General features: G+C 46.9%; 1 protein-coding gene across 1 annotated transcript; it reads right to left on the reverse strand.

Annotated features, from left to right (window-relative positions):
• Positions 1–6,244: 6,244 nt before the first annotated feature.
• Positions 6,245–26,562, reverse strand: LOC115081291 (cGMP-inhibited 3',5'-cyclic phosphodiesterase A-like; the record flags this gene model as incomplete). Its single annotated transcript, XM_029585784.1, is given in 4 exon segments — positions 6,245–6,369; positions 20,772–20,926; positions 26,086–26,343; positions 26,548–26,562. Coding segments are annotated over 4 exon segments (553 nt in total), but the record flags the coding sequence as incomplete, so codon positions are not given.
• Between the last annotated feature and the right edge of the window lie 28,629 nt (positions 26,563–55,191).

A 55,191-nucleotide genomic window follows, 5' to 3' on the forward strand; every position in this document is an offset into this window, starting at 1 on the left:
AGAGACATCCCCAGAGGGGTCCCAGCAGAGGGCATGTGATGGGTCTGCAGCAGAGACATCCCCAGAGGGGTCCCAGCAGAGGGCATGTGATGTGTCTGCAGCAGAGACATCCCCAGAGGGGTCCCAGCAGAGGGCATGTGATGTGTCTGCAGCAGAGACATCCCCAGAGGGGTCCCAGCAGAGGGCATGTGATGTGTCTGCAGCAGAGACATCCCCAGAGGGGTCCCAGCAGAGGGCATGTGATGTGTCTGCAGCAGAGACATCCCCAGAGGGGTCCCAGCAGAGGGCATGTGATGTGTCTGCAGCAGAGACATCCCCAGAGGGGTCCCAGCAGAGGGCATGTGATGTGTCTGCAGCAGAGACATCCCCAGAGGGGTCCCAGCAGAGGGCATGTGATGTGTCTGCAGCAGAGACATCCCCAGAGGGGTCCCAGCAGAGGGCATGTGATGTGTCTGCAGCAGAGACATCCCCAGAGGGGTCCCAGCAGAGGGCATGTGATGTGTCTGCAGCAGAGACATCCCCAGAGGGGTCCCAGCAGAGGGCATGTGATGTGTCTGCAGCAGAGACATCCCCAGAGGGGTCCCAGCAGAGGGCATGTGATGTGTCTGCAGCAGAGACACCCCCAGAGGGGTCCCAGCAGAGGGCATGTGATGTGTCTGCAGCAGAGACACCCCCAGAGGGGTCCCAGCAGAGGGCATGTGATGTGTCTGCAGCAGAGACATCCCCAGAGGGGTCCCAGCAGAGGGCATGTGATGTGTCTGCAGCAGAGACATCCCCAGAGGGGTCCCAGCAGAGGGCATGTGATGTGTCTGCAGCAGAGACATCCCCAGAGGGGTCCCAGCAGAGGGCATGTGATGTGTCTGCAGCAGAGACACCCCCAGAGGGGTCCCAGCAGAGGGCATGTGATGTGTCTGCAGCAGAGACACCCCCAGAGGGGTCCCAGCAGAGGGCATGTGATGTGTCTGCAGCAGAGACATCCCCAGAGGGGTCCCAGCAGAGGGCATGTGATGTGTCTGCAGCAGAGACATCCCCAGAGGGGTCCCAGCAGAGGGCATGTGATGTGTCTGCAGCAGAGACATCCCCAGAGGGGTCCCAGCAGAGGGCATGTGATGTGTCTGCAGCAGAGACATCCCCAGAGGGGACCCAGCAGAGGGCATGTGATGTGTCTGCAGCAGAGACATCCCCAGAGGGGTCCCAGCAGAGGGCATGTGATGTGTCTGCAGCAGAGACACCCCCAGAGGGGTCCCAGCAGAGGGCATGTGATGTGTCTGCAGCAGAGACACCCCCAGAGGGGTCCCAGCAGAGGGCATGTGATGTGTCTGCAGCAGAGACATCCCCAGAGGGGTCCCAGCAGAGGGCATGTGATGTGTCTGCAGCAGAGACATCCCCAGAGGGGACCCAGCAGAGGGCATGTGATGTGTCTGCAGCAGAGACATCCCCAGAGGGGTCCCAGCAGAGGGCATGTGATGTGTCTGCAGCAGAGACATCCCCAGAGGGGTCCCAGCAGAGGGCATGTGATGTGTCTGCAGCAGAGACATCCCCAGAGGGGACCCAGCAGAGGGCATGTGATGTGTCTGCAGCAGAGACATCCCCAGAGGGGTCCCAGCAGAGGGCATGTGATGTGTCTGCAGCAGAGACATCCCCAGAGGGGTCCCAGCAGAGGGCATGTGATGTGTCTGCAGCAGAGACATCCCCAGAGGGGTCCCAGCAGAGGGCATGTGATGTGTCTGCAGCAGAGACATCCCCAGAGGGGTCCCAGCAGAGGGCATGTGATGTGTCTGCAGCAGAGACATCCCCAGAGGGGTCCCAGCAGAGGGCATGTGATGTGTCTGCAGCAGAGACATCCCCAGAGGGGTCCCAGCAGAGGGCATGTGATGTGTCTGCAGCAGAGACATCCCCAGAGGGGTCCCAGCAGAGGGCATGTGATGTGTCTGCAGCAGAGACATCCCCAGAGGGGTCCCAGCAGAGGGCATGTGATGTGTCTGCAGCAGAGACATCCCCAGAGGGGTCCCAGCAGAGGGCATGTGATGTGTCTGCAGCAGAGACATCCCCAGAGGGGTCCCAGCAGAGGGCATGTGATGTGTCTGCAGCAGAGACATCCCCAGAGGGGTCCCAGCAGAGGGCATGTGATGTGTCTGCAGCAGAGACATCCCCAGAGGGGTCCCAGCAGAGGGCATGTGATGTGTCTGCAGCAGAGACATCCCCAGAGGGGTCCCAGCAGAGGGCATGTGATGTGTCTGCAGCAGAGACATCCCCAGAGGGGTCCCAGCAGAGGGCATGTGATGTGGCTGCAGCAGAGACATCCCCAGAGGGGTCCCAGCAGAGGGCATGTGATGTGTCTGCAGCAGAGACATCCCCAGAGGGGTCCCAGCAGAGGGCATGTGATGTGTCTGCAGCAGAGACATCCCCAGAGGGGTCCCAGCAGAGGGCATGTGATGTGTCTGCAGCAGAGACATCCCCAGAGGGGTCCCAGCAGAGGGCATGTGATGTGTCTGCAGCAGAGACATCCCCAGAGGGGTCCCAGCAGAGGGCATGTGATGTGTCTGCAGCAGAGACACCCCCAGAGGGGTCCCAGCAGAGGGCATGTGATGTGTCTGCAGCAGAGACATCCCCAGAGGGGTCCCAGCAGAGGGCATGTGATGTGTCTGCAGCAGAGACATCCCCAGAGGGGTCCCAGCAGAGGGCATGTGATGTGTCTGCAGCAGAGACATCCCCAGAGGGGTCCCAGCAGAGGGCATGTGATGTGTCTGCAGCAGAGACATCCCCAGAGGGGTCCCAGCAGAGGGCATGTGATGTGTCTGCAGCAGAGACATCCCCAGAGGGGTCCCAGCAGAGGGCATGTGATGTGTCTGCAGCAGAGACATCCCCAGAGGGGGTCCTAATATTCTCTGCTGGGTCAAATTCCAGGGCCTGTGGAAGGAAAATACAATTAAGTTCGAGCTCCCTGGCAGCAGCCTGGGTTGCTGGGACACCCGTGGCAGTGATGCCTTTCACAGGCCTGTGGAGCTGATAAAAACACTACTCTGCTTTGTGCCTCAGGCTTAGCTAAAGACACAGACTCCAAAATCCAACAGCTTCCTGACTGATGAAAACTGGACAAGCCTTTGTGCAGTCACAGACAAGTTAAATGTCCAGCGGATGTCACTGATGCATATACATTACCTAACCTGACTGGTATCAGATAATTGAGGATCAAATGTATTTATCCCTGCTTCAGTGAAAGATGAATGCATAATAACCAGACGCTCTCATGTCATAGTGAGTTGACAGACTATATATCATTGCGTGATGGTATTTAGTTCAGCTTTGGCCCATAATTTCATAGGTCAAATGTCATCATCACTTCATTTCTGTTCCCTGACCTACGTAAAATGAGCTGGGGGTCCCAGCAGGTAGTGAGGATGGACATCAATCATCAGGAAGGAAGAATCATCCCTGGATGGGATCCCCTCAAAAAATAAACGAAATGTGTGCTGTGCTTTTGTATTTGGAGTGAATGAGCCTGCGCCTCCATCGCTGTCCTGCGCAGTGAAATCAGCAGGAATACGCAGCGCTAGGCTGGGAGTCCTCTCTCTCTCTCTGTGACAGCCTCGCTAGAGTCCTTGTGTCTTTGACATGAGGGTGTAAGAGTAGATATTCCAGCTTCTGGAAAAGCCGTAGAAACATTCAGGGTAATGGCATTTAAGGAACGCAAGGCCCATCCACTCTCTCCAGTCCCATTTCTGCTGCAACGCCAAAGACCCCATTTGCTTTTTCGCTTGCCCCTTGCACCTTCACAACCAGGATTTCTCTCTGGTTATCCCAGGCCCTCTTGAATTCTCTACCAGCTCCTTTAGGAAGCCGATTCATGCATCCACCCGCTCTTCTGGGAATCAACACATGTATCCTGTGTTGATTTTTCTATTATGAATTACTTTGTTTCTTTTGCCCACTCCACAATAATGTATTTGAGAACTGAAAATATAGACACAACCTGCAAAAATGTTTTTTGATCTGACAAACACTTAAGACTCTTTAAAGCCTCTTTACTTGCAGTATTGACTCAGACTTGTTCACATTAAAACATCTGTAGTGTTAAACTTATCTGCAACCAGACATCATCCATCCATTCCTTCTATCCACTCTTACTGTTCGTCCATTCACTCCATCCATCCACTCCATCCATCCATCCACTCCTTCTATCTACTCGTACTGTATGTCCATTCACTCCATCCATCCATCCATTCCTTCTATCCCCTCTTACTGTTCGTCCATTCACTCCATCCATCCATCCACTCCTTCTATCCACTCTTACTGTTCGTCCATTCACTCCATCCATCCATCCACTCTTACTGTTCGTCCATTCACTCCATCCATTCATCCGCTCCTTCTATCCACTCTTACTGTTCGTCCATTCACTAGATCCATCCATCCACTCCTTCTATCCACTCCATCCATTCATCCGCTCCTTCTATCCACTCTTACTGTTCGTCCATTCACTCCATCCATCCATCCATTCCTTCTATCCACTCTTACTGTTCGTCCATTCACTCCATCCATCCATCCACTCCTTCTATCCACTCTTACTGTTCGTCCATTCACTCCATCCATTCATCCGTTCCTTCTATCCACTCTTACTGTTCGTCCATTCACTCCATCCATCCATCCACTCCTTCTATCCACTCCATCCAGTCATCCCACTCCTTCTATCCACTCTTACTGTTCGTCCATTCACTCCATCCATCCACTCCTTCTATCCACTCCATCCAGTCATCCACTCCTTCTATCCACTCTTACTGTTTGTCCATTCGCTCCATCCATCCATCCACTCCTATCTCCATCCATTCATCCATTCCTTCTATCCACTCTTACTGTTCATCCATTCCCTCCATCCATCCACTCCTTCTATCCACTCCATCCATCCATTCCTTCTATCCACTCTTACTGTTCGTCCATTCACTCCATCCATCCACTCCATCCATCCATCCACTCCTTCTATCCACTCTTACTGTACGTCCATTCACTCCATCCATCCATCCACTCCTTCTATCCACTCGTACTGTACGTCCATTCACTCCATCCATCCACTCCATCCATTCATCCATCCATCCACTCCTTCTATCCACTCCATCCATTCATCCATCCATCCACTCATTCTATCCACTCCATCCAGTCATCCACTCCTTCTATCCACTCTTACTGTTCGTCCATTCACTCCATCCATCTACTCCTTCTATCCACTCCATCCATCCACTCCTTCTATCCACTCGTACTGTTTGTCCATCCACTTCTTCCATCCATCCTTAGTGTTTATCCATTCACTCCAACCATCCACCCACTCCTTCTATGCACTCATTTGTCCATCCACCCCATCCATTCTTTCCATTCATCCATACAGTCCATCCACTCTTACCATTCATTTCATCCAACCACTCCTTCTATCCACTTTTGCCATTCATCTATCCACTCCATTCATCCAATCTGTTTGTCCATCCATTCCTTCCATTCACTCTTATCATTCATCCATCTGTCCCTTCCATCCATCCACTCTTTGTCCATTCACTCCATCCATCCACTCTGTTGTCTTTTCATTCCTTCCATCCACTCTTAATATTTGTCCAATTACTCCAACCATCCATCCACTCCTTCTATCCACTCCGTCCATTCATCCATCCACTCTTACTATTTGTCCATTCACTTCTTCCATCCATTCTTACTGTTTATCCATTCACGCCAACCATCCATCCACCCCATCCATTCTTTCCATTCATCCATACAGTCCATCCACTCTTACCATTCAATTCATCCATCCACTCCATTCATCCAATCTGTTTGTCCATCCTTTCCTTCCATCCACTCTTAATATTCAATCATCTATCCCTTCCATCCATCCATCCACTGTTTGTCCATTCACACCATCCATCCACTCTGTTGTCTTTTCATTCCTTCCATCCACTCTTACCATTTGTTCATCAACTCCTTCCATCCATCCATCCAGTTTGTCCATTTACGTCTTCCAACCACTCCTTCCATCCACTCCTTCCATCTATACTTCATCCATTCTTACCATTCTTCCATCCAGTCTTACTGTTTGTTCATCCATTCCTTCTATCCACTCTTACTATTCGTCCATCCACTCCTTTATATCCTCTACAGTGGGAGAGAGCACTCCAGCTGCACTGAACAGACCCCACACTTCCCAGACTACGCTATGCTGACACACCAACAGCATGTGATGAAGCAAAATAGGAAAAAAATAGTTCACCTTGCCGGCTTTGTCTTTTTGAATTCAGATGGTTGGCAGTGGAGACAGGATAGGAGGTGGAGAAGGAACGGCTTTTGGTTATATTCGGTGAAATGGAGCTGTTCCATGAGTCTGGCATAAAGGTACTGTAAAACCAGGGGACAAAGAGCTGTTAGTGCAAGATAAGCATGAGGAAAACAACAGCAGTGCAGGTACGTGACACACCAAGCGATAAAGAGCCTGGTGATGGGAGAAAAACACAAAAACAGCACTTCTAATAGAAGTGTCAATACCAAGTGACTATTCTATGCTACATATGGAGAGATGGAAGATCGTCAAGTACTAAGAGGTTTTATTTCTTTATTTTACATTTAGCTCACACATTTTCATTGGTAGCTGAAATGGCTAACAAATTCAGATAGAAGTAGTAAGTCCCTGCCCCAGATGGCTTAAAATCTGACAGGCTAATTTTAAAACAAGTGCACATATTGGCACGCGAGCAGGGATGCACTGGGATTTTAAATCATGAGCGCACCAGCACACGTATGACTGAAAATACATGTACCGGGTATAAGTATGCCTCTAATTTTAAGCAGTTACTTGAGCAAATCTACTTCGTGTATCTTCCATAGGACTTTGTCAGCTTTAACATGGATTTTAAAACATGCTTACGCGAGGGACATTCTCATTTTTTATAATTAGTTCCCCAGTTTGCCCAGTAAATATCAAGGTCATCCAGACCCCTCTGGCTCTTCATCCTGCATGCCCTCCAGTTGACTCAGACCCCTAAAATGCAAGATCTGCCAACTTGCTCCTCATCAGGAGCAGCAGTAAAGTTATGTGGCAAACAAGCCACCGTGCACCGCGGTCTCCGTGTAACTGCTGGCCCCGCCCTGGAACACCCAGGACCTGCCCATTTCACGGCTCTTTTCTACCCCCTTATTTTTTGCTCATGCATAAATCGCAGCTTTTAAAATCCACGTTGCTCACGCGTGGCCCACATGCTCGTGTACATGGGCATTCGTGCACGAGCAATGCTTTTAAAATTGACCCCTAGGTTTGTACCTGAGGCAATGTAGGGTGACGTGACTTGCCCAAGGTCACAGGGAGAGTCAGTAGGATTTGAACGTTGGCTTCCCTGGCTCTCAGCCCACTGCTCTAACCACTAGGATACTTATTGCCCCGATTTCCATAGCCCTGCCGGGATTCTCAAGGGTTGCACTTGGCCTCTGGTGTCAATGTCCTGAAACACCACTGCAAGAAGTGAGAAAGAGCATCAGCTATGTTGTTCCATTTGCCAGGTGCAAGCTTTACTTTGGAATTCGGCATTCAGGTCCGAGCATTTTAGAACTAGCAATCTTACCGGGTTATTCGCCTAATTCGTTGTATAATACGGTGTAGGAATATGAGTCCAGGACACTGATGCATAGCGCCTCCCGATGTATAATACGGTGTAGGAATATGAGTCCAGGGCACTGATGCATAGCGCCTCCCGATGTATAATATGATGTAGGAATATGAGTCCAGGGCACTGATGCATAGCGCCTCCCGATGTATAATACGGTGTAGGAATATGAGTCCAGGGCACTGATGCATAGCGCCTCCCGATGTATAATATGATGTAGGAATATGAGTCCAGGGCACTGATGCATAGGGGTGGAAGAAAAGTTCCCTCCGAGGAGGAAGGCTGCGTGGCTTGGCGTGCACAAGTTGCACAATTGTGCACCCCCTTGCGCGCGCCGACCCTGGATTTTATAACATGCGCGCAGCTGTATGCGCATGTTATAAAATCGGGTGTAGATTTGTGCACGCCGGGTAGCGCGAACAAATCTACTCCCGCGCGTATCTCTTAATATCCGGCCCTAAGGGTTTTTCCCAGAGAGACAAAATGGGAGAAAAGCCTTAATGAATCTGGCCCTTAGTTTGCTCATCATCATCAAACATATCAGAGACCAGGAAAATGTGGCAGAAAGATGCAGAAATAATCTCAATTGTTTTAGATGCCAATGGCCTGATTAAAAAGAACTTCCAAGCTCACCTTGATATGTTGCCTGTACATATTGTAGTCAATGAGCTGCAGAAGGAAGCTCTTTTACACAATGCAAACAGGGCCAGGGCAATGGTAGTAGGCGCCCTAGGCGACTTCTGCCTTGTGCCCGCCCCCCTCTCCAGTCACGTCGCGTCACCCCTGCGCTGCCCCTCCGCAGGTCTCGGCACCGACTCCCACCTCGTTCGCACGCTACTCGTGGCCCAACGAATCTCTACTCCTCTTTGCCACGAGTGGGAAAGGCTCCACTCACGGCATCACATGGCTGCTCTTTGGCGCCCCCTAAGGGTCGGCGCCATAGGCGACTGCCTAGTTCGCCTAATGGACGCACCAGCCCTGAATGCAAATATTAAGAAAAGAAAGAGATCATACCCTCAACGTACTGTGGCTGATGAGTGAGGTTCATTTCTGCCCATCTGGAGATACTGACCCAAGACAGGAATGCATCAAGAGTTTGAACTGCACAACACAGCAGCCTCCGCATACAGTGAACACGTTACGTAAAGTCAAGACTTCTATTTCTCTAATTTCTGAAGAACATGTGACTAAGGGTATTTTGCTCTATATTTCATCTAGAGAGGGGTTCTGCATCTTTGAGTCCTTCCCTTGCTTTATCTCCACCTTTTTATGGGGATAAAGTGCCCTGTGCGCACGCTCAGAGTTAGAGGGAAGGCGAGCTGGGGAGCGGCGTGGAGTTTGGAGTTGAATCCGTTTCCTGAGAGAAGGGCAAATCCCCGGGATCCTGAAGATTGGCTTCTTCATCTTTTCCCTTTGTGACCAATTAACAGCGAGGTTGGAGATGGTTGACTTTTGCTGTTTCCTAGTTTTTGGACTTTGAAAATTTTGTACAGATTGCTGGAGCCAACTGTTTTGAGATCTGCTTTTGGTCAGGAGGATTTTCTCCTCTCCAGCCTTTTCTTTATGCTGGAGCTTGAAGAGTAGGCACTGGTTTAGCTGGGGAGATTTTCCATGGACAGAAAGGCCTTTGTGTTTGCATTCTGATTTTTCCTGAAGTTACCTTTGTTCTTCATCTTTTTGGACTGGATCTTATTTTTCCAGCTTTAAGTATAATTTGAACACTACCCTCGGAGTCCATGGATCTTTTTGTACTTGGAATCCCCTGGTGAGCCTAATTACCAGCTGAGAATACCCCTGCCCAGTGCTATCTATACTGGGAGTGAGTGAGAAGCAGGAAGATATCCCGAGGGTTATCCCCTCCCCTTCCACCAGTGAACCCTGCCTTTATGTAGCTCTCCTGTTCCAGCCAACTAGGGAACCCGCTACAAAACTATTTACAGATTTTGAAAACCCTTCCTGTTTCGGTCACCCTGACCATTATGTGACCTAATCTCCATCAGAGCCCCATGCATTAATCCCATGGAAACACATAAAGCAGGAATTTAGTACTGGAAGACGAAGAGAAGATCTTGATCCAGACTGAATGCAGGAGTCACACTTATACACATAAAGCAAGAATACAGCACAAACAGCTGCAGAGTGATCTTTATCAGAGCCCCATGCAAGCATCACACATGTAAAGCATGAAGACAGCAGATATTAGAGATGTGAATCGTGTGCCCGATCGTCTTAACCATCAGGTTCGGATGGTGGGAGGGAAAAATCGGATTGTTAGAGATTGTGAATTGGAATCGGAATGATTCCAATTCACATTGTTAAATTTTTAGTGAGGCCTGAGCAGATAAACAAAACCCCACCGACCCCCCCCCCCCCAAAAAAATGTTAAATTACCTGGTGGTCCAGTGCGGGGGGGGGGGGTCCCCGGCGCGATCTCCTGCTCTCGGGCCATCGGCGCCATTTTGGCTACCACTGATAAAAAGGCGCCGATGGCCCAAAAAAAAAAACCCACCCCGACCCTTTTCAAATTACCCCTTTGCTTCTCCCACCCTCCCGACCCCCCCAAAAGGCGATCAGCGCCATTCTGGCAGTCGATCGCCTTTGCCCTTACCTTGTCACAGGGAGCGACGGTCGCTCCCTGTGACAAGGTAAGGGCAAAGGCGATCGGCGCCATTTTGAAACCTCCAGCACCGGGACCGGCACGATTGAAGGGATGGCTCCTGGACCCTCCGCTAGACCACCAGGAACATCTAAAAGGTTTTTGGGAGGGTTGGGAGGGTGGGAGAAGCAAAGGGGTAATTTGAAAAGGGTCGGGGTGGGTTTGTTTTTTTTGGGCCATCGGCGCCTTTTTATCAGTGGTAGCCAAAATGGCGCCGATGGCCCGAGAGCGGAAGATCGCGCCGGGGACCCCCCCCCACTGGACCACCAGGTAATTTAACATTTTGGGGGGGTTCGGGAGGGTGGGGGAGTGTAAGGAATTTGTTTTAAAAGGTCGGGGTGGGTTTAGAGGTTGTGTTGGTGTGCCGGTTTTCCCACCCTCCCCCAAATAATTCCCGTGCCCTATTTAACGATACAATATAAATGCTCCTGACGATAAATCGTGGGCATTTGTATTGTATTGTGTACTCTAACGGTTTAGAACGATATTAAAATTATCGGACGATAATTTTAATCGTTCAAAAACGATTCACATCCCTAGCAGATATGGGAAGAGTGAAACCTCAGAAGAACAGTGGCCATAATAAGATCTAAATGTCTTTTATTTGGAAAGGTAGGGAGATCCCCACAAAAGATGGTATGGCATTTTTCTGTCATCATGTTTCTAGGTTAAATTGTTTATTTATTTATTTGTACATTTTTTATATACCGACCTTTCTGAAAAGATTTCAAGTCGGTTAACAGTGCAACAAAATTACAAATCAATTAACAGTGTAATAAAATTATAACATAAAAGACAACTAAACACTTCATATTTCTTCAATTAAAAAACTAAAATGAGCAATTAATTTGTTAAATGTAAGTTCCTAAACCTGGCATTAAAACAACTACTTAAACCTAAAATTCCTAAAACCTCCATAAATAATTAATCACTTAAAAGTAATGTACAATCCCTAAACCGGGATCATGACAACTACTTAACCTAAGATCCCTAATCTAGATTACAAAGGCTATTACATATAGTCAATTAGGATTATTAGTATACAATATCTCCAACCTAAACTACAATAACACTGGTTACATATAATCATTTAAATGATTGTTTGTGTACAATATTCTTAAAATATTATTAAATCGATAATTACCATCTCTGTATGCTAGGTTCTGTTCTGATATCGAGAGGCAATGAATTCCAAATTTTTGGACCAGCCAGAGATAGTGACCTTTCTCTGACTGAACTCAAATGTGCTATTTTTGGTGATGGTATCGTTAGCAATGCTTTCCCGAGAGATGTTAAATTACGTACTGGCGTATGAATATGGAGGGAGGCATTTAGCCATTCGGTGTTTTTGCCATAGACTGTTTTATGTATTAACAGTAGACATTTGTATAGGATTCGCGTCTGAATTGGTAATCAATGTAGGTCTCTTAAAACTGGGGAAATATGGTCATATTTCTTCGTATTAGTCAATAAACGTGCCGCTGCGTTTTGCAGTAGCTGTAAAGGATGAACAGTTGAGTTTAGTACTCCCAGTAATAAGGCATTGCAATAGTCAAGTTTAGGTGAAACAAGTGCCTGCATAACGGTACGAAAATCCATCAACACACCAACTCCTGGCTCCTCAATTATGCAAACTGGCTGTAGGTGATGGTTACACCCTCCAGCATGGGTCACTTCTATGTTGCTTCCCTCTTCCAGTTGGTTCTTGTTGGTCTTGGGGACACTCTGAGTGGAATACCTCTTCCTTGAGGATGCATGCATTCTCGTTCCTTGTTCCCTCTTCAGAAAAGCCCACTGGTGGGAATAGCAGCCATCTCGGAATCATCAAAATGTAAAAATTTCAACGAAACCATTTTTAAATGTCTGAATTGATGCGGTTTTAACAAAAGCATACAAAAATGGTTTTTAAACCCCTTCTCCAGTTCCCTTTGGGTGCCAAAATGTAACCTTTTTATAGAGAACTCCCTAGAAAAGGCAAGAGGTCACCTTCATTTGCTACAGAGGTTGAGGAAAATCTGGCTGCAGCTTTGGGTCAGGAGTCTTCCATGGGAGACAGCAAAACTATAAGGCCCAAAAGATTCATGCACATCATCTCTCAAAAACAAGTCCACAACTGGGTGCACTCCAAAACAAGAGTAACTTTTACTGGCACTTAAAGCTGGATAATACAAACATAGAATAAAGACAGGTTGTAGAGTTTCACATAATCCATCAGCATAAGCATCGCACAGATTCTCATGCTACTCGAGAGACATTAGTAAGGAACTGCATCCTCCTCTAGCTCTATGACCGCACCTGGAGTACTGTGTGTGTTCTGCTCGTCCCATCTCAAGAAGGACAGAGCAGAACTGGAACATGGTAAAGGGGATGGAGCATCTTTCTTATGATGAGATCCAGCGCAGGCTAAAGAGACGGCTGAGAGGGACATTGTAAAAGTTTACATACACATTCATGCTCTTATACCCACCATAACCTCTCGCTCTCACAGACACTGACACACACTCTCAGGCTCTAAGACACTCCCCCTCCACACACCCCCCCCCCACACACACACAAACTCTTACTCCCTTGGATTTTCTCATACACACTCATGCTCTCACACTCACACACACTGACCCTCAGGCAGGATCCCATTCATTTTCACACCACTCCCTCCCCATCCCCCAGGCCTGCACACATTCATTCTCACACACATACACCCCCAGGCAGAGTCCCATTCATACACATGCACACACTAAAGGCAGAGACCCCCCTCTCTTTTGCCAGCAACCTCGGAGCCTCTCTCATTCCTCTGCTGCCACTGTCACTGCTGCCGCGTGGCTATTGGGGAGGCGCTGATTGCTGCTACTGGCACTGAAGCCCATTCTGCTGCCTCCTCTGTGCAGGCCCCGTGGGCTTCCACTTCCTCCATGTTGATCTCGTACATTGTGAGATCCGCATAGAGAAAGTGCTATTCTTGCACATTCCCAAAGATTACATGTGCCAATCACTAAAAAGTAATTTATTTTTTTTTTACCTTTGCTGGCTGATCTTAGTTTTCTAATCGGTTGGTCACAGGCTTTTTTTTTCCCACCTTCCCTTTCTTATTTTTTTGCCAATTCCTTTTATATTGTCTTTTTTTCTGTTTCTTTTCTCTCCATCTTCTTCCCTCAAACACACAGTCAGGTTCTCATTCTCACATGCATTTCTCTTTCTCACACACACAGGCTCTCACTGTCACATGCTGTCTCTCATACAATCATTCATACACACAGGCTCTCACTGGCACATGCTCTCTCTCATCCAATCATTCATACACAGGCTCTCACTGTCACATGCTCTCTCTCTCATACAATCATTTATACACACAGACTCTCACTGGCACATGCTCTCTCTCATACAATCATTCATACACAGGCTCTCACTGTCACATGCTCTCTCTCATACAATCATTCATACACACAGGCTCTCACTGGCACATGCTCTCTTTCATACAATCATTCATACACACAGGCTCTCACTGGCACATGCTCTCTCTCATACAATCATTCATACACACAGGCTCTCACTGTCACATGCTCTCTCTCTCATACAATCATTCATACACACAGGCTCTCACTGTCACATGCTGTGTCTCATACAATCATTCATACACACAGGCTCTCACTGTCACATGCTCTCTCATACAATCATTCATTTACACAGGCTCTCACTGTCACATACTGTCTCTCATACAATCATTCATACACACAGTCTCTCACTGGCACATGCTGTCTGACTCTCACACACACAGGCTCTCTCTCACTCCCACATGCTATCTAGCTCAAGCATAGGCTCTCACTGTCACATGCTCTCTCTCATACAATCATTCATACACACAGTCTCTCACTGGCACATGCTGTCTGACTCTCACACACACAGGCTCTCTCTCACTCCCACATGCTGTCTTGCTCAAGCACAGGCTCTCACTCTCACATGCTCTCTCTCATACAATCATTCATTCACAGTCTCTCTCTTGCACATGCTGTCTCTCTCACACACACACAGGCTCTCACATGCTGTCTCTGCAAACATTCAGATCCTCACTCCCACACACAATTTCTCAACTCATCTCATACACGCACGCAGACACACACTCTACAGACCCTCAGCCTCTCTCTCACCTCTGTGCCTCCTCTTCGCGGGTCGCTGCAGGATGGGCTCTGCAGCGGCCCTGATCTTCTCGGGCTGCGGCGGCCCTGCTACCGGGCCTCTTCCTCTTCTCCGGCCGCTGCTCCTCTTCTGTATGCGCTGATGCTCCTCCTCCTTCCTGCCCACGCGGCTCCGGCAACGTTTACTTCCGGGGCTGCACAGGCAGGAAGGAGGAGGAGCATCAGCGCGTTTAAACGCGATCTTTTTCTTCGGGCCGTGGTGACGTGAGCCTCACCACGGCCCTGCCCATCTGTCTGTTGCTGCTCAGCGGCCGCATAAGCCTCCTTGCGCCCGGGGGCAATGGCTCCCCTCGGGATACCACTGCTCGTGGCGCCCCCTAATACTTTGGTTGGAAACTTTATAATACCAAAAAGAAAATCCCAATCCCCCGATAGGTCAATCTGCCCCTGCTTGTGACCTAGATTGATCCCTGTTGGAGGCAGGATATTGGGTTCTACGGACCTTTGGTCTGACCCAGCAGAACAATTCTTATGTTCTTAACCCCTTCTGCCTCCTCTGACCACCGTAAGGAGATGAGGCAAAGGGCTGTGAAATGGGAGTGCTGAACATCAGGCAATAAAGGCTTCTGGTGAGTGTTCTGCAGAATGCTCTTATCTTTCAGAAGATGCACTTTATCTGGGCAGAAATACCTGCATGCTAACTTTGCCACATTTAATTTGTTTGATTAAAAGTGATTTATGTAGAAAGGCCTCACATTGCTCAATGCATTTTTAGGACCTGCTTTTATGTGTAATTGGAAATGTGTACAAGTGTGCTCAGTCACATGATTCTTGTACCACGCTCTGCACACTCGATGTGTTATAAATGTTTTTTTTATAAATCAGAACAAATTCTCAGCTGCCTGTGTGACCAGCGCACTGCCCTGCTGCCGACCTGCCTGAGGAACACCGAAGGCTCCTGTTCCTTTTTCTTTTCTCCCTCTCCCTATCTCCCTTGTGGTGTCTCCCTGTATTACCTGCTCTCCTGCTGGACCAGATTCTCTTTGGTTTTTTTTCTCATTTCAGACGCCGTGCTGCATCGCTCCCGAGGACCCTGGAAGTGCTGCCGTGCTCCTCCCCCTTGGCTGCCGCTGCTGACATCACCGACGTCAGAAAGCACGCCAAGAGGGGGCATTTAAATCGCGGAGAGGAACCAGAGGTACCGCGCACAGGCGTCACGCAACGAAGGGGCGCAACAAAGGGGCATGCCTCTTGGTACGCTCCTTCGTACACCCCAGAGAAACCAAGAACGCCCGAGAAAGCCACAAGTCTAAACCAGCCAGCTTGGAACATGGATGAGGAAAGAGAAGTGCCAACTAAACAACCAATCACTGTTTGCTTGAACAAAGGCAAATATGGAAATAATTATTTAAAGAACAAAACTAGACATATAACAAAGGAGACAAAGAAAAAATCACAAAATAACCTTTTACAGATAAAACTAACAGGAAAAAGCAGAAGGGATCACATCACTCAAACACTCACAGAATTACACTGCCTGCCAATTGAACAAAGTGCAATTTAAAACCCTATGCACAATTCACAAACTAATCTATGAGCAAAATACTGACTGGCTAAACACTGCACTACGACTACATGTCCCCCAGAGAAACCTCAGATCAGCCAATAAAGCTCTACTAACCATCCCCTCTGTAAAGACAGCAAAACTGACGCAAGTAAGAGAGAGAGCTCTATCCCTAGCCGGTCCAATATTATGGAACACAATGCCACTCGAATTAAGATTAATGAGAGATTTAAACTTTTCAAAAAGAGTTTAAAAACAGGGCTCTTCAAAAAAGCCTTTCAAAATGAGAGTGGGGAGTAAGTATTAATAAAAACAAGAAAGAGAAAAAGAACTTCTACACACAGTTAAAAGTCACCAAATAACATATATGCTTTCTTATTATTTTTTTCTCATACTTAAGTCTTAACGTAAAGAAAAATACAGTATCTCTCATGTATGGATTTCTATTAATCATATAAATGGAATTTCCAATCCACATTCCACATAGCGTATATTATCTGAATCATGTAACCGAAAAGTTTTGGCACCTCCTAGATAAGTTATAAACCAATCCAAACCTATTCACGTGCCTGCCTGTAAACCGTTGTGATGGTAGACCACTAAACGACGGTATAGAAAAGTTTTTAAATAAATAAAATAAATAAATAAAAAGGACTCCTATTTCAAAAAACCCTGCCATAAACAACCTCTTAATGTTAACATTCTTCCTAGTAAATGCACAATCAGTCGCAACAAAATTCCCAATCATCATGGATTTACCCTATGACAATAAACCAAACTTTGTTGCAACAACTGAATCCTGGTTAAAAAAAATCAGACGTAGTACTAAAAAATCAAATAGCACATAAAAACGACGAGGTGTTTTCAGTCCCTGGAATAAACAAGCGCGGTGGCAGACTCATGCTAATTATGAAAAAACCTTCAAATGTAAACCAACCCCCCCCCCCAAATCATGAAATTGCTATTTTTGATACAAACAATATACAGATATGCCTTATCTACTGCCCTCCAAGCCTCCTAGAATTAAATATCTCACCACTAATCGAGTTTCTCACACCACACTTAAACATCTCTAAACCTACCATCGTGCTAGGGGATTCTAATCTTCACATGGACGTCCACCTTTTATCAAATACATGCCAGACACTGTGACAGCATTAGGCTTCTCACTAATAACGGATAAACCAACACATAAAGCTGGACATTCTCTCGATCTCACCTTCATCAACCACAACTGTTTAGAACACTCTAAAACTGATTACACGCAAATTCCCTGGTCAGACCACTTCCTTATTCATTCCAATGTAAAATTCCTTAAACCTCAAATCAAACAAAATTATAAACCCTTAGAATTTAAATATCGACCACCTTTCAATATTAAAAAACTAGAAGAAAAACTAACAGATATTGACTACAACAACTGCATTTCTGCTACAGAAACATGGTTAGACTTACCAAAAAAAAAAATAGCAGATGAAATAAACCCCATCAAATCAATACGAAAAAAGAATCAAAACAAAATAATCCCTGCCATAACGAAAAAGTAAAAAATGCAAAAAGGACTCTCAGGACAATAGAAAAAAGATGGAGAAAACACAAAACAACCGAAACCCTAACTAAATACAGAAAACATCTAGTTTTCTATAAACAACTAATCCTTAATGTATAAAAGGAATACTACAGCAAGAAAATAGAAAAGTTTGCTAATAACCCAAGAACCTTATTCTCAATAGTATCAAATCTCACCAATGGCAAACAAGAATCACCTCAAAATATACCAGAATCAAAATGTAACGAAATTGCCAAATTCTTCGGTGACAAAATTACAAACTTAAGAACCAAACTACTTAATACTACCAAACAAGAAATTAAAATGCAAAAAAGAGACATGAACCAATGGTCATCATTTATTGAGATATCCGGATGGAAGTCGAATCCATGCTAAAAAACCTAAACCCGGCTGCACACATAATCGACTCAATACCAACATTAGACCTAAAAAAAACAGCTAACACAGTCTCCCCAACACTAGCTAAGATCATAAACCTATCCCTAGACGAAGGAACAATGCCAGATATATTGAAAGGGGCAATTATTAAACCAATCATAAAGAAAGAAAACAACTACCGCCCAGTCTCAAATCTTCCCTTACTAGCCAAACTAATAGAAAAAAAACAGTACAGAAACAGCTAGCTGAACACCTAGATAATAATAACATACTGTACCCGTCACAACATGGATTTCGCAAGCACTACAGAACTGAAACACTACTTCTCTCGCTAATAGATAACATTCTAAGAGGTTTTGATAGCGGTAAACATTACATTTTAATAATGCTAGACTTATCAGCAGCATTAGACACAGTAAACCATAAAATACTACTAAAAAGATTAGAAGAAATTGGACTACACAGCAAAACAATAAATTGGTTCAGTTCATACCTAGATAATAGATTCTTTCAAGTTCAGATCAATAATGTATTATCAAAAAATATATCTCTAAACAGGAGTACCACAGGAATCAGCCCTGTCCGCAACCCTCTTTAATATATACATGTTGCCCTTATGTCATCTACTAGCAGGATTGGGAATCTTACATTACATTTACGCAGACGACATTCAACTAATTCTTCCAATCAAGGACACATTAGAGAAAACGTTAAAGCTAGCTAACATGTACCTAGACATAATAAAACAATTACTAAACCAAATGGAACTTGTGATTAACATTGAAAAAACAGAATTTCTACACTTTGGGGTAGATTTTAAAACCCCTGCGCACGTAAATCCTCCTGGATTTACGCGCGCCTATTTTGCATAGGCCGCCGATACGCGCAAAGCCCCGGGATGCGCGTAAGTCCCGGGGCTTCGTAAAAGGGGCGGGAGGGGGCGTGTCCGGGGGCAGGGGGCGGTCTGGGGCGGGTCCAGGGGTGTGGCGACGGTTCGGGGGCGGGCCGGGAGGGTGGTCCCGAGTCCCCCGGCACTGCGGCCTGTGCCGGGGGATGCCAGAGCGGCGCACGCAAGTTACGCCTGCTTCAAGCAGGCGTAACTTGCCCAACAAAGGTAGGGGGGGGATTTAGGTAGGGCTGGGGGGTGGGGGACGCGGAAGGAAAGTTCCCTCCGAGGCCGCTCCGATTTCGGAGCGGCCTCGGAGGGAACGGAGGCAGGCTGCGCGGCTTGGCGCGTGCAGGCTGCCGATTTTGCGCAGCCTTGCGCGCACCAACCCCAGATTTTATAAGATACGCACGGCTATGCGCGTATCTTATAAAATCTGGCGTACTTTTGTTCGCGCCAATGGCGCGAACAAAAGTACGCTCGCGCGTATGTTTTGAAGATCTACCTCTTAGAAAGAAAAAATATCGAAATCATTCAAACTCCAATAATACTCAAAAACAACCAGAAAATTGACCTAGCTGAAAAAGTACGGAACTTTGGAATAATAATGGACCCAGAAATCAATCTAGCAACACATATCGCTAAAAGTAAAAGAAGGCTATGCAAAACTCATGATCCTCAGAAGACTAAAACCACTACTAACACCAACTGATTTCAGAACAGTACTTCAGGCGCTGATTTTCTCCAGCACCGACTACTGTAATGCACTTTTACTAGGACTCCCAAATATAACATTAAGGCCACTTCAAATACTTCAAAACACAGCAGCTAGAATACTAACTGGCAAAAGAAGGAGAGACCATATAACTGAAACCCTAGCGGAATTACATTGGTTACCTATTGAGCACATAAATAATACATGATGAAAAAGTGGACTGGCTAAACAGGGCACTACGAGTACACAGCCCACACAGAAACCTTCGCTCAGCAAACAAAGCTCTCTTAACCATTCCTTCAGTAAAGACAGCGAGACTAACCCAAGTGAGAGAAAGGGCCTTATCTTTAGCAGGCCCCACACTTTGGAACACAGTGCCTCTAGAGATCAGATTGCAAAGAGATCTCAAAACCTTTAAGAGGAGTTTAAAAACATGGCTTTTTAAACAAGCAAATATACAGGAATAGGCAGAAGAACACCAGCACACAGCACCATTCTCAGAAATGTGCATTATAATAGCCCAACAATTCTATTTCCCAACAAACTTAAGTGTAAAACACAGAGAATATGAATTTTACCAGGGAATAGTACCTTACTGGTCCAACTGGTCATGACCTTTGTCACGAAACAATTGACCATCTTATAAGGATATATTGTATCCGAAACTTTTGTGGCACCTGTTAGAATGTACGATAGTACGCACCCACCTACCTTAATTTATGTGCCTACACGTAAACCGCTGCGATGGTATAGAAAAGATTTTAAACAAACAGCCACTTTGCCGCCTCCAGAATAATTATTTAGGTTAATGGAGAAGTCCCTTTGCTTCTACTTTACAAATACGGTTCTAGTTATTTACACCCATGCAGATATCAAAGCAATAATTTGGAAAATAATTAACCTGTGCGCCCTCCCTCTGATCCACCTGCTTTGGATCCCCTCCATATTTCGCCAGCAGCATTCCCTATTATTCAGAGCCTTGCACAGTGGGACGCTGACTTCTCTGCACCTGCAGGCAGTTTTCTCTCTGCGCTATACGGCTTCCTTTTGAAGGGCAGAAGCTATAGAAACGTGCACTCTATTGCCTGACTATTCTCTTCATGCTCCATATTTTCAATTTAGAGTTTTGGTCCCTCAGAAAGTAAAGGTATGTGGTGTTTGGGGAACTCTCAGAAGCTACAAGGGTCAAGCTGCTGGCCCTACGTGAATACAATGCTGACCACATGAGAGTGCTTCTTGCTCACCCGGAGGAAGGGGCGTCTTGAGGTTTGAGGCTGCCACTGCGGTCTCTCCTTACAGGTGCTGGCTCCAATGTGGGCAGACCTGTGGCCGATGTAGTTGTTGTCCATGTTGATGAAACTCGTCGTAAGAGCCCTGGAGGAAGACTCCTTCTGAGGCGCTGAGGACAGAGGGGAGGAAGAGCAGAAATCAGCACTGAAGTCAATGAAAAGATGCAGCATCCCATAGCACTCTCTGGTAACATGCACTCACCTACCGAGCAGAAGATGAACCCTACAACGAGAGGCTCAAAACACTCACTAGAGGAAAGAAGGGAAGGTAGGACCTGATCTTAGCAGCCTTCAATAAATTACAGGAAGGTGAAATTCTCCAAGGAGAAAGAAATTTCAAGAACAGAGGTCTTGATATGAAGTTAGAAGGAGAAATGTGTAGAGGGAAGATGAGGAAATCCTTCTTTATTGAAAGGACGGTAGATTCTGGAATAACCTACCAGCAGATGTGGTATTAATCAGAATGGTGAGAGAATTCAGGTATGCTTGGGACAGGTAGAGAGCGAGGGACTTTCAATATTGCAGACAACTACCCTTCACTCCCGTCAGAGTAAAGGCAAGTAAGAAGCAAGAAGAGGAAAACAAGGGGCAGATAAGAGAAGCACAACCTAGCAATTCAACTGGTAGTAGAGTTAGCTGCATTGGAATCAGCTGGATCGATGCCAGCGGGGTGATGGTGATGGTGGGCAGGAACAATCCAGCATGGCTGGATGTTCAGTTAACAGCTCCATTAATTTTGCAAGCTGTTTTATTTCAACGCTGGGCAGTAAGACGTGGAGAAGGGCTGGACATTGGATTAAATATGAAAACTTGTACACTCATCTATCAAGGATGGGATGATGAACAATAGGATGGGACAGGGCTGACGGTTATTATAGTGGGTGTAGAGCATATGGGGAGAGAAATGATAGGAGGAGGCAAGGTGATAGTTATTATTGAAGATGTAGAGGACATTTATAATTATTTATTAAAATCATTTTTATCCTGCACCATTAAAGCATATTTGAGCAGGTTACAAATAAACATTCATAGCAATAACCCCCACTGTTTCTACAAATAACTCTTCCTCAGGGTTCCCTCCTCACATGACTTTCCTTAGGAATGATAGCACTCCTCATTGGATAAGAGCAGTACCTACATTAGGAATGAGAGCTCTCCTCTCATTGATAAGAGCAGTATCTACCTTAGGAATGATAGCTCTCCTCTCATTGGATAAGACAGTATCTACCTTAGGAATGAGAGCTCTCTTCTCACTGGATAAGACAGTATCTACCTTAGGAATGAGAGCTCTCCTCTCACTGGATAAGAGCAGTACCTACCTTAGGAATGAGAGCTCTCCTCTCATTGGATAAGGCAGTATCTACCTTAGGAATGAGAGCTCTCCTCTCACTGGATAAGAGCAGTACCTACCTTAGGAATGAGAGCTCTCCTCTCATTGGATAAGGCAGTATCTACCTTAGGAATGAGAGCTCTCCTCTCATTGGATAAGACAGTATCTACCTTAGGAGTAATAGCTCTCCTCTCATTGGATAAGACAGTATCTACCTTAGGAATGAGAGCTCTCCTCTCATTGGATAAGACAGTATCTACCTTAGGAATGATAGCTCTCCTCTCACTGGATAAGAGCAGTACCTACCTTAGGAATGAGAGCTCTCCTCTCATTGGATAAGGCAGTATCTACCTTAGGAATGAGAGCTCTCCTCTCATTGGATAAGATAGTATCTACCTTAGGAAGGATAGCTCTCCTCTCATTGGATAAGACAGTATCTACCTTAGGAATGAGAGCTCTCTTCTCACTGGATAAGACAGTATCTACCTTAGGAATGATAGCTCTCTTCTCACTGGATAAGACAGTATCTACCTTAGGAATGATAGCTCTCCTCTCATTGGATAAGAGCAGTACCTTACCTTGGGAATGAGAGCTCTCCTCTCACTGGATAAGAGCAGTACCTACCTTAGGAATGATAGCTCTCCTCTCATTGGATAAGACAGTATCTACCTTAGGAATGATAGCTCTCCTCTCATTGGATAAGAGCAGTACCTTACCTTGGGAATGAGAGCTCTCCTCTCATTGGATAAGAGCAGTACCTTACCTTGGGAATGAGAGCTCTCCTCTCATTGGATAAGAGCAGTACCTTACCTTGGGAATGAGAGCTCTCCTCTCACTGGATAAGAGCAGTACCTACCTTAGGAATGAGAGCTCTCCTCTCACTGGATAAGAGCAGTACCTTACCTTGGGAATGAGAGCTCTCCTCTCATTGGATAAGAGCAGTACCTTACCTTGGGAATGAGAGCTCTCCTCTCACTGGATAAGAGCAGTACCTACCTTGGGAATGAGAGCTCTCCTCTCATTGGATAAGAGCAGTACCTTACCTTGGGAATGAGAGCTCTCCTCTCATTGGATAAGAGCAGTACCTTACCTTGGGAATGAGAGCTCTCCTCTCATTGGATAAGAGCAGTACCTTACCTTGGGAATGAGAGCTCTCCTCTCATTGGATAAGAGCAGTACCTACCTTAGGAATGATAGCTCTCCTCTCATTGGATAAGAGCAGTACCTACCTTAGGAATGATAGCTCTCCTCTCATTGGATAAGAGCAGTACCTTACCTTGGGAATGAGAGCTCTCCTCTCACTGGATAAGAGCAGTACCTACCTTGGGAATGAGAGCTCTCCTCTCACTGGATAAGAGCAGTACCTACCTTAGGAAGGATAGCTCTCCTCTCATTGGATAAGAGCAGTACCTACCTTAGGAAGGATAGCTCTCCTCTCACTGGATAAGAGCAGTACCTACCTTAGGAATGAGAGCTCTCCTCTCATTGGATAAGGCAGTATCTACCTTAGGAATGAGAGCTCTCCTCTCATTGGATAAGACAGTATCTACCTTAGGAGTAATAGCTCTCCTCTCATTGGATAAGACAGTATCTACCTTAGGAATGAGAGCTCTCCTCTCATTGGATAAGACAGTATCTACCTTAGGAATGATAGCTCTCCTCTCACTGGATAAGAGCAGTACCTACCTTAGGAATGAGAGCTCTCCTCTCATTGGATAAGGCAGTATCTACCTTAGGAATGAGAGCTCTCCTCTCATTGGATAAGATAGTATCTACCTTAGGAAGGATAGCTCTCCTCTCATTGGATAAGACAGTATCTACCTTAGGAATGAGAGCTCTCTTCTCACTGGATAAGACAGTATCTACCTTAGGAATGATAGCTCTCTTCTCACTGGATAAGACAGTATCTACCTTAGGAATGATAGCTCTCCTCTCATTGGATAAGAGCAGTACCTTACCTTGGGAATGAGAGCTCTCCTCTCACTGGATAAGAGCAGTACCTACCTTAGGAATGATAGCTCTCCTCTCATTGGATAAGACAGTATCTACCTTAGGAATGATAGCTCTCCTCTCATTGGATAAGAGCAGTACCTTACCTTGGGAATGAGAGCTCTCCTCTCATTGGATAAGAGCAGTACCTTACCTTGGGAATGAGAGCTCTCCTCTCATTGGATAAGAGCAGTACCTTACCTTGGGAATGAGAGCTCTCCTCTCACTGGATAAGAGCAGTACCTACCTTAGGAATGAGAGCTCTCCTCTCACTGGATAAGAGCAGTACCTTACCTTGGGAATGAGAGCTCTCCTCTCATTGGATAAGAGCAGTACCTTACCTTGGGAATGAGAGCTCTCCTCTCACTGGATAAGAGCAGTACCTACCTTGGGAATGAGAGCTCTCCTCTCATTGGATAAGAGCAGTACCTTACCTTGGGAATGAGAGCTCTCCTCTCATTGGATAAGAGCAGTACCTTACCTTGGGAATGAGAGCTCTCCTCTCATTGGATAAGAGCAGTACCTTACCTTGGGAATGAGAGCTCTCCTCTCATTGGATAAGAGCAGTACCTACCTTAGGAATGATAGCTCTCCTCTCATTGGATAAGAGCAGTACCTACCTTAGGAATGATAGCTCTCCTCTCATTGGATAAGAGCAGTACCTTACCTTGGGAATGAGAGCTCTCCTCTCACTGGATAAGAGCAGTACCTACCTTGGGAATGAGAGCTCTCCTCTCACTGGATAAGAGCAGTACCTACCTTAGGAAGGATAGCTCTCCTCTCATTGGATAAGAGCAGTACCTACCTTAGGAAGGATAGCTCTCCTCTCACTGGATAAGAGCAGTACCTACCTTAGGAATGATAGCTCTCCTCTCATTGGATAAGAGCAGTACCTACCTTAGGAATGATAGCTCTCCTCTCATTGGATAAGAGCAGTACCTACCTTAGGAATGATAGCTCTCCTCTCATTGGATAAGAGCAGTACCTTACCTTGGGAATGAGAGCTCTCCTCTCACTGGATAAGAGCAGTACCTACCTTGGGAATGAGAGCTCTCCTCTCACTGGATAAGAGCAGTACCTACCTTAGGAATGATAGCTCTCCTCTCACTGGATAAGACAGTATCTACCTTAGGAATGAGAGCTCTCCTCTCATTGGATAAGACAGTATCTACCTTAGGAAGGATAGCTCTCCTCTCATTGGATAAGAGCAGTACCTACCTTAGGAATGATAGCTCTCCTCTCACTGGATAAGACAGTATCTACCTTAGGAAGGATAGCTCTCCTCTCACTGGATAAGAGCAGTACCTACCTTAGGAATGAGAGCTCTCCTCTCACTGGATAAGAGCAGTACCTACCTTAGGAATGAGAGCTCTCTTCTCACTGGATAAGACAGTATCTACCTTAGGAATGATAGCTCTCTTCTCACTGGATAAGACAGTATCTACCTTAGGAATGATAGCTCTCCTCTCATTGGATAAGAGCAGTACCTACCTTGGGAATGAGAGCTCTCCTCTCACTGGATAAGAGCAGTACCTACCTTAGGAATGATAGCTCTCCTCTCATTGGATAAGAGCAGTACCTACCTTGGGAATGAGAGCTCTCCTCTCACTGGATAAGACAGTATCTACCTTAGGAATGATAGCTCTCCTCTCATTGGATAAGAGCAGTACCTACCTTGGGAATTAGAGCTCTCCTCTCATTGGATAAGAGCAGTACCTACCTTAGGAATGATACCTCTCCTCTCACTGGATAAGAGCAGTACCTACCTTGGGAATGAGAGCTCTCCTCTCACTGGATAAGAGCAGTACCTACCTTAGGAATGATACCTCTCCTCTCACTGGATAAGAGCAGTACCTACCTTAGGAATGATAGCTCTCCTCTCACTGGATAAGAGCAGTACCTACCTTGGGAATGAGAGCTCTCCTCTCACTGGATAAGAGCAGTACCTACCTTGGGAATGGTGATCTTTTCTCCTCTCTCCGGGCATTCCTCTGAGTCCGAGCAGGTGTGTTTCTCATTAAATGATGCCAGGGCATTTATCCTAGGCTTGTGGATAGGCTGGAAGGTTAACTGGGTGCTCAGCAGGTTGCTTACTGCTCTCAGGGTGGTGCATATATTTGGGGGTAGAGAAGGATCGGCAAGGAGGTCTGTAATGAGTCCATGAGCTTCTCCCATAACAGCAATATCAACAGCCACACTGGTTCCAGACTACAAGAGAAAAGACAAATAAGAGAAGATAAGCCTGCTGGCTATGGTTATCACCTTACAGGTGAATTTTCAGAGGAGTTACGTGCGGAAAGGTAACTAGTAGTGTAGCAATTTTCAAAAGCCATTTATACAAGTAAAGTTCCCTTACAGGAGTATGGACAATTCACTGGCATACACTGTACCAATTTCCGAAAGCCCACTTACATGGATAAAGTGCATTGACACATGTAAAACAGTTTTAAGTATGTAAGTGCTTTTTAGAATAAGGCCCGTAGAGTACAGCCCTGTACCTCCTCTGCTCCATTCACAGCCCTAGGGCCCAGTATTTACTAAGCATTGTTCCCTTAGACATAAAGTGGGAGAGAACCTGTAGTGAATAAACCCTTAAAGAGTGCCTTGGGGTGAAGTGGGGCTGAATTAGCATGAGTCTGCATGCACATGAGACGGTGGCGTTCAGTTTTGGTAAGCTGTGCGTACAAAAGTGCTCGTGTGCAATGTAGTGTGCAAATCTGTGAACACCCTTCTAGCTTCCGTTTCTTGTGCGTGCTCTGTTTCCACGTAGGCACGGCTTGCAGGGAACATTGGTTGGGTTGTGGCTGTAGCTGCTCACTCTAGCTTGATGGATCAGGCGCTCCAGCCCTGGTTTTGCTTCTGCTGCATGCAGGGCGTTGTAGTCCTGTCCCACTGCGAACTACAATGCCCTGCGTGCAATGGGGCAAAATCAGGAGTGGCTCAGTCTGATCGATTGACCTGGGGTGAGCTGAGCCTTGCCTGAAATCCGTGGTTAACAAATTGCTGCAGAGAGGAGCAGGGGTGCTCAGCTTCCGTGGCAGCAGCTACAGCTCTGCAGAAACCTTTTTTTCATTTCTTTTTTTTTTTGTTTTGTTGTTTGTTTTTTTATTTCACTTATTTACATTTATTTAAAATGAAAAAAATCCCAAACAAATGAAATTGTTAAAAAAAAAAAAAGAAAAAAGGAAACGAAAAGCAGAAAATAAAACCAAATTCTCAGGTTCCACCACTGCTGGACCCGCTTACCCTCTTCGTTGCTTTCCGGGGCGGGAGCGATCCCTGCTTGAGGGCAGAAGACCCGGGCCGGCACCAGGGCTCCTTTCTGGTGCACAAAACAGCAGCGGCCTGGACCCTGGGCAGAGCAGGTGAACGAGGGCGCTGGCCTCACTCTCCCGCTGGCGGGGCAGCAGCAAGCAGGGATCACTGCCGCCTCGTGGAGAAAACCTCAAGCAACAAAGAGAGGGTCCGGAGGAGAATGGCGTGGGAGGCGGGACTGCGCCAGGGCCCAGAGTGAGAACGTGTTTGAATTTTGTATCCAGAAAATTACGGAAGAAAGTCAAATGAAAAACAGGAAAATCAACGGACACAATACAAAGAAAAAGTAAGACATCTGACTACGAAGAAGAAGGAAAAGAGAACAAATTCGACCATTCATGCTTCACCCGCAGGCAGCCTGGTGCTGAAAGCGAAAACCACAATAATAAGAAGTCATCCCAATCTGTAGCTGATGTGCACTGAGTGAGCACAGAGCTAAGCATTTCCCCAGTGCCCAGGCCTCCTACGCTGCCCCCCAGCCAAACCACGGACAGGGAAAAGCTGTGATTTGTGGGCACATCGGATAGGAGCTGCGTTGCATCGTCCATCCCTGACAAAGTAACTGGAACCAAGGGGAGGCAAGCAACAAAGGATTAGCCCCACTAATACCCCCCAAGAAAGTAACTAATGCACCGGGGCCTATTAAGAGCTGTGAAGTGAGAGATCCATGAGGGAACCTGTATTTTAGGACATATCCACCAGTATGGTGCCTTTTTCAAGCATTCATGAGCCCCATCCTTCTCCATTTGTCCGGCTGTAATACCACTGAAGCACACTTTCTACCCATTTTCCTTGTAGGGACACAAATGGAATTTCCTGTTTTAAGGTCCCTAAATCTGTTGTCCCCCTCCCAACTCATTTCCTAAGCACATCCTCTTCCTTAGATAAGAGAAGGCACCAGATTGTGGGAAGGAGACTCTCAGGCTGCCGATTGCTCAGAAGTAAACAGTTCCCTGCCGCAAGCCCTGGTTAGAAAGCCTTTCAGATGTTGTGCAGCTGATGAATGGGAAGAACGGGTCCCCGATTGACTCAGTGAAACGCTGGGACCCTCCCCCCATTAAAAACCTGCCTATTCAACCGCTCTGGAAAATCCACGGTATCCCAGCGAGGAGATGATGGGGAAAGAATTGATGAAGTTTGATTACCAATAAGAGCGTTTCCCCCAAATATCCAAAGTAGGCCCAATCCAGCAGCTCTGAGCAGAACCCTTAAATGATGCTGAGGGAGATCTGCAGCCCAGCGAATCTGCAAGCAGATAAGCCATGCAAGTGAGCTTTTCAAATGTAAAACCTGGGAGACTTGACATATAAATAAATGTAGACATCATTCATTCAAGCTCGTGAAAAGAGCACCCACGCCGTGAGTGCTCTTTTCACTCACGGCGTGGGTGCTCTTTTTAATAGCAGGTTAGGCAGAAGATCACAGTGCAACGTCTTCTTTCAGATTCAAGACAGGTCCAAAATTCTGACTGCTCAATTTTAAAAGCCCCACGCGCGTCTCGGACCGGTGCGTGCCGTGCAGATTTTAAAAGGCGTGCAGGTACGTGCAGATCCCCCGGTACGTGCAAAAAAATAATTTTTGGAAAAAGGGGCGGGACATGGGTGGACTGGGTCAGTATCATAAAATCTGCGTGTAAGTATTTATGTGCCAAGCACGCGCCAGGGACCCCCACCGTGTAACTTTACTTCTGCTATGGACGGCGTGTAAGTATTTATGTGCCAAGCACACGCCAGGGACCATCACCGAGTAACTTTACTTCTGCTATGGACGGCGTGTAAGTATTTATGTGCCAAGCACGCGCCAGGGACCCCCACCGTGTAACTTTACTTCTGCTATGGACGGCGTGTAAGTATTTATGTGCCAAGCACACGCCAGGGACCATCACCGAGTAACTTTACTTCTGCTATGGACGGCGTGTAAGTATTTATGTGCCAAGCACACGCCAGGGACCCCCACCGGGTAACTTTACTTCTGCTATGGACGGCATGTAAGTATTTATGTGCCAAGCACACGCCAGGGACCCCCACCGTGTAACTTTACTTCTGCTATGGACGGCGTGTAAGTATTTATGTGCCAAGCACGCGCCAGGGACCCCCACCGGGTAACTTTACTTCTGCTATGGACGGCGTGTAAGTATTTATGTGCCAAGCACACGCCAGGGACCATCACCGGGTAACTTTACTTCTGCTATGGACGGCGTGTAAGTATTTATGTGCCAAGCACACGCCAGGGACCCCCACCGGGTAACTTTACTTCTGCTATGGATGGCGTGTACGTATTTATGTGCCAAGCACGCGCCAGGGACCCCCACCGGGTAACTTTACTTCTGCTATGGATGGCGTGTACGTATTTATGTGCCAAGCACACGCCAGGGACCATCACCGAGTAACTTTACTTCTGCTATGGACGGCGTGTAAGTATTTATGTGCCAAGCACACGCCACGGACCCCCACCGGGTAACTTTACTTCTGCTATGGACGGCGTGTAAGTATTTATGTGCCAAGCACGCGCCAGGGACCCCCACCGTGTAACTTTACTTCTGCTATGGACGGCGTGTAAGTATTTATGTGCCAAGCACGCGCCAGGAACCCCCACCGTGTAACTTTACTTCTGCTATGGACGGCGTGTAAGTATTTATGTGCCAAGCACGCGCCAGGGACCCCCACCGTGTAACTTTACTTCTGCTATGGACGGCGTGTAAGCTGTGAAATAAAACTAACATACTCAGCGGAGTTTTAGGGGCCAGGGAGGCAAGTTAGCTAGGGGGTTGAGGAAGTCCTCTCCTGAACTGGGGCAAACTGGGAAAACAGGTAATTGCCCAACGGTTCCTCGCGGCGTCTGCAAGCAGCATCCTGCTGTGCAAAGAGGCAATGGTGCTTCATGGCCTTGGTGGCCAGCTCAGGGCTGGAGGTAAGGGCGGTGGTTCGTGGGGTTAGCCTATAGACCGCAAAACTCAACACTTTCCTTAGCAATTCATATGCTTGATGACCATAAAATCTGTAGAAAATGCTTAAAAATTAAATTTATTTCAGGAGGCATTTGCTAACTGCAGCTGAATCCTCAGTTGATTTGAGTTACATAAGAATTTTTATTAAAATATTTATTATCCGCCTATAGCAGACAAACTGTGCTAGATTACTTTATTTCTTGAATATAATAATCTTTTAATTGTGTTTTTGTTATGTTAATTTATAATATTTTATTATTATGAGTTATAACAATTTTGATTGTATTTCAATGCCTGGAATCTATTTAGAACAGGTCCTGATAATAGGCGGAATACAAATTATTGCAAATAAATAAAATAAGCATCACAATTGATATTACATTTAAATTATCAGCTCAGAGTGCTGCGGAAGTAAAAAAGCAAGCAGAATGTTAAGAATTGTTAGGAAGGGACTGGTGAATAAAACGGAAAATGTCATAATGCCTCTGTATCGCTCCATGGTGAGACCGCATCTGGAATACTGTGTACAACTCTGGTCACCGCATCTCAAAAAAGATATAATTGCGATGGAGAAGGTACAGAGAAGGGCAACCAAAATGGATTTTCAGAAGGCGTTTGACAAAGTCCCTCATGAGAGGCTTCTACGAAAACTAAAAAGTCTCTTTATTTACATTAACTCTATTCAATGCTCAGTCTCTTTCCAAAAAAATGGACATCCTCAGTGACTATCTCATAGAAGTCAACCCAGATATCTGTGCAATTACAGAGACATGGCTAAAACACACAGATACTGTACTTACAAATCAACTGCCCATTCAATCTTATGACTTATTTTCTGTCCCCAGACCCAAAAAAAGAGGTGGGGGACTCCTCCTTGCAGCAAAAAAAGGACTTAATATAACTTTACAACTTACCAACGCCTCCACCAAACTAGAATTCTCCCTCTTTAAATCGGATCAAATCCAAATAGCCTTAGTCTACGCCCCACCAGGTACCCTAGAACTGGATCCCTCCCCACTGATCGAACTTATAGCTAAACACATAAACACTGAAAAACCTGCTATAATCCTCGGAGACTTTAATTTACATGTAGACGCTACTCCACAATCTATCAACTGCCAAACCTTTCTTTCCTCACTCAACCACTTGGGCTTCGCTCAAATTATCAACAGTCCTACCCACAAGGCAGGCCACACTTTGGACCTCATCTTTATTAACGAACTCTTCAACATTTACACCAACCCCACTTGTTTACCAGTTCCATGGTCAGACCACAGAGTCATCCACACAACCCTTAGGATCAACAAACCTCCACCTCAAATCACTACCAAATCCACCATCCAATTCAGAAAACCTTGCTCTCTAGACATACTCAGTGAAAAGATGTCCGAAGCTTTAAATCAACTTGACCTCACAGACGCAACAACTGCTACCACCTCTTGGATCAATATTAACAATAAAATTGCAGATAAAATCTGCCCAACCACAACTAAAACCATACAACCTACATTAGACAATAGAAAACCTTGGTTTACAGCCGAACTTAAATCCCTCAAACAATCTCTTAGAAAAAAAGAGCAAAGCTGGAGAAAAAACTCATCCACTTCGACACAAACCATCTACAAATCCCACCTCAACTCCTACAGGAATACTATCCTTAGAACAAAGAAAGAATTCTATGCAAAAAAAATACACAACTTCATTTTCGACTCAAAGGCCCTTTTTTCTTACGTCTCCTCTCTAACCAAACCATCTCCTCTCACGATCCCAGACCACCAAGCGCTCAACAAAGCTAACGAGCTAGCCAACTACTTCAAGACAAAAATCACTAACCTTACCCATTCAATTACATCCAATAGCCCCACCTTAACACACCATCTAACAACAGTGCCGCAACAAAACACAAGCTTGGACTCATTCGAGCTCACTTCTTCACTGGAGATCGAAAATACACTCAAAAAACTAAAACCATCCTCACACCCATCAGACCCAATACCAACAAATCTCCTCATTGCCATACCAAACACCATCTCAAAACCAATAGCAGAAATTATCAACACATCCCTGTCTCAAGGCTCAGTTCCTAACCAGTTAAAATTGGCAATCCTGAAACCGTTACTGAAGAAACCAAATGCTTCTCCATCAGACCCAGCTAACTTCCGACCGATTGCAAACTTACCACTCATCGCCAAACTGATGGAAAAAATTGTCAACAAGCAACTGTCAGAATATCTGGAAGATCATAACATTCTATCCCCAGCTCAATATGGCTTCCGAAAACGACTAAACACCGAATCTCTCTTATTATCGCTCACTGATACCATCCTCGTGAACCTGGAGAAAAAACAATCTTACCTGCTGGTTCTACTTGATCTTTCTGCGGCGTTTGATACGGTAAAACATACTACACTTATAGACCAACTAACTAATATAGGGATCAAAGGCACAGCTCTCAAATGGTTTCACTCCTTCCTAAGCAACAGATTCTACAAAGTAAGGATAAACAACAAAGAATCGCATCCAATCCTTACAGAGCAAGGAGTCCCGCAAGGATCCTCACTTTCTCCCACCCTATTCAATATCTACCTCCTCCCTCTCTGCCACCTACTCTCAAACCTCAAGCTTACCCATTACCTCTATGCAGACGACATTCAAATCCTTCTCCCGATTACAGAATCCCTTCAAAAAACCATCACTTACTGGAACGAATGCCTACAGCCCATTAAGGAATTACTCTCAAGCCTCAACCTAGTATTGAATGCCAATAAAACCGAAATGCTCATTGTCTCTCAGGATCCACTCACAATCTCTTCTAGCTTCTCTCTACCAAACGCTAATAACATGTTCTCACCGGACGTCAGAGACCTTGGAGCATGGCTTGACAATCATCTTAACCTAAAAAAGTTCGTAAACAATACCACGAAGGACTGCTTTTACAAACTGCAAGTCCTCAAAAAACTTAAACCCCTCCTTTATTTCTCCGACTTCAGGCTAGTACTTCAATCCATAATATTATCAAAGCTCGACTATTGCAACTCCCTGCTACTAGGTCTACCCAACAACACGATCAAACCATTACAGATGGTACAGAATTCTGCTGCCAGAATTCTAACAAGCACTAACAAAAAAGATCACATCACCCCAATCCTTAGTAATCTACATTGGCTTCCCATTAAACAAAGGATACTCTATAAGGTACTCACAATCATCCACAAAGCGACAAACAAAATAGCTCCCATCACGTTAAGCTTTCAACTCCAACCGCATACATCTTCCAGACCTATCAGAAGCGCTTACAAAGGATCACTGCATGCCCAACAAGTAAAATCATCTCTGAGCAAAAGAGTGCTATCCTTAGCAGGCCCCCACCAGTGGAACATGCTCCCCCCAAATCTAAGACTTGAACCCAATCATCAAGAGTTCAAAAAAAGGCTAAAGACTCTTCTTTTCCAACAAGCCTTCCCAGACTCACAATCCTACCAAGACGGAAAGTCTTCCAAATAAGAAGTATCCCCTAATTATGGTCACCATACCAAGTCCTACCTTCAGGTCTCTGCAACTGGACAACAATCTTTGAGTTCTAAAAATTAATCTTATTTATATTTTCCTCTGCAACTGGACTACAATTTCTAAGTTCAAAATTCATTTTATCTTATTATTTATATTTGGCATGGTTAATATGTCACTATATCCAAGTTAAATATTTAAATTATACAGTTTTTATTACATAATTTTATTAATTACAAGTAAAACTATTCTATATTATTTATTATCATTATGTTAAATTGTCATCCAGTTATAATGTTCCATATGTACCACTGTTCTATGTAAAGCCCCCTTATCTCTGTTGGGCAGTTTATCGTTATATGTAAACCGGAGTGATTTATAGTCTCTATAAGAACCTCGGTATATAAAAATTAAAAATAAATAAATAAATAAATGGGATAGGAGGCGATGTCCTTTCGTGGATTACAAACTGGTTAAAAGACAGGAAACAGAGAGTAGGATTAAATGGTCAATATTCTCAGTGGAAAAGGGTAAACAGTGGAGTACCTCAGGGATCTGTATTGGGACCGGTGCTTTTCAATATATATATAAATGATCTGGAAAGGAATACGACGAGTGAGGTTATCAAATTTGCAGATGATACAAAATTATTCAGAGTAGTTAAATCACAGGCAGATTGTGATGAATTGCATGAAGACCTTGTGAGACTGGAAGATTGGGCATCCAAATGGCAGATGAAATTTAATGTGGACAAGTGCAAGGTGATGCACATAGGGAAAAATAACCCTTGCTGTAGTTACACGATGTTAGGTTCCATGTTAGGAGCTACCACCCAGGAAAAAGATCTAGGCATCATAGTGGATAATACTTTAAAATCGTCGGCTCAGTGTGCTGCAGCAGTCAAAAAAGCAAATAGAATGTTAGGAATTATTAGGAAGGGAATGGTTAATAGAACGGAAAATGTCATAATGCCTCTGTATCGCTCCATGGTGAGACCACACCTTGAATACTGTGTACAATTCTGGTCGCCGCATCTCAAAAAAGATATAGTTGCGATGGAGAAGGTACAGAGAAGGGCAACCAAAATGATAAAGGGGATGGAACAGCTCCCCTATGAGGAAAGGCTGAAGAGGTTAGGGCTGTTCAGCTTGGAGAAGAAATGGCTGAGGGGGGATATGATAGAGGTCTTTAAGATCATGAGAGGTCTTGAACGAGTAGATGTGACTCGGTTATTTACACTTTCGAATAATAGAAGGACTAGGGGGCATTCCATGAAGTTAGCAAGTAACACATTTAAGACTAATTGGAGAAAATTCTTTTTCACTCAACGCACAATAAAGCTCTGGAATTTGTTGCCAGAGAAGGTAGTTAGTGCAGTTAGTGTAGCTGGGTTCAAAAAAGGTTTGGATAAGTTCTTGGAGGAGAAGTCCATTAATGGCTATTAATCAATTATACTTAGGGAATAGCCACTGCTATTAATTGCATCAGTAGCATGGGTTCTTCTTAGTGTTTGGGTAATTGCCAGGTTCTTATGGCCTGGTTTTTGGCCTCTGTTGGAAACAGGATGCTGGGCTTGATGGACCCTTGGTCTGTCCCAGCATGGCAATTTCTTATGTTCTTATGTTCTTAAGGAGATGGAACAGCTCCCCTATGAGGAAAGGCTGAAGAGGTTAGGGCTTTTCAGCTTGGAGAAGAGACGACTGAGGGAGGATATGATAGAGGTGTTTAAAATCATGAGAGGTCTAGAACGGGTAGATGTGACTCGGTTATTTACTCTTTCGAATAATAGAAGGACTAGGGGGAACTCCATGAAGTTAGCAAGTAGCACATTTAAAACTAATCGGAGAGAATTATTTTTCACTCAATGCACAACTAAACTCTGGAATTCATTGGCAGAGGATGTGGTTAAGGCAGTCAGTATAGCTGGGAGAAGTTCCTGGGGGAGAAGTTCATAAACTTCCATTAATCATGTTGATTTAGGGAATAGCAACTGCTTATTACTGGCATCAGTAGCATGGGATCTATTTAATGTTTGGGTACTTGTAACCTGGATTGGCCAATGTTGGAAACAGTTTGACCCAGCAAGCAACTTCTTATGTTCATTAGTTGAAAAGAGGTTCACCCCTTTCTTCATCAGGAGTCTGAATCCCTGGAGCTTGTTTCTTAGAGAGAAAGAAAAGGAGAGAGACCTGAGGGAGGTGATAAAGTACTTAAAAGGAATCCACTGTAGTTGAGAAGAGCTACACACTCCCTTTCTCTGGAAGTTCACCTTCGCTGTATCTTAAAATGGTCATTAATGGGTTTTGGTCCCGTGATGTAGTGAACGAGAAGACGACGCAATCTTCTGTTGCTCCAGGGTCTATCCTCCATATCTACCCAATTATCTAATTCCTTGTGAGCTAAATTCTCCATGGTAGGATTAACATCTGCTGACGTGTTCTAGCTTGACTGAAAACAGTGAGATGTCTTTTAAAGCTCTACAAAAAGACAGAGAGAGAGAGAGTGAGAGAGAGAGAGAACTAGTCTGATGGATATTAGGACAGCAGAAGAACCGTTATTACCAGTGGGTGACCTACTGAATGAAGCCACAATAAACGAGATAAGAGATGCAGTGAAGGCGGCCCTGGAGTCCAAATTCAATAAAAACTCAAGTAAATGACTCAGACAGTGGCAGAGACCGAGGAAAAGTTAACAAATGTGGAGCCGACAGTTTCTGCCCTAGGAGATGACACACAAAATATGGGAGCAGAGGAAATCGTAAATACATATCAGGCAAAGATCTGGAAAACACATCGAAGAGAAAAGAAATTGCTTTTCAGGTCGCTATCAGGAAACCGGTGCTCGCTCCTCGAGGGCCCATGTTCCCTGACTCGCTGCCTGCTCCTACCTTCTCTTCTGCCTGGAAAGATTCGCTAATCTTCAACATTAGTGAGTGCTACCATCTTCACCTCAGAGCTGTTCCCTGGAACTAGGTGCTCGCTCCTCGAGGGCCTGCCTCCGTTCCAGCCCTAGTGCCATCTCCTATGTGGAACCGCTGTGTGAGTACGTCACCTTCAAGCCTCTCAGCTCTCAGGGATCAGGTACTCGCTCCTCGAGGGTCTGCCTCTGTTCTAGCCCCAGTACCATCTCCCACGTGGAACCGCTGTGTGAGTACATCATCTGCAAGCCTCCCAGCTCTCAGGGATGTGGTACTCGCTCCTCAAGGGCCTGCCCCCGTTCCAGCCCTGGTGCCATCTCCTACGTGGAACCGCTGTGTGAGTACATCACCTTCAAGCCTCCCAGCTCTCAAGGATCAGGTACTCGCTCCTCGAGGGTCTGCCTCTGTTCTAGCCCCAGTGCCATCTCCTACGTGGAACCGCTGTGTGAGTACATCACCTTCAAGCCTCTCAGCTCTCAGGGATCAGGTACTCGCTCCTCGAGGGCCTGCCCCCGTTCCAGCCCTGGTGCCATCTCCTTCGTGGAACCGCTGTGTGAGTACATTACCTTCAAGCCTCTCAGCTCTCAGAGATCAGGTACTCGCTCCTCGAGGGCCTGCTCTCCCTATCCTGGGGTTCTCCATACTGGTGCTTTGTGCATATTCCACTGTACTCATTCTCTCAGTTCTTTCCACTACAGCACTGCTACCGGAGGAGTCACTGTCCCAGCGCCTGAGGGACTACAAGCCCAGCCGGGCTATTCCAGCTGCTCACTACTGCCACCTCTGGTGGCTTCACCACATTGTTTAATAAAAGATCAATCTCTGTGTTTGTGTGTCCTGAGCTAAGCCTGACCTGTGGCCCCTCACGGGACTTCCCCCCGTGGGCGTGGTCAGCTGCCACAGTGTCCAAGGGTCCACCCAAACCTCACTAATTATAACAACATGGCCACAAGAAGGAACAGCCTGGGCCTCTGCTACAGAAGTAAAAATGAGAAAATCTATTGGGCTGTGCAGGGGAAGACGTAGAAGGAGATCTATCCACCTTGGAAGAAAAGGCCGCTAGCATTGGTGGGTTTGGGGTGAGGAGAGAGAATGAGTGAGACTGTGTGTGAATGAGGGAGAGAGAGTGTGTGTGTATGTGTGGGGGAGAGGGAGAGAAATGAGAGTGCAAATGAGCTTGTGTGTATGGAAGAGGAAGAGAAGCAAGTGTATGAGGACATGTGTGTGTGAGAGTGAGAGTATATGTGTGTGAAAGAGTATGAGAGTGAACATGTGAGTGTATGTGTGTGAAAATTTGCGTACCTACAACTGCTGCCCCCTCTCCCTCTCCACCTAATCTGTGACAATGTCAGGGTGGCAGGAACTCAGAAGTTCCCAGGTATGCCTATGGAGGTTGAGTCCTGAATATTAAATTGGTTCACCCCTGGATATCAATTGCAATCAGGCCAAAGGTCATTATTAACTATTCATCTTGTAAGGAAATGAGGAGAGTCCAATTGCAAGCCAGGGCTTTTGCTTTTTTTTACCTGTGGAATTTAGCTTTATAATTCCCATCACTCCCTCAGAGAGCCCCTGTATATATCCCCTGCTTTCTGAAATTCAGATATTGTTTCTGGCTCCACCACCTCCACTCGGGGCCGTTCCTTGCATTCACCACCCTCTCTGTAAATAAATATTTCCTGAGTCCATCCCCTTTCACCCTCTTCCCACGACCCCTCTATTCTAAGGGCGTGATGGGAATTATAAAGCTAAATTAAATGGACGGATGGGCCATGCGGTCTCTTTCTGCTCTCATTTATTTATTTATTTATTTCAGATTTTTATATACCGGCATTCGAGACAGCAGTCACATCATGCTGGTTCACATAGAACAGGGGTGCATAGTAAACATAACTATAACAATGGTGCTGAAAAGGCAGTTACATATAACAGGGTGATAAGAACTTGGCTGAGAAGGAAGAGAAAGGACAGGTTATTAATTCACACAGGTAAACGATAGAAGATATGGTTAAACAAGGTGTAGTTGGAGATTAGTTGACCATGTTGGCGTCCGGGAAAGCTTGTATGAATATTCTAAGGGCGTGATGGGAATTATAAAGCTAAATTAAATGGACGGATGGGCCATGCGGTCTCTTTCTGCTCTCATGTTTCTATGGGAAGTTCATACCCTGCTCCCAACATTGAGGGAAGGATACAGGGGGCACTAAGATCTCAGGGGGTTGGGAGGGTCCAGAGGCAGCGTGGCATTATAATATTAATTAAACCAGGGAAGGAGGTGGGGGAAGATCCAGCAGTGGATCCCAGAACAGTTCTGTTACATTTATGAGGGGATTAGATAGTTGGGGGTGAGGGTCCTGACAGGGCTATATATGAAATATTGTGAGGGAACTGGGCTTGTTTTGGATTTTACAGCATTATTTATCTGGATATCTTCTGAAGATATCTGATTAAGTAACGCGTTATCCAGCCACAGAAGGCAGGATAAATAAAAAAACCTAACTGGTCATATTCAAACGACTACATGTAGCAATTCCAATAACTTAAAACCCCTCAGTATGGGAGGACGCTGAAAGATCACCTTAGATGTGAGACCAGGGAGAAATAACACTCTCCCCATGACCGTTGTGGAGTTTCAACCAGAGATCACCACAAGGATGTCCTGGAGAGGACAGGTCGCAAGGCTTGACCGCTTAGCCATCGAGAAGGGGTGCGGGAGAGCAAAAGGTCATCCTCCAGACCAGACAGCCAGAGGGTAACCTTCGTCAGCATGTGACGGGACGGGACTGTAAGGGTTATGAAGGAAGGATGTAACCTGCATCTTCCCATCTTCTCTCCCGGTGCCTCTGTACAGGAACATGCGATGTTTATTATCCCTTTCCCAAGTAAAGGATCCTTGCACGCTGGCACAGAAGGCACACACCTGCTTCTGACCCTTAACTACAAGACTGGGCCAGACCGGTACCAGAAAAACCTACCAGGGGCTGTTTTGCAACCTCCTTTACAAATATTTTAAAATCCCTCCCAACCTGGATCCCCAGATATTCCAGCCTCCAATCAAGGTAACACCGAATGGTCAGACCTCTGATATTCTCAAAAGCTTTTATTTTCAGACTTGTGCATTACCAAATACCATTTTGGGAAATATTGATCTCTTCAGATTACCTATAAAAAGCAACTCAGCTTGATTTACCTGTCTTCAGTTTTAATCCCACTAAAACTCTGCAGTCGCCTGAGTCCCCAGAAGCTCCAAACTCAATAAAAAGAATGAGGGGGCAGTCAGCAGCCTTGCCCAGCTCCTCGGGATAACAAAAATGCTTGTGCTAACATAGAAACCTAGAAACATAGAAATGACGGCAGAAGAAGACCAAATGGCCCATCCAGTCTGCCCAGCAAGCTTCCCTCATTTCTTCTCCCATACTTATCTGTTTCTCTTAGCTCTTGGTTCTAATTCCCTTCCACCCCCGCCATTAATGTAGAGAGCGGTGATGGAGCTGCATCCAAGTGAAATATCTAGCTTGATTAGTTAGAGGTAGTAGGGGTAGTAACCGCCGCAATAAGCAAGCTACACCCATGCTTATTTGTTTTTACCCAGATTATGTTATACAGCCCTTATTGGTTGTTTATCTTCTCCCCTGCCGTTGAAGCAGGGAGCTATGCTGGATATGCGTGAGGTATCAGTTTTTTTCTTCTCCCCTGCCGTTGAAGCAGAGAGCTATGCTGGATATGCATCGAAAGTGAAGTATCAGGCACATTTGGTTTGGGGTAGTAACCGCCGTAACAAGCCAGCTACTCCCCGCTTTGTGAGTGTGAATCCTTTTTTCTTCTCCCCTGCCGTTGAAGTTATGCTGGATATGCGTGAAGTATCAGTTTTTCTTTTCCCCTGCCGTTGAAGCAGAGAGCTATGCTGGAAATTTGTGATGTATCAGTCTTTCTCCCATGCCGTTGAAGCAGAGAGCCATGCTGGATATGCGTCGAGAGTGAAGTATCAGGTACATTTGGTTTGGGGTAGTAACCGCCGTAACAAGCCAGCTACTCCCCGCTTTGTGAGTGCGAACCCTTTTTTCTTCTCCCCTGCCGTTGAAGCAGAGAGCTCTGCTGGATGTGTGAAGTAACAGTTTTTTCTTTTCCCCTGCTGTTGAAGCAGAGAACTATGCTGGATATGCATTGAAAGTGAAGTATAAGAATGGAGTGATCAAGCTAGTTGAAAGGCATCAGGAATAGAGGAAGGTGGAGGTAGTAATTTGGATATTTGGTTTGGGGTAGTAACCGCCGTAACAAGCCAGCTACTCCCGTCTTTGTGAGTGCAAATCCTTTTTTCCAAATTTCCTCTTGCTGTTGAAGCTTAGAGTGATGTTGGAGTCACAGTAACCATGTGTATGTTTGTTGAATAAGGGTATTGTCTCCAGGCAGTAGCCATCATTCTGGCGAGTCACCCACTCTTCATTGGCGGCCTCTTGACTTTATGGATCCACAGTGTTTATCCCACGCCCCTTTGAAGTCCTTCACAGTTCTGGTCTTCACCACTTCCTCCGGAAGGGCATTCCAGGCATCCACCACCCTCTCCGTGAAGAAATACTTCCTGACATTGGTTCTGAATCTTCCTCCCTGGAGCTTCAAATCGTGACCCCTGGTTCTGCTGATTTTTTTCTTATGGTAAAGGTTTGTTGTTGCCTTTGGATCATTAAAACCTTTCAAGTATCTGAAAGTCTGTATCATATCACCTCTGCTCCTCCTTTCCTCCAGGGTGTACATATTTAGATTCTTCAATCTCTCCTCGTACGTCATGCGATGAAGATCCTCCACCTTCCTGGTCGCCCTTCTCTGTACCGCTTCCATCTTGTCTTTGTCTTTTTGTAGATACGGTCTCCAGAACTGAACACAGTACTCCAGGTGAGGCCTCACCAAGGACCTGTACAAGGGAATAATCACTTCCCTTTTCTTACTCGATATTCCTCTCTCTATGCAGCCCAGCATTCTTCTGGCTTTTGCTATCGCCTTGTCGCATTGTTTCGCAGACTTCATATCATTAGACACTATCACCCCAAGGTCCCTCTCCTGCTCCGTGCACGTCAGTGTTTATCCCACGCCCCTTTGAAGTCCTTCACAGTTCTGGTCTTCACCACTTCCTCCGGAAGGGCATTCCAGGCATCCACCACCCTCTCCGGGAAGAAATACTTCCTGACATTGGTTCTGAATCTTCCTCCCTGGAGCTTCAAATCGTGACCCCTGGTTCTGCTCATTGATTAACAGTCCCGCTGTCGGTGTATTGTAAAAGAAAAGTGCTAGCCACCTTACAAATCTATCCCCAAATACCCACGTCAGACCGTCCCAGGTAACCTGGTGAAACGCCAGCAGGAGGTCTCCCAGTATTTGCTGGGCATCTTGCTATGAATGCTTTCAACACATTTGCAACTGAATGTCTGCCCTTTAATGCCGGTTTGATCACTGTGCACCAAGTTTTGAATGATATTCTTGACTGTATTTGCTACAATTGCTGATATCATCTTGCGATTGTCTCAATTAGTGTCAGATCCTGCCCTTTTTTAAATAATCCCCTGTCTCCGGCCTTCTAAACATACATCTCAGAGCTTAAAATCTTTCTAAATTCCTGGCCCAGCCCGTCAGATCCAGGAGATTGTTCATTTTTCTAATTCTCTTATAGGGCTATCGATTTCTGCTTTCCGATCATGCATTAATGATCGTCTTTCAATGAATTAGATTTTTTGGAGGACTAATACAGAGCTGAGCAGGTGAAAGTGAAGGACAAGGTCCCCCTTGATCTGCTGCGCGTGAAAGAGGCGTGGGTTGCACACTCGGAGGAGATCTTTCACAACTGCTTGTATCTATTTGGGCACACGGTAATTTACTATTGCATTTTATAACCTGATATGCGCAGGTTGTAAAATATGAGAATTATGTGGAAAAATGGGCAGCAATAACCTGGATAAGCTACGATTTATGCAACTAAATACATTAGAAACTTCACGCTGATGACATAACAGTTCTTTTATTCCCCTCAAAGAAACACAGTCACAGCCAGAACAATTTCTTCTTTTCTGACTTACTACAAATATTAATCAAAATAAATTAGCTCTCAACATTTCAAAAACTGAAATTATCTTTTTATCACGTTTCCCAATCACAAATACTCCAACTAACTTTCAGTTTGATAATAAGACCATTACTCACTCCCAAATTGTCCGTAACCTTGGAGTCGTCATTGATCCTGCCCTTTCCATGCGGGACCATATCAGAATGGTCACTCAATCCTCCGTTTACAAATTAAGACTTCCTCGTCACCTCCTTAAGCCCCTTGATTTTCACTCTGTCCTACAATCACTTTTGTTATCTAGTACTGACTGCTGTAACGCTCTCCTCGTTCATTACAAATTATACAGCACTCTGCAGCCAGGCTCGTAATCACATACCCCCTGTTCTTGGTACCTTATCAGTACTAATTGGCCATGATCATACACTCTTCCATTCATAATATTCACGCTCCCTGGATCTCCGCTGTATTAAAAATGTTTGCCCCTGCTAGGTGATTCAGATCTTCAAGTCAAACCTCCTCCACATTCCTTCTCCCAGAATAGCCCGTCGTGACGAAACAAGAGAGCAGGGCCGGTGCAAGGGGATCAGGCAAACCTTACAGTCTGGCGCCCCCTCCCCATACACAATTTTAAATTATGCATTTATAACATATTTTACATGAAAAGGGACATTCTGAGGCAAAATTAATATATACGTTATTGTGATAATTTCATGCACTGTTGTGATGCCAACAAGAAAACTTTGCATCTTGGAATTCATATGGCCTCATACCTATTGTGATATATTTCGGCATGGTCCTCCCATATCTACACCGTACTATCTGCCAACACTCAAAGAATAACAGCCCTACCTATGAAAAAGAATACCACAAATATTACACCAGAATCTAAAATATCAATACACCTCCTATCAGGAAAACAGAACAGGCCAAGCTAAAGCTACTACAGATCCCTACAGAGAAACCACATGCTAAAAGAATGCTTCATCTCAGTCTTTGCATGCAGAACACAAACCCTCACCAAATACAGAATAAAGCCACATAAAGTATAAATAGAAATGTGCAGACAACAACTGAACTGTAAAACGCATCACGCCAGACTCTATACAGTGTAACAATGGAAAAACAAAAATTTCACCATTCCTCCTGAAACAAATCAATAAAATCAAGATATATAAATCATTAGTCATAATTATAAAATCATACAAATAAAATAATTTCAAAACAGCTGATGAATAGAATATCCAATAATTAAAGAGTCATGCAAATTTTGAAAGCTTTACCAAACACTAATAAAATATTTCAAACAGCAGACACATCACATACTACCCAATAATTAAAATGATAGTCAATCAAGAAAAATGAACTTAAAAAGCCACCTTTACTTACCCTCTCCAGCAGTTCTCCAGTCCTTTCCCTTGCAGACCATACCAGAAGCAGCAGTAGCTGCTGAAGCTGTCCTCACAGACTTCTTCCTTAGGGACCACAACCAGTCTCTTCTCTCTCTCTCACACACACACACACCAGTCACACCCTCAGGATCAGTTTTTGTCTCTCACACACCAATCATCTCCCCAACAGTTTCTCTCTCTCTCTCACACACACACATACACCAGTCATCTCCCTGATCAGCCTTTCTTACACATACACACGTCACCTCTCTGGTCATCTCTCTCAATCACACATGCTCTCGCTCTCTCTTACTTACACACAGGCTTTCAATCACAAACATGTTCTATCTCACTTACAAACAGGCTCAATCACACACATGGCCTCTCTCACAGCCACAAGCCAGCCAAAATCATGCTCCATCTCTCTTGCACATACACACTGACGCACAGAAGCACCCTCCCTGACTCACATATACACCACACACATACAGAAGCACCCTCCCTGTCTCATACAGAAGCACCCTCCCTGTCTCACATAAATATTACACGCTCAGAGAAGCACCTTGCTTTCAGACTTGCAGCATTTTTCACTTTTACTAAAAGTGAAAGTGATGCTCCCAACCATTAAATAAGAAACCACATTCCTATCAAAAGGCAAAATGACACCCTTCCTTCAGGTTCTGTCCTCCCAAGGGACAGCCACCCACACCTTTCAGCTTCTCTTGTTTTACGCTTCCAGGCAATAAAGCAAGTGTCTTTCTTCAAACTATCAGTCATATGATTATTCATGTGGGAGATATGGAACCGAAAGACATCCTTAGTCAACTTCCCTTTTAAATGGGAAGATTCCAGTCTTAGTCATTTAAAAATATACATTTTCTAAAGGCTTAAAAAAAAAAAAAAAAGCAAAACCATTTCAGATTCTATTCTAGTCTTCATTCTTAAATTATGCTTAAAAAAAACAAAACAAACCCCACCTTGCATCAGTATCTTAAATTTGTGATTTTGCTGAGATGAACATTTGAAATACTTTAATTTGTTTTGCTTTAGTGTTTGTCTCTACCCATTTTAAGTTACATTCTATTTTCCAGAAGAGGGATGCTTAAAATTCAGCAATTTATCTTTCATCCAACTTTTCAAAATTTCAGGTATATGTATTATCATATTTCATTTTTTTAAACTGACAGATTCCTTTCTCACATACACACACACTCACAGCAAGAAAATCAGCGCTGAGACTTAGGGGGCGCCGCGGCAGGCAGGCAGCTCCCGACTCGCCCTGCCTCCCCCCGAGTGCCACCCTCCCGACACCCCGCTACTGGTCCAGCGGAGGTCGTGGGAGCGATCTGCCACTCCCGGGGCCTCGGCTGCCACTGAGCAAAATGGCGCCGGTGGCCTTCAGCCCCTACCATGTGACAGGGGCTACCGGTGCCATTGGTTGACCCCGTCACATGGTAGGGGCTGAAGGAAACCGGCGCCATTTAGCTTAGTGGCAGTCGAGGCCCCGGGAGTGGCAGATCGCTCCCGGGACTTCCGCTGGACCACTAGGGGAGTGTCGGGAGGGTGGCACTGGTGGGGAGGCAGGGCGAGTCGGGAGCTGGCTGACTGCCGCGGCGCCCCCACAGTCTCGGCGCCCTAGGCACAGGCCTAGCTCGCCTAGTGGTTCCGCCGGCTCTGCAAGAGAGCGTGCGTTCTTTTCAGCAGGGCCCACTTCTCTGGAATACCTTAGCAAAAGAACTGAGTATCCTTTAAAAAAGCCCTAAAAACATATCTGTTCAAAAGAGCATTCTAGAGCCAGTCTCCCTGGCCTCTTCCAGTGCATGCAACTCTTTTTCAGCACAGCGATACTAACCTGTACTGTATTCCTAACATTTCAAGTTTTATTGTTTTGTTTAACTGTTACCTTTATGTGTATTTCATTGCACCTCACCCTGAATGCAGGAAGGGCCAGCAACAAATGTTTTAAACTCAAATAAAATAAAAATAGTGGCCCTTAGCCAGATAAGTCTGAAAAGCGCCTACTTATCTGGGGAGGTAAGATAGCCAGATAAGTCTGAAAAGCGCCTACTTATCCAGGAATGTAAGATAGCCAGATAAGTCTGAAAAGCGCCTACTTATCCGGGGAGGTAAGATAGCCAGATAAGTCTGAAAAGCGCCTACTTATCCAGGAATGTAAGACAGCCAGATAAGTCTGAAAAGCGCCTACTTATCCGGGGAGGTAAGATAGCCAGATAAGTCTGAAAAGCGCCTACTTATCTGGGGAGGTAAGATAGCCAGATAAGTCTGAAAAGCGCCTACTTATCTGGGGAGGTAAGATAGCCAGATAAGTCTGAAAAGCGCCTACTTATCTGGGGAGGTAAGATAGCCAGATAAGTCTGAAAAGCGCCTACTTATCCGGGGAGGTAAGATAGCCAGATAAGTCTGAAAAGCGCCTACTTATCCGGGGAGGTAAGATAGCCAGATAAGTCTGAAAAGCGCCTACTTATCCGGGGAGGTAAGATAGCCAGATAAGTCTGAAAAGCGCCTACTTATCTGGGGAGGTAAGATAGCCAGATAAGTCTGAAAAGCGCCTACTTATCCAGGAATGTAAGACAGCCAGATAAGTCTGAAAAGCGCCTACTTATCCGGGGAGGTAAGATAGCCAGATAAGTCTGAAAAGCGCCTACTTATCCGGGGAGGTAAGATAGCCAGATAAGTCTGAAAAGTGCCTACTTATCCGGGGAGGTAAGATAGCCAGATAAGTCTGAAAAGTGCCTACTTATCTGGGAATGTAAGATAGCCAGATAAGTCTGAAAAACGCCTACTTATCCGGGGAGGTAAGATAGCCAGATAAGTCTGAAAAGTGCCTACTTATCCGGGAGGTAAGATAGCCAGATAAGTCTGAAAAGTGCCTACTTATCCGGGAACGTAAGATAGCCAGATAAGTCTGAAAAGCACCTACTTATCCGGGGAGGTAAGATAGCCAGATAAGTCTGAAAAGCGCCTACTTATCCGGGGAGGTAAGATAGCCAGATAAGTCTGAAAAGCGCCTACTTATCCGGGGAGGTAAGATAGCCAGATAAGTCTGAAAAGCGCCTACTTATCCGGGATTGTAAGATAGCCAGATAAGTCTAAAAAGCACCTACTTATCCGGGAATATAAGATAGCCAGATAAGTCTGAAAAGCGCCTACTATCCGGGAACGTAAGATAGCCAGATAAGTCTGAAAAGTGCCTACTTATCCGGGAATATAAGATAGCCAGATAAGTCTGAAAAGCGCCTACTATCCGGGAACGTAAGATAGCCAGATAAGTCTGAAAAGCGCCTACTTATCCGGGAACGTGAGATAGCCAGATAAGTCTGAAAACAGCCTACTTATCCGGGAACGTAAGATAGCCAGATAAGTCTGAAAAGTGCCTACTTATCCGGGAACGTAAGATAGCCAGATAAGTCTGAAAAGCGCCTACTTATCCGGGATTGTAAGATAGCCAGATAAGTCTAAAAAGCACCTACTTATCCGGGAATATAAGATAGCCAGATAAGTCTGAAAAGCGCCTACTATCCGGGAACGTAAGATAGCCAGTTAAGTCTGAAAGTGCCTACTTATCCGGGAATATAAGATAGCCAGATAAGTCTGAAAAGCGCCTACTATCCGGGAACGTAAGATAGCCAGATAAGTCTGAAAAGCGCCTACTTATCCGGGAACGTGAGATAGCCAGATAAGTCTGAAAAGTGCCTACTTATCCGGGAATATAAGATAGCCAGATAAGTCTGAAAAGCGCCTACTATCCGGGAACGTAAGATAGCCAGATAAGTCTGAAAAGCGCCTACTTATCCAGGAACGTGAGATAGCCAGATAAGTCTGAAAAGCGCCTACTTATCCGGGATTGTAAGATAGCCAGATAAGTCTAAAAAGCACCTACTTATCCGGGAATATAAGATAGCCAGATAAGTCTGAAAAGCGCCTACTATCCGGGAACGTAAGATAGCCAGATAAGTCTGAAAAGTGCCTACTTATCCGGGAATATAAGATAGCCAGATAAGTCTGAAAAGCGCCTACTATCCGGGAACGTAAGATAGCCAGATAAGTCTGAAAAGCGCCTACTTATCCGGGGAGGTAAGATAGCCAGATAAGTCTGAAAAGCGCCTACTTATCCGGGGAGGTAAGATAGCCAGATAAGTCTGAAAACAGCCTACTTATCCGGGAACATAAGATAGCCAGATAAGTCTGAAAAGCGCCTACTATCCGGGAACGTAAGATAGCCAGATAAGTCTGAAAAGTGCCTACTTATCCGGGAATATAAGATAGCCAGATAAGTCTGAAAAGCGCCTACTTATCCGGGAACGTGAGATAGCCAGATAAGTCTGAAAACAGCCTACTTATCCGGGAACATAAGATAGCCAGATAAGTCTGAAAAGTGCCTACTTATCCGGGAACGTAAGATAGCCAGATAAGTCTGAAAAAGAGAGCAATATATCAAGATAAGTTCAATTTGTTCGTGTAAGTAGCGGCAAAAAGGCACTACTTACCCGGATAAGTCAGAATTTAGCTGAATAATTGTGCGAACATGATATCCCCACCTGTTGGTATTTCAGATTTTAATGGGATACAGAAGTAGAATTTACTTGCATTTATTTAGATGCATTTATGCCCCACCCCTGTAAGTCAGGGGATTTTATAACATGTGTGCAACAATGAAATAACCAGTTCATCCAGTCCACCTGCAGCCTGAAGCCCCCCATGGCACCCAGACTCCTCACCCAGTTGTTATTTTGCTTTTGAGATGTTTATGATCACTTACACCAGTTACTGAGCAGGATTACATCCCCAGAATGCCCTGGCCCGCCCCTTTTTTACATGCACAAGTTTACTTGTGCTTCCCGACATACGCGCATATATTGCGCTTTTAAAAATAGTGCGCACTCGCTTATGTGCCGTTTTACACGTGTATGTGGTTTTTTCTCTTACGCGTGCATCTTTTGAAAATTCACCTCACAGTGTTCAATTTAGTGAGTTCTTTGCTGGATTGGGCAAGTTTTTTGATGCTGCAGGAGATTTTAGAAATGTGAGTACAACAGGCCAGTAATTTACCTATTTTTAATAAATTTTGGTGACAAATTTGTGCGCGTGTGTGTGTCGGACTGTGAGGCACACCCCACCCCCACATCTTAGGGCAAAGGTTTCCAGCTATGCTGAGGCCACACCACAGCAATAAGCTTGGAACAACTGTCTATTCAATCTGGAGACTTTCCAAGGTGGATCTAGTGACGTCTTCAAGCAGGAGTTGGCAGCACTGCATAGTGATGTGCGATACACATTTTAGGACAGAGCCTAGCTAGGCAGGGCAGTGCGGGATGAGATAATGCCTCGATGAGACGCAGAAGGTGCGATGCCAGACAAGATTAAGGCAGGCGTGTCAGCACCATTCCACTACATGCAGGGCATGGAGGAAAAGCAGGGGCCTCCTCACACAAACAACTCGTAAATCCCTCCCTGAAAGTGCCTAGGGTTCACGGTCGAGTCCTGCACTCCCAGGCAGAAACTAAATTAAAAGTCAACAATCCTCGGATGTTCACAGCAGCAGCAGCAGCAGCAGCAGCCTCTGACCTGGTGCTCAGATTCCAGCTAAATTTCCCCAAAACTCCAAGGCAATAAACGTTTCAGGGAGTCACTCACTCACCTGCTGTGCACAGCTCTTCCTGCTAACCAGGGACTGCTGAAATATTCGTTTTTTTAATTTAAAGATATTACTATGCTCCCAAATTACTGATAACACCTGACAGGCAATGACACCTCCCTTTCCACTCCTCACCCTCTCCACCAGCCTCTAACTCCTCCCTTACCTCTCCTCAAACTCATCACCACCCTCTGACATCGCCCTGACTGCTCCTTACCCTGTTTCCACTATTGTTTGACTGAAAATAGAAAAAACTCAAGCAGCTGAGCCACAAACAATCCCCTCCTCCTCCTTGCAAATCTGTTTTAAAAAATGTGATTATGCAGGGCTGCGATTTGAATGGGGATTGGTCTTTCAGCTGTCAGTGAAAGAGCATAGTGCATAAATTATTACACAAGCACTGGAAGCTCTCAGAACTATGGGCACTTATGCCGAGCACTCTCACTCATGCTGAGCACTCTCACTCATGCTGTCCCTGTGCAGGGACTGATGCTGAGCACTCTCACTCGTGCTGCTCCCTGTGCAGGGACTGATGCCGAGCACTCTCACTCATGCTGCTCCCTGTGCAGGGACTCATGCCGAGCACTCTCACTCATGCTGCCCCTGTGCAGGGACTGATGCCGAGCACTCTCACTCATGCTGCCCCTGTGCAGGGACTGATGCCGAGCACTCTCACTCATGCTGCCCCTGTGCAGGGACTGATGCCGAGCACTCTCACTCATGCTGCCCCTGTGCAGGGACTGATGCCGAGCACTCTCACTCATGCTGCTCCCTGTGCAGGGACTCATGCTGAGCACTCTCACTCATGCTGCTCCCTGTGCAGCCTCTGATGCCGAGCACTCTCACTCATGCTGCTCCCTGTGCAGGGACTCATGCTGAGCACTCTCACTCATGCTGCCCCCTGTGCAGGGACTGATGCCGAGCACTCTCACTCACGCTGCCCCTGTGCGGGGACTGATGCCGAGCACTCTCACTCACGCTGCCCCTGTGCGGGGACTGATGCCGAGCACTCTCACTCATGCTGCTCCCTGTGCGGGGACTGATGCCGAGCACTCTCACTCATGCTGCTCCCTGTGCCGGGACTGATGCCGAGCACTCTCACTCACTGCTGCCCCTGTGCAGGGACTGATGCTGAGCACTCTCACTCATGCTGCCCCTGTGCGGGGACTGATGCCGAGCACTCTCACTCATGCTGCTCCCTGTGCAGGGACTGATGCCGAGCACTCTCACTCATGCTGCCCCTGTGCAGGGACTGATGCTGAGCACTCTCACTCATGCTGCCCCTGTGCAGGGACTGATGCCGAGCACTCTCACTCATGCTGCTCCCTGTGCGGGGACTGATGCCGAGCACTCTCACTCATGCTGCCCCTGTGCAGGACTGATGCCGAGCACTCTCACTCATGCTGCTCCCTGTGCAGGGACTGATGCCGAGCACTCTCACTCATGCTGCCCCCTGTGCAGGGACTGATGCCGAGCACTCTCACTCATGCTGCCCCTGTGCGGGGACTGATGCCGAGCACTCTCACTCGTGCTGCTCCTGTGCAGGGACTGATGCCGAGCACTCTCACTCATGCTGCTCCCTGTGCGGGGACTGATGCCGAGCCCTCTCACTCATGCTGCCCCCTGTGCGGGGACTGATGCTGAGCACTCTCACTCATGCTGCCCCCTGTGCGGGGACTGATGCTGAGCACTCTCACTCATGCTGCCCCTGTGCGGGGACTGATGCCGAGCACTCTCACTCGTGCTGCTCCTGTGCAGGGACTGATGCCGAGCACTCTCACTCATGCTGCTCCCTGTGCAGGGACTGATGCTGAGCACTCTCACTCATGCTGCCCCCTGTGCGGGGACTGATGCCGAGCACTCTCACTCATGCTGCTCCTGTGCAGGGACTGATGCCGAGCACTCTCACTCATGCTGCTCCCTGTGCGGGGACTGATGCCGAGCACTCTCACTCATGCTGCCCCCTGTGCAGGGACTGATGCCGAGCACTCTCACTCGTGCTGCTCCTGTGCAGGGACTGATGCCGAGCACTCTCACTCATGCTGCTCCCTGTGCGGGGACTGATGCCGAGCACTCTCACTCATGCTGCCCCCTGTGCAGGGACTGATGCCGAGCACTCTCACTCGTGCTGCTCCTGTGCAGGGACTGATGCCGAGCACTCTCACTCATGCTGCTCCCTGTGCGGGGACTGATGCCGAGCACTCTCACTCATGCTGCCCCCTGTGCGGGGACTGATGCCGAGCACTCTCACTCATGCTGCCCCCTGTGCGGGGACTGATGCCGAGCACTCTCACTCATGCTGCCCCTGTGCGGGGACTGATGCCGAGCACTCTCACTCATGCTGCTCCCTGTGCGGGGACTGATGCTGAGCACTCTCACTCATGCTGCCCCTGTGCGGGGACTGATGACGAGCACTCTCACTCATGCTGTCCCTGTGCGGGGACTGATGCCGAGCACTCTCACGCATGCTGCCCCTGTGCGGGGACTGATGCCGAGCCCTCTCACTCATGCTGTCCCTGTGCGGGGACTGATGCCGAGCACTCTCACGCATGCTGCCCCCTGTGCGGGGACTGATGCTGAGCACTCTCACTCACGCTGCCCCTGTGCAGCCTCTGATGCCGAGCACTCTCACTCACGCTGCCCCTGTGCAGGGACTGATGCCGAGCACTCTCACTCACGCTGCCCCTGTGCAGCCTCTGATGCCGAGCACTCTCACGCATGCTGCCCCTGTGCGGGGACTGATGCCGAGCACTCTCACTCACGCTGCCCCTGTGCGGGGACTGATGCCGAGCCCTCTCACTCACGCTGCCCCTGTGCGGGGACTGATGCCGAGCACTCTCACTCACGCTGCCCCTGTGCGGGGACTGATGCCGAGCACTCTCACTCACGCTGCCCCTGTGCGGGGACTGATGCCGAGCACTCTCACTCACGCTGCCCCTGTGCGGGGACTGATGCCGAGCACTCTCACTCACGCTGCTCCCTGTGCGGGGACTGATGCCGAGCACTCTCACTCACGCTGCTCCCTGTGCGGGGACTGATGCCGAGCACTCTCACTCATGCTGCTCCCTGTGCGGGGACTGATGCCGAGCACTCTCACTCATGCTGCTCCCTGTGCGGGGACTGATGCCGAGCACTCTCACTCATGCTGCCCCCTGTGCGGGGACTGATGCCGAGCACTCTCACTCATGCTGCCCCTGTGCGGGGACTGATGCCGAGCACTCTCACTCATGCTGTCCCTGTGCGGGGACTGATGCCGAGCACTCTCACTCATGCTGCCCCTGTGCAGCCTCTGATGCCGAGCACTCTCACTCACGCTGCCCCTGTGCGGGGACTGATGCCGAGCACTCTCACTCACGCTGCCCCTGTGCGGGGACTGATGCCGAGCACTCTCACTCATGCTGCTCCCTGTGCGGGGACTGATGCCGAGCACTCTCACTCATGCTGCTCCCTGTGCGGGGACTGATGCCGAGCACTCTCACTCATGCTGCCCCTGTGCGGGGACTGATGCCGAGCACTCTCACTCATGCTGCCCCTGTGCGGGGACTGATGCCGAGCACTCTCACTCATGCTGCCCCTGTGCGGGGACTGATGCTGAGCACTCTCACTCATGCTGCCCCTGTGCGGGGACTGATGCCGAGCACTCTCACTCATGCTGCCCCTGTGCGGGGACTGATGCCGAGCACTCTCACTCATGCTGTCCCTGTGCGGGGACTGATGCCGAGCACTCTCACTCATGCTGCTCCCTGTGCAGGGACTGATGCCGAGCACTCTCACTCATGCTGCTCCCTGTGCAGGGACTGATGCCGAGCACTCTCACTCATGCTGCTCCCTGTGCAGGGGACTGATGCCGAGCACTCTCACTCATGCTGCTCCCTGTGCGGGGACTGATGCCGAGCACTCTCACTCATGCTGCTCCCTGTGCGGGGACTGATGCCGAGCACTCTCACTCACGCTGCTCCCTGTGCGGGGACTGATGCCGAGCACTCTCACTCATGCTGCTCCCTGTGCGGGGACTGATGCCGAGCACTCTCACTCATGCTGCTCCCTGTGCGGGGACTGATGCCGAGCACTCTCACTCATGCTGCTCCCTGTGCGGGGACTGATGCCGAGCACTCTCACTCATGCTGCTCCCTGTGCAGGGACTGATGCTGAGCACTCTCACTCATGCTGCTCCCTGTGCAGGGACTGATGCTGAGCACTCTCACTCATGCTGCTCCCTGTGCAGGGACTGATGCTGAGCACTCTCACTCATGCTGCCCCCTGTGCGGGGAGCCTCTGATGCTGAGCACTCTCACTCATGCTGCTCCCTGTGCGGGGACTGATGCCGAGCACTCTCACTCATGCTGCTCCCTGTGCGGGGACTGATGCCGAGCACTCTCACTCATGCTGCTCCCTGTGCGGGGACTGATGCCGAGCACTCTCACTCATTCTGCTCCCTGTGCAGGGACTGATGCTGAGCACTCTCACTCATGCTGCTCCCTGTGCAGGGACTGATGCTGAGCACTCTCACTCATGCTGAGCACTCTCACTCATGCTGCCCCCTGTGCAGCCTCTGATGCTGAGCACTCTCACTCATGCTGCTCCCTGTGCCGGGACTGATGCTGAGCACTCTCACTCATGCTGCCCCTGTGCAGGGACTGATGCCGAGCACTCTCACTCATGCTGTCCCTGTGCAGGGACTGATGCCGAGCACTCTCACTCATGCTGCCCCCTGTGCAGGGACTGATGCCGAGCACTCTCACTCATGCTGCTCCCTCTGCGGGGACTGATGCCGAGCACTCTCACTCATGCTGCTCCCTGTGCGGGGACTGATGCCGAGCACTCTCACTCATGCTGCCCCCTGTGCGGGGACTGATGCCGAGCACTCTCACTCATGCTGCCCCCTGTGCGGGGACTGATGCCGAGCACTCTCACTCATGCTGCTCCCTGTGCGGGGACTGATGCTGAGCACTCTCACTCATGCTGCCCCTGTGCGGGGACTGATGCTGAGCACTCTCACTCATACTGCTCCCTGTGCGGGGACTGATGCTGAGCACTCTCACTCATGCTGCCCCTGTGCGGGGACTGATGCCGAGCACTCTCACTCATGCTGCCCCTGTGCGGGGACTGATGCCGAGCACTCTCACTCATGCTGCTCCCTGTGCGGGGACTGATGCCGAGCACTCTCACTCATGCTGCTCCCTGTGCGGGGACTGATGCCGAGCACTCTCACTCATGCTGCCCCTGTGCGGGGACTGATGCCGAGCACTCTCACTCATACTGCTCCCTGTGCGA

This window comes from Rhinatrema bivittatum, unplaced genomic scaffold (assembly GCF_901001135.1).
Source record: "Rhinatrema bivittatum unplaced genomic scaffold, aRhiBiv1.1, whole genome shotgun sequence".
Taxonomy (NCBI): Eukaryota; Metazoa; Chordata; class Amphibia; order Gymnophiona; family Rhinatrematidae; genus Rhinatrema; species Rhinatrema bivittatum.